This window comes from Sorex araneus, chromosome 5, assembly GCF_027595985.1.
Source record: "Sorex araneus isolate mSorAra2 chromosome 5, mSorAra2.pri, whole genome shotgun sequence".
Taxonomy (NCBI): domain Eukaryota; kingdom Metazoa; phylum Chordata; class Mammalia; order Eulipotyphla; family Soricidae; genus Sorex; species Sorex araneus.
This window is the reverse complement of record NC_073306.1, coordinates 78,787,419-78,859,507: the sequence shown is the minus strand read 5'-3', so window position 1 is coordinate 78,859,507 and position 72,089 is coordinate 78,787,419. Positions and strand designations below refer to the sequence as shown.

At 39.7% G+C, this 72,089-nt stretch overlaps 1 protein-coding gene across 2 annotated transcripts; it reads right to left on the bottom strand.

The window, feature by feature from the left end:
• Positions 1–31,369: 31,369 nt before the first annotated feature.
• On the bottom strand, positions 31,370–67,641 carry ZNF326 (zinc finger protein 326). 2 transcript variants are annotated; one of them, XM_055138938.1, is made up of 12 exons: positions 67,477–67,641; positions 65,155–65,199; positions 58,150–58,185; positions 57,942–58,053; positions 55,500–55,905; positions 53,076–53,274; positions 48,097–48,208; positions 43,374–43,521; positions 41,354–41,453; positions 39,785–39,915; positions 38,047–38,142; positions 31,370–33,941 (listed from the first exon to the last, which is right to left on the bottom strand). In XM_055138938.1, the coding sequence occupies exons 1-12, from the start codon at positions 67,490–67,492 to the stop codon at positions 33,609–33,611; spliced, it is 1,734 nt and encodes a 577-aa protein (XP_054994913.1). In that variant the 5' UTR covers positions 67,493–67,641; the 3' UTR covers positions 31,370–33,608. The 2 variants fall into 2 exon arrangements, with proteins under 2 accessions (XP_054994913.1, XP_054994914.1); XM_055138939.1 differs by lacking the exons at positions 55,500–55,905; positions 57,942–58,053 and having other exon boundaries at positions 31,373–33,941; positions 58,096–58,185; positions 67,477–67,561.
• Positions 67,642–72,089: the final 4,448 nt, after the last annotated feature.

Here is a 72,089-nt window from a genome sequence, read left to right as displayed (position 1 = left end):
CCGGGGTTTGATTTCTGGCATCCCATATAGTTTCCCAAGCACTGCCAGGAGTGATCCCTAACCAGAGAGCCAGAGGTCAGAAAAAAATAATCTGAACAATGCCAAAAAAATCAAGTACTAACCAGGTCAGATCCTGCTTAGCTTAAGAGATTAAATGAGATAGAAGTCATTTTTAAAATTAGCTTCGTTCTGGGGCTGGAGGGATAGCACAGTGGTTAGAGCGTTTGCCTTGCACTGATGGGGGTTCAATCCTTGGTATCCCATATGGTCCATCCATGCACTGCCAGGCATAATTAAATGAGTGCAGAGCCAGGAGTAACCCCTGAGCACCACTGGGTGTGACTAAAAAATTTAATAAATAAATCAATAAAGGAGAGGAAGAAGGATACTTAAAAAAAAAAAAGGACTAGCCTAGTTCTTAAACTGTGGTTTAGTTCCCTATCCACCACCCACCCCAACCCACTCTACCCACCATCACCACAGCCCTTTCACCCCAGCCCAGGGGGAAAGATCTTTCATTATCCTTCAGATTCTCTATCAGTCTTTGATTTCTCAAAATTGACAGGAGCGGGGTAGAGGGAGGGGTGTGTGGAGAGAGAGAGAGAGGGAGATAGAAAGAAAGAAAGAAAGAAAGAAAGAAAGAAAGAAAGAAAGAAAGAAAGAAAGAAAGAAAGAAAGAAAGAAAGAAAGAAAGAAAGAAAGAAAGAAAGAAAGAAAGAAAGAAAGAAAGAAAGAAGAAAGAAAGAAAGAAAGAAAGAAAGAGAAAGTGAGAAGGAAAGAAAGAAAGAAAGAAAGAGATAAAGTAAGAAGGAAAGAAAGAAAGAGTGAGAAGGAAAGAAAGAGAGAAAGAAAGAAAGAAAGAAAGAAAGAAAGAAAGAAAGAAAGAAAGAAAGAAAGAAAGAAAGAAAGAAAGAAAGAAAGAAAGAAAGAAAGAAAGAAAGAAAGAAAGAAGAAGAAAGAAAGAAGGAAAGAAAGAAAGAGTGAGAAGGAAAGAGAGAGAGAAAGAAAGAAAGAAAGAAAGAAAGAAAGAAAGAAAGAAAGAAAGAAAGAAAGAAAGAAAGAAAGAAAGAAAGAAAGAAAGAAAGAAAGAAAGAAAGAAAGAAAGAAAGAAAGAAAGAAAGAAGGAAAGAAAGAAAGAGTGAGAAGGAAAGAAAGAGAGAGAGAGAGAAAGAAAGAAAGAGAGAAAGAAAGAAAGAAAGAAAGAAAGAAAGAAAGAAAGAAAGAAAGAAAGAAAGAAAGAAAGAAAGAAAGAAAGAAAGAAAGAAAGAAAGAAAGAAGGAAAGAAAGAAAGAGTGAGAAGGAAAGAAAGAGAGAGAAAGAAAGAAAGAAAGAAAGAAAGAAAGAAAGAAAGAAAGAAAGAAAGAAAGAAAGAAAGAAAGAAAGAAAGAAAGAAAGAAAGAAAGAAAGAAAGAAAGAAAGAAAGAAAGAAAGAAAGAGTGAGAAGGAAAGAAAGAGAGAGAGAAAGAAAGAAAGAAAGAAAGAGTGAGAAGGAAAGAAAGAGAGAGAGAAAGAAAGAAAGAAAGAAAGAAAGAAAGAAAGAAAGAAAGAAAGAAAGAAAGAAAGAAAGAAAGAAAGAAAGAAAGAAAGAAAGAAAGAAAGAAAGAGAAAGGAAGAAGAGTAATCTGCCACAGCTTCTTAGTCAACTGTGTCATTGGCATAAAGGTCGATTCCATGTTTTGGCTATTGTGAATTACTCTACCATGAACACAGCAGCCCAGATAGCTTTTAAAATGGTATTTCCATTTGTTTTTACATTTAAAAAAAATGTGTGCTTTTAGGATTAATCAACCAGACTCAGTCTAGATGATCTCAATTTTTTTTTTTTGGGGGGGGGTCACACCTGGCTCTGCACAAGGATTACTCCTGGCTCTGCACTCAGGAATATCCCTGGTGGCGCTCAGGTGACCATATGGGATGCTGGGAATCGAACCCGGGTCGGCCGAGTGCTAGGCAAACGCCCTACCCGCTGTGCTATCACTCCAGCCCCAAGATGATCTCAATTTTGTGAGCACTGTTCCAGGCTCCAGTCAGGAGCTCAACAAGCACCTGCCTTCTTCTCCCCATCAGATCTGATCAGGGGTGTGGCCAATCAGGGGTGTGGCCTTGGCCACATCAATGTCAGGAGAGTCTTCACAGTCTGTTTATTTATTTTTTTAACTTAAGCAAGTTTTATTGGATCACCGTATGATACAGTTACAAACTTGCATGATTGTGTTTCATTCAAACAATGCTCAGGCACCCATCCCTCCACCAGTGCACATTTTCCACCACTATTGTGCCCAGTGTCCCACTCGCCACCCCCAACCTATCCCACTCCCTGCCTCTGTGGCAGGTACAGTCTTTCTTACTCTCTCTCTCTCTCTCTAATTTTGGGCATTGTGATTTGCGATACAGATACTATGAGGTCATCGTGTTTGTCCTTGGTCTACTTTCAGCGCACATCTCCCAACCTGGACAATCCCTCCAACAATCATTTACTTAGTGGTCCCCTCTCCATTCTAACTACCTTTTCCCCTGGCACGTGGGGCCGGCTCCCAAACCATGGTGTGATCTCTCTGGCCCTTATCTCTACTGCCCTTAGGTGTTAGTCTTATATTATGCTACTCTATATTCCACAAATGAGCTTCATGGCCTGTTTAATCTGGTATTTTGGGCCTTGACACGCACAATGAGCACAAGTGTATTGTTTTTCTGTCTTCCTCAAGGTTCAGTGCTCAGTGGGAAATTGAGGATGTCACAGTGGTCAAGCTGGTTTCTCCCGGGGGTGCACTTCCAAGACTGACTGCCTTCTCACAGGACACATCTAGAACTGTGGGAAGGTGGGGGAGGGGTTTTTGTAAGTTTGGTTCGGTTTGGTTTTTTGTTTTTGTTTTGTTTTGTTGTGGCTGTGGGCATGTTTCAGCACTGCTCTCTTGGTTTTCAAAGTTTCTGCTTTGTCTTTAACTTCAAGAGGAAGGAGCAGGAAATTTCCTCTTTATCACCTTCATGAAAAGGGTCCCCACACCCTTTCTTCTTTATTTTAAGAAATTTTCATCACACCTCCTAGAGCAGCTGCATTATTTTACATTTCCACCCAGGTTTCCTTGTCTTCTACACCCCCAACAACACTGGTTATTTCCAATTTTATAAGCCAGTCTCACAGAGCTTCACATTTCTAAAGAGCTCTACATAATCAAACAGCCTTCGGGTCACTTGAAGTCATGAAAATTGTTTTTATTCAGAAATAAGAAAGCCTTGTCCCATGAAGAAGTCCAACTTCAAACCTGTTTCAGTGTTAAGTTTCCGGGGGAAGCTGAGCCCCAGGCTGACCGCACTTAGCTTGAAAGGCCTTCTTGCCCTCTTCCTGCCAGCTTCTCAGCATTGCTGTTTCCCTCCAGCCTGAGTACCAGCTTTCTCACCCTACTAGAGGCAAAGAAAGTGGGGTGGAGGTAATGAACCGTGTTCTTTGGACTGATTTTCTTTGGCGCAGGCTTTTGCTCTCAGGGAGCTTTGTTGCTTTGGGTATTTAAAGGTGACCTTTTCCTCTAATAATTTCATGGATTCCTAAAAGCCTTCAAAAAACCATTTCTAGGACTAGTTGACCAGCTATCCTCTAACAAAGGTAAAGTATTTGACCCTGGATGCTCACCCCTACCTCCTTCCTCCAGACCTCTCCTATGCACCCCCTCCTCCAAGGTTGCAATCTTGGGAGGGATTTAAAATTACTCCCGACTGGGGCTGAAGCGATAGTACAGCGGGTAAGATGTTTGCTTTGCACGTGCCTGACCCGGGTTCGATTCCCAGCATCCCATATGGTCCCCCGAGCACTGCCAAGAGTAATTCCTGAGTGCAAAGCCAGGAGTAACTTCTGTGCATCGCCGGGTGTGACCCAAAAAGTAAAGAAACAAATTACTACAGACTGACTCTGTCTCCTCATGGATCACATTTGCTCCCAAAAAAGCAGTCTGCTTCCCTCACAAGATGGTAATGTTGTCACTGGGGGGTTGGTCTGCCAGTATTTGCCTCTACAGCTAGGAGGCAACACTCAAAAGACCATCTCCCTAAGTGCCCAAGACAGGATGAGTCCCTTCTTCTTACTCAGGTTGAAGGCAGAAGCTCCTCCATACTTCTCCTGGTGGGGTGCAGCTCTTTCAAAGGAGAGTTCATCTCCTCTCTCTGGATCCTTTACTATCAACAATGAATGAAAGGACTGCTTTTTTTTTTAGTTAAAAGGCTCATGGAAATTTGCATATTTGGATGCTTTAAAATGTCATGTTTATTGCACCTTGATACCGCAACCAGGATTTCTAATTTAATCTTCTATTTTATCATTTGTATAATTTTATTGAAGTATAAAGTCACTACCAGATAGTGGGATAAGTATTAGCATGTAAATATTAAAAGGTGCTAAGGTGATACAGAGAACACATAAACTAATTCTTTCCAGATTGGTCTATCTAGATTGGAAGAAGTGGGTCATAGCCTCACTGTGGTGATATTATTAGAGCAGAGTCTTTAAGGATCAACACGTTTAATGAAGAAGTATTTATTAAATACTGTTATCATCTAAGGACTAAAGTGATAGCAAAGTTGGTAAGGTGTTTGCTTTGCTCACGGCCAACCTGGGTTTGATTCCTCCGTCCCTCTCAGAGAGCCCGGCAAGCTACCAAGAGTATCCTGCCCGCACGGCAGAGCCTGGCAAGCTCCTGTGGCATATTTGATATGCCAAAAACAGTAACATCAAGTCTCACAATGGAGACATTACTGGTGCCTGCTCGAGCAAACCAATGAACCACGGGACAACAGTGCTACAGTGCAGTTATCATGTAAGAAATAATGTAGTGCTTGGAATCTACCAATGAACAAAACCAAGACCTCTGTTCTCATGAAAGTTATGTTCCAGTAGGAGGATGGAAGAACAGATAAAAAGCGAAATAGAGGTGCCAGAGCAATAATATAGCAGGTAGGGCTTTGCCTTGCACATGGCTGACCAGGGTTCGATCCTGGGCATCCCATAAGGTACCCCTAGCACTGCCAGGAGTAATTCCTGAGTGTAGAATCAGGAGTAACCCCTCAGCTTTGTTGGGTGTACCCAAAAGGCCAAAAAAATGCATAATAGAGAGCCCACTTAACTTGATAGAAAATGACTGATACTATGCAGACGAAGAAAAAACAAAGCAAGGAAGATGAAATTCATGAAACAGAAAAATGAAGGATTGTCTAAGTGGGGGATGTGTGATCGATGGTGTAGGGACAAAGAGGGGTGTATAAGAGAGCGTAGTATGCTGGAATTTAGAATCTATCAAAAAGGAGTGTACAGTCCCCATTGCAGCCATGTCAAAGAACAATCGCACCAGGACCCCAGGTGCCCCACACTGCTCCTTCCTTCATTCTGGAAACTATGAAACCACTTATATTCCAAGGACACATGTCTGACACCTAGAAAGAGCAGATGCCCCCAAACACCATTAGAGGTGGCCCTGGTAGCCCCCTACCACCCGTGACGCTTCAATAAAAAGGAAAATACGGGAAGGCTGGGAGATAGGACTGTGGGTAGGGCACCGGCAGTGTAAACAGTTGACCTGGGTTCTATCCCCAGCACCTCAGATGGTCCAAGTGCTGCCAAGAGCAATCCCTGAGTGGACTATCAATGAGTCAGGAGTAAGCCCTGAAAACTTCCAGGTGCGGCCACAAAACTAAAATGAATGGTTTAGATCAATGAAATAAATAAGAGAAAGAAAATAAAGAAAAATAAGGGCACTTGGGAAATAGCTCAGTCTATCATGGGCACATCAAACACAGGGACCCAAGTTTGAAGTTGGCACTGTATGACCCCCCCAGCATTGTGAATATTGCTGGAGACCCCGAAGCTCCAATGTCCCCCAGGCACCACCGAAGTTGCAAAGCAGTGCTGGGCCTGAGCACAGAACTGTCCTGCCAGAAATACCCCGGGGCCTCCTGAGCACTGCTAAAGAGCCCCGCCTTCTCCAGGAACAAAGAGAAGTACAAGAAAAAACAAGAATAACCAGAAAAAAGAGTTTTGAAATTTTATTTATAATTCCATAAGACATTGACCCACAAAAGGCTCTGGTGCCTATTCAGTGAGAATGAAGGCGGGGGGGAGGAGGGGAGAGGGGAAAATGAAGTGATAGCCTAGTCCACAGCAGGCCCAGCAACAGGGCTGTGTGGAAGCCACATGCCAGGCAGACATTCCGCCCATGTCTGTTCACAGCAAAGAACAAAGCTCTGCAGGGGGCCAGCATGAAGGGCTCACTGCAGGGCTAGAGTAGGACCCACCATCCAGCCCAGGGTGACCTCCCCTGGTGGAAGGCAGCCAGCCCAGCTCAGGAAGCAGAAATGAGAAGCCCCTCCACTGACTGCAGGCAGCTTGGAGAGCAGAGAGGGCAAAGAGATAGAATGACAAGAAACAGAAGGAACTGCAGTAGGGAAGAAGGACATAAACCTACAGAAAAGTTACTTCTGTGAGTGTGGCATCTCTGTCTCTGTCTCTATCTGTCTCCATCTCTGTCTCTGTCTCTATCTTGCTCTCTTGCTCACCTGATTTTGTTTTTCAGCCACACCCTGGTAGTACTTAGGGCTTACTCCTACTCCGTGCTCAGGGATCACTCCTGGCGATGCTCAGGGGACCATATGCAGCATTGGGGATGCTGGAGACCTCTAAGGGTTCTTTCTGCCTTTAACCCAAGTTAACATGACAAGGCTGGCTGAAGTGATAGCACAGTGGGTGGGGTGTTTGCCTTGCGCGCAGCTGACCTGGGTTCGATTCCTCCATCCCTCTCAGAGAGCCTGGCAAGCTACCAAGAGTATCCCGCCCACATGGCAGAGCCTGGCAAGCTACCAGTGGCGTATTCAATATGCCAAAAACAGTAACAACAAGTCTCACAATGGAGATGTTACTGGTGCCCGCTTGAGCAAATTGATGAGCAACAGGATGACAGTGACACAGTGATACAGTGAACCTGACAAGGAAATCCTAGTTAAGGGCAGCAGCAAGACCTGTAGTCTGCACTTGCCATGATTCTGACTACAACAGCTGGTGAACTGTATATCTGCCACTGTGCCTGTTTTTCTTTCCCCTTTTAAGCACAAACCATATTCTTTAGGGTAGTCTCAAGCTAAAATATTCCTTTTGCAAGTATAACCCCAGCTCTTCATTTAAAAAAAAGACAAATTTATTGTCAGTAGAAATGTTTTTAATTCCTTGATTTGTCAACTTGCTCTGAGAAAGTTCAAAGTAAGTTTGAGAGAAAGCAAGTTGATAAATCAGGAAACATAGGATACACAGTTCCCCAAAGTTTCAACTGTATGTGCTGTAATTGCCCTTGCCCCACCCACCCCTCAAAAAAGCACCTAGAGAAAGAAATTGTATTCTCCAGGTTTTAAAAAAATAGGGTTTCAGCAAGGAAGAAGATGCAAGGTGGAAGGGAGCCCTTTCTTCTGAAATTAGGGGCCCATTGCTTTTGAAAAGTGGGACTCTGCTGCCCCCTGCCTTCCACTGTAAAAACTGTCTCAGGAACAACTGAAAAATCAAGTGTCTCTCCCATAAACACATATGCTTACAGCACTCCCCTAACTTAGAGATTGTGACAACATCCTCTATCTCCACAACTCCACTAGTGATCATAGGCAGAGCCAAGCACAGGGGTTCCCGCATGTCAGTGAAGAACACTCTGGTTCTGGCTTTCAGAATTTACCACTGCCTGAGCTCTTTCTGAAATCATCACCTGACTCAGCCTTCTTTTACGAAAGAGAACCCCCATCTTATCACCCAAGCTTTGCTTTCACTTGCATATCTTACAAACCTTCAGACTCTAAGCCTTCAGACCACAAATTCAGTTTTTTCCCTTCAGAATGCCAATATGAGGATTTCCCTCAGTTAGAGTTTAGCACATAAAATTTCCAGTCATTCCAGTTTTTAAAAAAAACTGCACCAGAGTTGTGTGGCTGAGTCACAGAGCACTTTCCTTGCATGTATGAATCCTTGGGTTCTACCCCTAACACTGAAGTTATCCAAAACATAGCCTGGGAATAGCCAGGAATAACCTATGTGACCAAAAGGGGAAAAAAAGATTTTTGAAATTTTATATTATCTTGAACCCTTGCATCTAATTAATAAATTGCAGATACTGTCTTCCATTTGCATTTTTCAGACTCATTTATTCTTCTAACTGGGCTAGGCATCACCATATCTCTCTCCTTCCCTCCCTCTCTACATGCCTCCCTCTCTTCCTTCCTTCCTTCCTTCCTTCCTTCCTTCCTTCCTTCCTTCCTTCCTTCCTTCCTTCCTTCCTTCCTTTAGAGTCATTGTGAGATACAGTTACAAAAATGTTCATGGCTGGATTTCAGTCATGCAATGTTCCAACAACCATCCCTATACCAGTGTATATTTCCCACCACTCATGTCCCCAGTTTCTCTCCCACCAACCCCACCACTACCAGCCTGCCTCTATGGCAGGCATTTTTCTCTCTCTCTTTCTCTCTCTCTTTCTCTCTGTCTCTCTGTCTCTCTCCCTCCCACCCCCCTTCGGGCATTATGGTTCTATATACAGGTATTAAGAAGTATCATGTTTGTCCCTTACCTACTTTCAGCATGCAGAGTGATCATTTACAACTATCATTGTCATACTGGTTCCATCTCTCTCCCAACTGCCTTCGAGGCAGGCTTCCAACAGTGGATGAATCCTCCTGGCCCTTGTTTCTATTGTCCTTGGGTATTAGTCTCTTACTATGGTTTTTCATATTCCATGAATGAGTGCAAATCTCTTTATTTCTGTCCCTTTCCTTCTGATTCATTTCATTCAGCATAATACTGTCCCTGTCCAATCATTTATAAGTGAATTTCATGACTTTATTTTCTCCCTCACTATGCCTCTAGCTCATTCTCTCTGGAATGTTCCAAAACTACCTCCTAATTGGAGTCTCTCTCCCTTCTACCAGTTTTTCCTCACTCCTATCAGTGCCAGGAGATTTTTCTTCCTAAAGTGCCACTGTCTGCACTGTTCCCCCACTATCTCCCTCTTGTCACAGAATAAAACCCAACCCTTTTGCTCTGCCATTCGAAACCCTCCTCAGGCTTGAGTTATTAGAGAGCCCTACATTGAAGCCACAGGAAAGCACACGCTGTTCCCTGGACAATCCATGGTTTTCGTCTGAGCACTGCCTCTCCTGGGGCTTCCCTGGGCACTCTGTCTCCACTCCCTCCACTATCCCTGAGTCCATAAGTCCAAAGCAAATACATTTTTCAAGTGCTAAGTCAAATTCTACTTCTTTCACATAACCTTTCCAATTCTTCCAACTAGAGCAAATCTTTCTTTGTTTGAGGTCCAAGCATGTTCCATCTGTTCCTTTCCTCAGTTCAAATGAATAAATAAGCATCACTGCATTCCTACTGTCCATAGGAACGTGCTGTTGGTCTGAGCCCCCCAAGGCAAACATATCTGGCGTTGTTATCTATCACTGCCTAACTTACATTCTTTCTGTGCAAATTTTTTAAATTTTCCTTTCTAGACTGACCATCTCAAAAGTGGCAATTAATGTTTCAATCATCATCATCATCCCGTTGATCATCAAATTTCTCAAGCAATCTCAGTAATATCTCATCCTAGCCCTGAGATTTTAGGAGCGTCTCTTTACTCGTCCTTCCCAATGATGCCGCATGGAGGCTCTTTTAGGGTCAGAGGAATGAGACCCAGCATTGTTACTGGTTTTGGCATATGAATGCACCATGGGGAGTTTGCAAAGCTCTCCCATGTTGGCAGGAAACTCTCGGTAGCTTGCCAGGTTCTCCCAGAGGGAAAAGTAGGCTATAAGATGTCACGCAGCTTCGAATCGGCCATGCACTTCCGGGAGCTTGGTATTAAGTCTCTGGATGTTGGCCGTTGGTGGGATTACAGGGCACTGGGGGCAGTCTCTGGGTGTGACCCCTAGCTACTGGAAAATGGGAAATCTGGGCGGAAGAGGCCCATTCCCGATCCGAGCAGGCTTGGAGGTCTCAGCCTGGGTCTCAGTCCCACACACCTGGGTTCCTCTGCCGGTACCTTCATGCATGAAGCTTGTCACGCATGTTTCAATATTTCATTCATTTTACACCTCTATTAAACAGAGCATCTAACCTAGTGCACTGAGTACCTTTGTAACAGTAATTATGTGAATAAAGTATTGAGAGCGGCAAGATAACCAAACTCAAGTAAGTGACTAACTCTAACAAATTCTATGGATTCATTGAATTTTTTAATTGTTTTTTTTAGTTAAGCAAAACAGTTTTTATTGAACAAAGGTTACTTAGTTATAAGGAGAAAACATGGGCTTTATAAGAGTGGAAAGAGCAAGCAGGGACGTCATGCGAAGCAAATGAGATATGTGTTCAAGGGAGAACATGGGCTTGAAGAGCAAGCTGGACTCTAAGTTTTTTTAAATATGCTATTAGGCCTGATAGTACAGCAAAGGTGCTCTCCTTACACCGAGCCAAATAAGGTTTGATCCCTGGCACCATATGTGGTGCTCTGAGCATCATCAGGAATAATTCTTGAGCAGAGAGCCAGGAGTAAGCCCTGAGGACAACTAGCTATGGCCCAAAAGCAAACAAAAATCCTTCTTACGGGACTGGAGCAATAGCACAGCGGGTAGGGCATTTGCCTTGAACGCAGCTGACCTGGGTTCGATGCCCAGCATCCCATATGGTCCCCTGAGCACTGCCAGGAGTAATTCCTGAGTGCATGAGCTAGGAGTAACCCCTGTGCATCGCCGGGTGTGACCCAAAAAGAAAAAGAAAAAAATCCTTCTTATAAGGGATCACCAAATATAATGCGGTTTACTGGTGATGGAGATTGGGCACTGGTGAAGGGATGGGTTCTCAAACTTTGTATGGGGGAAACATGAGCACAAAAGTGTATAAATCTGTAACTGTACCCTCACGGTGATTCACTAATTAAAAATAAATGAATTTTTAAAAATCCTTCTTATATATCATAACAAGAGTACAAGCCTTGAAATCAGAATGAAGAGTGAACATCAACCCTGATATTTACCAGTTTTGTCAATAATGTAAGAAATGTCAGAGGCAATTAACCACCTTGAGTCTCAATTGCCTCTGCATTTGGGCAATAAATAAGTAAAATAATAAATGTAAGATGACAACATATGTCCTGGTACATTAATATTCAATAAACTGAGGTCACTATTATTATTGTCACTTTTGCTATTTATTATTATTTTCTTTTGATTGTGGCTCAGCAAGAACAGCACAGAAGCAGGAGAAAGCTCTGAACACAAGCATATGTAACCCCAAAACCAAAAATACAGATGGAGAAGCATATATATATATATACATATATATATACACACACAATGGAATACTCTGGAGCTATAAGAAAAGATGAAATCTAGAAGTTTGCAGTAATGCTGATGGAATTGGAGGGTTCCAAGTCAAAAAGAGAACAAATATCAGATGTTCTCACTCACCTTGGTGTTTAGAAAAATAAAACAAAGGAGAGTGTCAAAATATGGCAAATTCTTAGCTTTGGATCACAAAACTGAGACTTGTGCCCCCTTGACCAAATCAATGCGCAACGGGATGACAGTGATACAGTGATACTACTAGCTGGTGGGACAGAGTGGGGAGGAAGGAAGGGATGGACTTGACATAGCTTAAGGAAAATGATGGAAGGTCTTTGACATTTCAGTGGTGGTGAGGTGCAGTAAGTTTGAACATTAAAAAACATAAATGTCAATGCTATGCTACCCATTTATCTAAACCAGAATTTCAAAGTTTTTAATTGTTAAAGATAATTGTCAAGGAAGGCTTCAGTGTGATTATCACTCACATAGGTATCCTACTCTAGTATCTATTGTGTTATATCTACATAGAGAATTATGAGTAAAAAGTGAGAGATCTAATTGTTTGGATTCTTATGCAGAGAACACTCAGTCCTCTCTGCCTCCCACTAAAGGTGGTATATTTCCCTGCCTTGGCCAAGTCTCAGCCTTGCCTTGCTTCAGTCAATACTCTCACAATATAACAAAGCAGGAGCTTCCAAGATGCTAGCATGATTGGGCTTGCCTTTTTGCACATCTTCTTTTCACCATGAACAAGACTCAAGTAGCCACTGAACCAAGGAGAATGAGAGCTATTTGGAACAGAGCTGGATTAAATCTGCAACTTGATGCCAAGCCACTATCAGCCCAAGCCTGGCCAAACTGCAGGCATATGAGAAAGAAAAAGAACAAAATACATATATACAGTTGTATGCCAGAGTTTGGGCAGATTTTATGATCAGAATGACTGAAGCAGATCATGACATATAAATGTATAATTTCCCCTGCTTTGAGATCTCTTGAAAAATGTCTCCCAACTGGAGGTGCTTTGGCCTCCAAACATTTGTCAGTGTCTTACATCAGGGAGGGCTATCACTGACAGCTAACCGGCAGAGAACAGGGATGCTGCTAAACAGCCTATGATGTTGGGTCATGGGATGGCTCAGTGGGAGAGCACCTGCCTCGAAGGCATGAGGTCACAGTTTCTTACACAGCATCACCCCACCTCTCTAGTGCTCCAACAAGAACCACAACCAAGTTCGCTGTCATTACAAAAACAACAAGAAAAGGAGGGTAGAGAATAGCCTAATGGTCAAGATTTTGTACTAAAACTAAAGAGAAAAACAGTATTAAAACACCACACCTCCATACCCTACGATGCTGGGCAATCCCCACAACAGAGAATGATCTTGTCCAAAATACTGTAGTACTTTTGTGCTTCTCTCTCTCTCTCTCTCTCTCTCTCTCTCTCTCTCTCTCTCTCTCTCTCTCTCTCTCCTCCCTCTCTTGACAAAAACAAACAAAATGCAGCAGTACTAAAGCTGAGAATCCAATACTAATACAATATATATTAAATAGGTTATTTTCTCATTTTTCCAAACTGGAGTGATAGCACAGCAGGTAGGGCATTTGCCTTGCACGTGGCTGACCAGGGTTCAATTCCTCCATCCCTCTCAGAGAGACTGGCAAGCTACCAAGAGTATCCTGCCCACATGGCAGAGCTTGGCAAGCTACCCATGGCGTATTCAATATACCAAAAACAGTAACAACAAGTCTCACAATGGAGACATTACTGGTGCCCACTCAAGCAAATTGATGAGCAACAGGATGACAGTGTAGTGCTACAGTGCTCATTTTGCCATAGACCTCTGCTTAGCCACAAGTACCACTACACGTTTATGGCACACAATTAGTTATGTCAGTGAGTATTTATGGAGTACCTATAAATAGAACCCAATGACCCACTGTTGCATTAGAAAAAAAATGTTCTCATGGGGGTTATAGCTAAGTAATGAAGACAGGTTACAAGTGGTTAACATATTTTAAAGTGGACAAAGCGATAGCACAGGAGGTAATACAGCTTTCTTTGAACATGGCTGATCCAGGTTCAATCCCTGGCCCTCTGTATGGTCCTCCAAACCGTGTCAGGAGTGATCCCTGAGTGCAGAGCCAGGAGTAAGTCCTGAACACTTTCAGGTGTGGCCCCAAAACAAAAAGAAAAATATTTTAGAAAGTCAGGAGTGCTAGCATGGACTGGGTTAGAGAATGATTAGACAGAAGGTCCTTTCTATAAAAACTACAGGTTAGCCTCACTGAAAATAGGGAAAAATAAAACAGGCAATGAGACAAACGTTCTAGGTTTAAAAAAAAATTAAGAACGTGACCTTGAGTCAAAAGTAATAGCAGAAGTGCAGAAGAAGGCCAAGTGCCTGGTGCAGTAATAGAGGAAATACGGTCAGAGAGATAATTGCAGAATCACGTATGATATTGCCAGAATGATACCAAATGTTGATCAAGAGTTGGGGATGTCCAAAAAGCACAGTAGAAATGACATCTTCACCTGTATGTTCATTGCAGCACTTTTCACAATAGCCAAAATCTGGAAACAACCCAAATCCCTGAGAACAGACAACTGGTTAAAGAAACTTTGGTACATCTACACAATGAAATACTATGCAGCTGTTAGGAAAGATGGAATCATGAAATTTGCTTATAAGAGGATGGTAATGGAGAGTATCATGCTAAGTGAAATGAGTCAGAAAGAGTGGGACAGATATATAAGGACTGTTCTCATTCGTGGAATATAAAATAATATGAGACTGACACCCTAGGACAGTAGAGACAAGGGCCAGGAATATTGCTCCATAGTTAGAAGCCTGCCTCAAGTGCTGGGGGAGAAGGCATCTGGAATACAGAAGGAATCACCAAGTCAATGTTGGTTGGAGGGATCATTTGTGATGGGAGATGTGAGATAAAGGACCAAACATGATGGCCTCTCAATATCTATTTTGCAAACTGTAATGCCCAAAAGTAGAGAGAGAGTGTGGGAGAAATTGTCTGCCATAGAGGCAGGAGGAGGGTTGGGATGGGGGAGGGTGATACTGGGGACATTGGTGGTGGAAAATGTGCACCGGTGGTGGGATGGGTGTTTGAGCATTGTATGACTGGAACTCAAACATGAAAGCTTTTTTGTAACTGTATCTCATGGCGATTCAATTAAAAAAAAAGAAAAAAAGAGCTGGAATGTAGCTCAGTGGTAGAGCACATGTTTCAGATATATGGTTCAATCCGCCAACACCAAAAAGAAAAAAAACATAAATATTGATTTAAATGAAGTTTTCAGAGGTTATGCTGAGGGAGCCCTCATGTGTGGCAGTGAAGGCGTGCAGTATAAGCAAATATCTGTGAACTTACTGGACTCTTTGGTACAGGGTCAGTGGGGGTGTGAACCTCACAGGAGAATCAAAGGAGGAGGTTAGAGAGCAGGCAGGGCTGAAGCAGAGTCTGAATGCCTTTTGTTCCTGTACCCTATCAGTACCCACAGAGGGCTAATTGCTCCTGATGAAAGGTCAGGACATATTTATCACATATTTATATCTGGAAGAGAAAGAGTTATTCAACACTTCCCTACCTCTGGTATTCATCTTTCTAGAAATTCTGCATCTCTAGGTTTCAGGCAGGCATTTCCTTTTTTCAATTTTTTAATTTTTTAATTTTAATGAATCACCGTGAGATAGTTAGACTTACCAACTTTCGTGAATACATTTCAATCAAACCATGTTCGAGTATACCCATCTTTCCACCAGTGCCCATTCTCCACCACCAATGTTCCCAGTGTCCCTCCCGCCACCCCCACCTCTTCCTAAGGCAGGAATTTTCTTGAATAAGGACTCTTCATTACTTCCCAGAGGCTACCCCACCATTGTTGACTCCCAATTTCCTCCTCTAGGATTTTATTTGTGGGGTGAGGAGGAGTGCTGGTTTTGGTTTGCAGGTATGGGCCTCATCCAGTGGTGCTTGCAGGGCTAACTTCACTCAACTTGGGATTGATTCCCTGCTGTTCTCAGGGGACCATGTGGTACCAGGAATCAAACCCAAACTGTCTGTATGCCAGGCAAGAGCCTTAACCCCTGTGGCCTCTCTCCAGTCCCCCCCACTTCTGGTGCTTTGGAGCATGGAAAAGACTAGAAAGGCTTATTCAGAGTCTCTGAAGCAGAAAGGAAAATCCTGAATTCTACAAACCAGGTGCATCTATTTTTTTTCTTCTCTCATTTGACTTGCTCCTTCCCTTCCTTTTGCTGCTATTGTTTCTATGTTTCTATGATGATTTCACTTGGAAGAGGTGCTCAAATGCTGAACTACAGTGCTCACTGCATTGCTCACACACACTTGCTTGCTGTGTGCCAGAGACTGAACATGCAGTTGTGGCATAGGGGAGTTCCAAACAGTAGAGTTGGAGGGATAGCACTTGTGCCTGTGGGGTGGTGCAGGATCCAACTTGTGGTCCACCTCAGGCTTGCAAGGGAGGTGCTGTAACGATCACCAAGCGCTGCTGTGAACTTTAAGGTAATTTTTAGGCCCTAGATAAACTTGATTCATTTAGAACCAGTGTTAGCAGGCTGATCTAAGTAAGTAGGTCGCGCCTAAATTATAATTGTCTCTTGATCAATGGTTAGGCTCCTGAGAACACGAATTCTGTTTTGTTCATAACTGTCCTCAGCTCCTAGCATTACTGTGTGGCACATGATAAGCACTCATGGGACCTGGTACACTTCCTCAGTGCCCTAGTTCGAGGAAGCTCTATCCATGCTAGACCTTTCCCCTGGCTCCTTGCTAGTATGTGAGAGATATTTTGGAGTCCTGGACATCCCTGAACAACAAAGACTCCCAAGAAAAGTAAGAGTTAATGAAGAGTTAAATTACCGAAAACTGATTTGTACTTAAATACTTTGTACCTTAATATCTAAATATAACTGGTGCCGGGCTAGGGCATTTGCCTTGCACGTAGCCAACCTGGATTTGATTCCTCTGCCCCTCTCGGAAAGCCCAGCAAGCTACCGAGAGTATCTCACCCACACAGCAGAGCCTGGCAAACTACCTGTGGCGTATTCAATATGCCAAAAATAGTACCAACAAGTCTCACAATGGAGGCGTTACTGGTGCCCACTTGAGCAAATAGATGAGCAACAGGATGACAGTGATACAGTGAATTGGTGCCACTTTTCAAAGGTCAGATACTATGTTCCTTATTATGTATACAAAAGGAAATGCAGTAGATACACAGCAGATTTTTCCAGTGAAACTCTACAAGCAAGAAAATGGAATAAAATATACAAAGTATTAAATGAAAAGAACCTTGAACCAAAAATACTCTGTCTAGCAAGGTTATCACTCAGAGAGAAAGGAGAGATAAGCACATCTCAGGTAAACAGAAGTAGAGGACATTTGTGGAATGTAATCCTGTTCTGGTGAGGACATAGAAAGGCCACATATAAAGCGGAACGTTCAAAGAGGACAGGCAAACTCCTCATATATACATATCAACAAATTCTTTCATATCAATAACTTTTCTAAATGTCAATGGAATAAATTCTCCCATAAAATGACACAGAGTAGCAGGATAGTTCAAAAAATAAAACCCAGCCTTCTGTTGCTTATAGGAAGCATAGATAAACAAAGGCTCAGAGTGAAGGGCTGGAGAACTACCGTAGAAGTTAATGGCAAGCAAAAAAAAAAAACAACTTTTTTTTAAGCAGGAAAGCAATACTGTTATTAGACCAAATATCACTGAAGCTAAAGAAAATATTTAAAGATAGGGATCGACATTACATACTATTTAAGGAATCAAGGATCACCTCACTCTCATGAATAAATAGGAATCAAATCAAAGGACAGCAAATTTTATAAAGTAACTGCTAATAGATCTAAACAGATACAACAAAGGCAGCACAATCATAAATGAAGGCTTCGGTGCAGGGAGAGGGGTGGGGTCCATGCCCAGCAGTTTTCAGGACTTACTTCTGGCTCAGCATTCAAGGATCACTGCCAGAAGGGTTCGAGGAACCATATGGAATGCAGGGATTGAACCCAGGTTGGCCACTTGCCTTGCATGTGGGCTATCTGCTATACTATCATTCTGGCCCCAAGCAACGGAAGACTTTTATACCTCACTCTCATTACTGGAGATCAGACAAATTACTGATAAATAAGTAAATGCCCTAAATGAAGAATTAAAAGAATATGTCTAATAGATATATGCAGGACTCCCAAGAAAAAGATTACACATTCTTCTTGAGTGAATATTGAAATATTCATGAAATATTTGAAATATTCTTCAGATCACATGCTAAGACACAATTCAAGCATCCACAAAGTTACAGATGTTGAAATTAGACCAAGTATCTCTTCAGATCACAAAACCTCAACAGTGAAAATTGGGAAACGATCTAACATTTGGAAACTGAACAGCATCATATTAATAACAATTGGATTAAAAATGAGTCCAGAAAAATTAAAAGATTACTTAAAACAAACAAAAATGAAGACACAAACTAGTAGAACCTATGGGATATAGCAAAAGCAGTACTAAGAGGGAAGCTCACTGCTATCCTTCTCACAAAGAAAAAAAAATATATCAATATCAGCTATGAATCACAAAGTAAGAGAAAACAGGAGATAATAAAAAAAAATAGAGAGGAAATCAATGCAATAGAAAACATTAAAAATTTCAATGAAACCAGGATCTGGATCTTTGAAGAAATAAAATAAAATTGAAAACTCTTACATATACTCACACAGAATAAAAGAACCCTAAATAGAGTCTGAGATGAAAGTGGAGAAACTGTAATAAATACCTCAAAAATACAAAGAATCATAAGAAGCTACTACAAACACTTCTTTGCCTCCAAGCTTGAGACTCTAAAAGAAAGAATTTTTTTTGGCTTTTTGGGTCACAACCAGCTATGCTCAGAGGTTACTCCTGGCTCTGCACTCAGGAATTACTTCTGGCGGTGCGCGGGGGACCATATGGGATGCTGGGAATCGAACCCAGGTTGGCCGCGTGCAAGGCAAATGCCCTACCCACTGTACTATTGCTCTAGCCCCAAGAAAAGAATAAGTTCTTAGAATCATACAAATTCCCAAGATTTAACTACAGGGAAGTAGAACACCTAAACAGCAGATTATGAACAAGAAAATTAATACAAGATTTAGTGCCCATATTCCTTCCAAAGTTCTTCCAAAATATCAAAGAAACAGGAATTCTCCCTAACCATTTTTATGAAGCCAATATTACCCTAATATCAAAAGCAGAGATACTGCCAAAAAGAAAATTACAGACCAATATCCCTAGTTATCATTGATGAAAATATCCTCAACAAAATCTTAGCAAAAAAAAAAAAACATGATAGCAAAAGGATTAAATACCATGATGGAGTGCTTTTTATCCCAGTTATGCAAGGATGATTCAACACACAAATAAATTGATGCAGCACACTGTACTAACAAAGGAAAGAGATCTTAAAATCTTATTAATTTATGCGGAGAAGGCTTTTAACAAGATATAACATCCATTCACGATTTTTAAAAATTAAAAAGGGAGGGGATAGAAGAAATATAAACCTCAAGATACTAATAGCCACCTACAACAAACTCACAGTAAATATCACACTCAATGGTGAAAATTTTGAAGCTTTCTCCTGCAATCAGGCACAAGACAAGGATGTATACTTTCAGCATTCTTATTTAACACAGCCTTGGAAGTCCTTGCCACAGCTATCAGATTTTTTAAAAAAATTTAAAAAATCAAATGGATCTAAACTAAGTTAAGCTATCACTATTTTCAGATTACATGGCAATATAACAGAAAATTCTGTTTACCACGCAAAAAAACTTATAAACAATACACCAATAAAGCAACATAACAGACTACAAAATAAACAAGTAAAAATCTGTGACATTTCTGTATGCAAATAACAAAGTAGAAGAAAAAGAAGAAAGACAACCCCTTTCAAATATGTTCAAAAGATCACATACCTAGGAATCAACTTAATAAAGGAGGCAAAAGAGCTATATAGTGAAAATATAAATCACTGTTGAAAGAAATATCAAAAGATTCCAGGAAGTAAAAAAAAAAAGTCCCTGTAGCCACAAAATTCTCTGACTAGAAAAAGCAATACAAAGAGAAAAGAAATCGTGGAAGCTGCTGCATTATCCAATTTTTTAACTGCACTACAAAGCTATAATAATAATAACTGAGTGGTACTAGAATAAAAATACTTACAGACCAGTGGAATTGGGATTCCTGAGATAAATCCTCAGATTTATGGGCAGTTCATCTTGGACAAAGTAACCAATAAAATGAAGTGAGCATAGCAAATGGTATGCTCATTTACCATTTCTTCAACAAATGGTAAACTGGATAGACACACGCAAAAAAAAAAAAAGAAAGAAAAAAAACACATGTAAAAAAAGATAAAAAAGAAAAGAAAAAGACACATGTAAAAAAGATAAAAAGAAAAGAAAAAATATATATAGCAGGAGAAATATACATAAATATATGTTTATGTATAAATGTATATATTATATATATAGCAGGAAAAAAACTGGGGACATTGGTGGTGAGAAACGTGCACTGGTGGAGGGATGGGTGTTGGAACACTGCATGACTGAAACCCAATCATGAACAACTTTGTATCTCATGGTTATTCAATAAAAAAATAAATTAGGGGGCTGGAGCAATAGCACAGCAGGTAGAGCGTTTGCCTTGCACACGGCCGACCCGGGTTCAATTCCCAGCATCCCATATGGTCCCCTGAGCATCTCCAGGAGTGATTCCTGAGTGCAGAGCCAGGAATAACCCCTGTGCATTGCCAGGTGTGACCCAAAAAGAAAATAAATAAATAAATAAATAAATAAATAAATAATTTTTGTAGCATTGTAATTTCATTGTTCATTGATTTGCTCAAGCGGGTACCAGTAATGTCTCCATTGTGAGACTTGTTTTTACTGTTTTTGGCATATCAAATATGCCACGGGTATCTCTGCCATGCTGGCGGGATACTCTTGGTAGCTTGCCACGCTCTCCAAGAGGGGCAGAGGAATCGAATCTGGGTCGGCTGCATGCAAGGCAAATGCCCTACCCACTGTGCTATTGAATCAACATCTCCATCAATGTTTTAAATAAATAAATAAGTTTAAAAGGTTTTTCATGGCAAAATAAATGCGATAAATAATTTTTTAAAACACCCTACTGAATGGTGTCAGATTAAGGAGTAATAATCCAAGATTGATACAGCACTCACAAAGCCCAACAAGAAAAAATCCAGTAACTCCAACCAAAAATGGGGAAAGGATTTGAACAGACTTCCCAGAGAAGACAGATGGATGGATGGATGGCTCCTAGACATCTGAAAATATGCTCATTGTTAGTAAAATTCAAATCAAATAAACATTGAGCTATCAACTGACACCAGTGAGAAAGACATCTGTCCATCTGGAAATAACAAATGTTGGCAAGGATGTGGTGAGAAAGGAAATCTCATTCACTGTTAATGAGAATGTGATCTGGTTCAACCTCTATGGGAAGCAATAAGGAAATTTTAAAAAAGCAGAAATACAACTCCTGTCTGACCCATGCAACTGGCCAACCAAGTGGAAACAGAGATAAACAAATGGGAACTACATTAAACTAAAAAGCTTCTGCACTGCTAAAAGATACAGTGACCAGAATACTAAGACAATCTACAGAATGGGAAAGGATATTTATCCAATACCCATCAGATAAGGTATTGATATCAAGGGTATATAAGGCACTGGTTGAACTCTACAAGAAGAAAACATCCAACCCCATCAGAAAATAGGGCGAAGAAATGAACAGAAACTTTCCCAAGGAAGAGATACGAATGGCCAAAAGGCACACGAAAAAGTGCTCTCCGTCACTAATCATCAGGGAGATGCAGATCAAAACAACCATGAGATACCACCTCACACCACAGAGACTGGCACACATCCAAAAGAACAAAAGCAACCGCTGTTGGAGAGGATGTGGGGAGAAAGGGACCCTTCTACACTGCTGGTGGGAATGCCGACTAGTTCAGCCCTTTTGGAAAACAATATGGACGATTCTCAAAAAACTAGAGGTTGAACTCCCATTTGACCCAGCTATACCACTGCTGGGAATATATCCCAGAGAAGCAAAAAAGTATTGTTGAAATGACATCTGCACTTATATGTTCATAGCAGCACTGTTTACAATAGCCAGAATCTGGAAAAAACCCAAGTGCCCGAGAACAGATGACTGGTTAAAGAAACTTTGGTACAACTATACAATGGAATACTATGCAGCTGTTAGAAAAAATGAAGTCATGAACTTTGCATATAAGTGTATCAACATGGAAAGTATCATGCTAAGTGAAATGAGTCAGAAAGAGAGATAGACATAGAAAGATTGCACTCATCTGTGGAATATAAAATAACAGAGTAGGAGACTAACACCCAAGAATAGTAGAAGTAAGTACCAGACGGTTGACTCCATGGCTTGGAAGCTGGCCTCACATTCTGGGGAAAAGGCAGCTCAGAGAAGGGAACACCAAGTAAAATGTGGTTGGAGGCCACGCGGGGGAAGGGTGATGCATGCTGAAAGTAGACTAGAGACTTAACACGATGGCCACTCAACACCCATATTGCAAACCACAATACCCAATTAGAGAGAGAGAACAAAAGGGAATACCCTGCCACAGAGGCAGGGTGGAGTATGGGGAGATGGGGTTGGAGGTTGGGAGGGATGCTGGGTTTATCGGTGGTGAAGAATGGGCACTGGTGAAGGGATGGGTTCTCAAACATTGTATGAGGGAAACACGAGCACGAAAATTTTATTTTGAAAGGACATATACACACCTATGTTCATTGCTGTGTTTAGTACAATTGCCAAAATACAGAAAAAACCCAAATGTCCAACCACAAATGAATGGACCAAGTAGCTGGGTATATATAGACAGTGGAATACTCTGCAGGATGAAGTCATTCAATTTGCTGCAAGGTGAATGGAACTAGAGGGCATCATACTGAGCAAAGTTAGAGGAAGGAAAGGACAGATAAAGAATGTTCTTTCACATGTTAAATATAAATATACACAGTAAGGGATCAACAAAAGATCAAAAGCAACAGAAATAGAAAGTTGGTCCACAAAAGTGAGTCTACTAGAGAAGGAAGAATGGGGGTGTATGGGAAGGACCATGGGAACACTAGTGCAGGGAAGAAGGTATTCTGGTGGTGGGTGTGGTGTTGGAATTATGTATAAATTATATTATCATTATTTAAACCCACCTCCCCCACGTGTGCTTCCCTTTGGATCCGGCTGCGGAGCGAGCATGATGGAAGAGCCCAAGGGAGCGCCCTTGGACTCCAGGCAGCCCACTGAACTAATTCCGGCACGGGACCAGAGACCCCACGGTGCGCTGAAACAGTGGGACCCGGGCATCCCCCAATTCTTTTAACCTGTCTCTCTCTCTCAACTCCTCCCTCCTGAACACAGCGCAGGACTTCTCCATCTTATGAGCACCATAAAAGGGTAAAAGTTTGTAGTGATGTTATTTCTGGTTGTACTTTCCCTGGACTTTATACAGAAACCCAAAACCGCGCGGCCGCAGTCATCTTAGTATCAGCAATATGTAATGGTTCGCTTTTAATGGGTCGGACTTTTGTGGGAGATCCTAACAAGAATAGTAAGTCTGTTGCTGAAATATTGAAGGCAATCAAAACGGTAGCCATCTCTCTAGACTAAACTAAGCTATATCCCCACGCCAGCTGAGAAGAAATTTTCTTCTTTCTCGGGAAGAAACGCGGCGTGTCGTCAACTACAGTGTGATGTCCATTAAGCAAACAGACCTGGTGGCGTGGGAATGGGATATAAGGGGAAAAATTATGTACATGGAACAGTGGGACGCTGGTGGAATCTCGAGCCGGAGCCGATACCAGCGCAAGACCTTCGGTTCCAGAAACTGCTTCCAGACACTCTACTAGTCTATCAACTAAGCCAGAGCCCCACGTCTGCTGATGACGGGAAATAACCATCCTTTTCGTTTTTTTTTTCCCTTGTCAGGCAGCGTGGCGATTACTAAACAGGCGTGAACTCGGTGGCGCGGGGCAAGGGGGAAAAAGAAAAGTTATGTAACAAACAGCGGGACTTAATATCTCTATATTCTTAGCAGTGGAGAACTATCAAATGCCTCCTTGGCAATAGGACTGCTTTTCTTTTTTGGGGGAAACCCCAACAACGGTAGTGAGTTGTGTGTTGAAACATGGAATGTAATCGAGATAAGGCATAAACGAAGTGAAACTTATCAAGTACAAGGGTGGGGACTGGGGAGGTGGGAGGGGGCGGCAGGTATACTGGGGGGGTTGGTGATGGAGGATGGGCACTGGTGAAGGGAAGGGTGTTTGAGAATTGTATAATCGACATAATCCTGAGAACTATGTAACCCTCCACATGGTGATTCAATAAAATTTAAAAAAAAAATTATACTATCATTATCAGCATTCTAAATAACAGCAACTCCATTTTTGAAAAGCACTCATTAGCGCCAGATTAATAGTACAGTGGGTAGGCTGCTTGACTTGCATGTGACCAACCCAGGTTCCACCCATGGCATTCCATTATGGTCCCCTGAGCTTCACCAATAATGATCACAGAGAACGGAGCCACAGGAGTAACCCTGAGCATGCTGGATGTGGCCAAAAGTCTCCCCAAAACAAGAAAAGCACGCTTTATACATTAGGTGAAATATCTTACTATCTTATAGAAATTAAAAAGAGAGATCTTGCTGCACTCAGCAGTAAAGAATCCTGGCCAGTGGGCACCACAATGCCGGAGAATGCTCCGGACCCCAGACCAAGCTGATAATACTGGGGTGCCCCAGATGGAGCAGGTGCAGTCTCCCCCGCCTTCGCCAGATGGAATCCCGGCGACCATGAGCTTCTACAAACATGGCTCCAGAATGTGGGGACCAGAGCTATTTCTCCAAACTGCACAGCTGCTTACACAGCCCTGCGACCTTTCCTGATATACAAAAAACATTCAGGAACGACTCCTTCACCCCTGAACAGCCATGATCCCAGAGGCACAGACAAACCAATCTCGGAATGCAGTGGCTGCGGGCAGAAATCCTCCTGGACTGTGAACTAAGATACAGCCCCGTGCTGCCCTGGAAAGGGAAGGGTTTTTGTCCCTTGGCCTTTTCCTCTTTGTGGCAGCAAGGCGACTGCCACCTTTCAGAGCCAATTGGACAGAGGTAGGAGTTTGCAGTGATGGGGTGCATGGGAAATCTCACAATGGGAGGAACCAGCCCTGCTCCCTGCCCCGATAAGGAGACCCCAAGCAGCTGTCCACGAACGGCTCCTCTGCTCCTGAATGGCCATGATCCCAGAGGTACACAAACCAATATCAGAACACAGCAGCTGCTGGCAGAAATACCTCTGGACTTAATTACTAAAATACCAGAATTCCAAAACCGCGTGGCCACTATTGCAGCCATGCGACATCATATGCTCTTCATTATCAGCAATAGAAAACAAATGATCTAATGATGACTTTTCGGCAGGTCTGATTGTTGGGGGGAAGTTCCAAATAATAGTAGTGGGTTTTCTGTCGAAAACTGAATGTAATCAAAGTAAAGGGAGAGTAAAGTGAAAATCATCTGCCACACAGGCAGGGTGGGAGGTGGGAGGGGGGTATACTGGGGTTCTTGGTGGTGGAACATGTGCAGTGGTGAAGGGATGGGTTTTTGGTCATTGTATGACTGAGACTTAAACCTGAAAGCTTTGTAACTATTCTCACAGTGATTCAATTTAAAAAAAATTAAAAAGAGAACACAAAGCCCTCAGCACCACTGGGTGTGACCCCAAAACAAACAAGCAAACAAGAACAAAAAACTACACACATCTATTTTTAAAGGTCTACGTATATCAGTCTCTGTGTTTGTGTGCGAAAAAAATGAATATTCATTTTCCAATCAATTTATTTTTTTTCACTTTTAGAAGCTGGAAATTCGAAGACCAACATAAATAAATAAATAAATAAATAAATAAATAAATAAATAAAAGCTATAAACTTCCCAATAGTACATACTATAGTAAAAACATCGGTAGCATGGTTTACTATGAAGGAGAAGAAAAAAACTCAAGAAAGCCTAAAAATTTTTCCTAGAAAAAGCATACTTTACACTGGTTTTGTAAAAAAAAAGACCTTACTGTCTTCAAGCAGAACACGTCGGAGTCCAAATTCAACACTCAACTGTTTTTAATATATACAGTTCAGTAGTTTGGCTTGGTTTTGGGGTGACACCTGGTGATGTCGGGGGACCACATGGAACCTGGAATTGAACTGAACTTGATCACATGCAAGGTATACACCTTAACCCCTGTACCATCTCACCAGCTCCTAGTTCAGTAGTTCTTAACTGGGGTGCTTGTGCCTCCCAGCAGACATCTGGCAACATCTTGAATTACTTTTTATTGTCACAACTAGGTGTATGCTTCTGGAAATCTAGTAAGTCAGGGGAACTGATTAACATTATACAACGCACAGGATAACCTCCCACAAAGAAGAAAAGTATCCAGTATAAAACGCCGACAGTGCCAAGATAAGAGAAAAACAGTGCTGTAGAATGAGAGAAGAATTTTGAAACCTATCAAAATTAAAATTGCAAGTACATCATTGAGGGAAGTTTCTTCAAAAGCAATTAATGTGATAATTTAAAAAAATCACTAAATTAACTACCTCACTTTTAAGTCATTAAGTACAAATAATAAAACAATAAAAATTTTGTGATAACTATGACTGAAGTACTTTGGGTAGTACTCATGATATATGTAATTCAAATATTTATATTAATCAGTCATATTCTTAGCATTAGCTATCAAACCCAGATTCTTAGGAAAACATTGCTTGATTATAATTCCAAATTGAAAAGTGACATAAATAGAAATTATGGGTTCTTTTTATAGCTTTCAGCTTCAAGGATGGAAAAGACTTGAGCTGTTCCTTTTAAGTTTAAGATTGCATTACATAGCTAGTCATATGTTCAGCATCCTTCAGCTGGATACGTTTGCTCCCTGTAGGAAGTTTATAATTTATAAAAAGGAGTTTTATGCAGAATACAAATTGGGAGTATTACATGACTTCCTCCTGAGAACACTGAGTTGTGCAAACAACATCACTTTATCTGACGTAGTAGCATTGGATTGGTCTGTCTGTTCACCCTTGGGCTGTGTGGAATTACAGATAAGGGACATCACTGTCATGGCCAGCTGCTGCAGAAAGCTACTGGAAGAAAAGGAGATTTATGAGTATTTTGGTTAAACTGAACCTAAGATACAAGAGGTATACAACAGGGAGCCAAGTGGCTCTAAATTATAGACATTATGCAAAGAGAAAATGCAGAGTTGGGTATCAAGGGAGTCTTCCAGGAGCAATAGGACATCTTTGTAAAATCTCTAAAGAATAACTTTAACAGTTATTAAAGAACACCACCCTGTTATTGCAGGCACTGAACTTTATATCACAGGAAAGATACATGGGATTTTCAGGGAAACATCTGTCATTTAACAGTGATGGTGACCTCAGTACTGACAAGCAATTCAAAGCTCACTTGAAAAAGAGTTAGTTAACTCTTTGTGGGTTGCTGAGTTTGGAGCACTAACAGCAGATTGCCAGTAACCTTGTCAGCTAATGTCCGATGCTGAATGAAAAACCGATTGAGAAAATTTGTAGTTTTGTTCATTTGATGAGACGCTTGTGAATTATTTTCCTTCTGTTATGTCAAGTTATCAGGTCATGGCTTTCAGTTTTTAGCAAACTTTATGACAAGCGAGTGAATGTAATGCAATCTTCAAAATAAGTCATAAAGATCAAAATGAGGTTTAGATCAAAAAAGACCAAAATGAATTTGAAAAACCAAATTTCTAAATTAATTTTATTTAAGAATTTCCCAAGCTGATCTTTCATTTTCTCCTTTATCTCTAACTCAAAATAATTACATAAACTAGCTCTGATAAAGTAATAGTAGGAATACTAAGATTTAAATATTGAGCATTAAGCAGTGGAAATTCTCAGTCTTAGTTACAGTTGTTCAAGGGAAGCAACAGGATCTTTCTTTCACAGACAGAAAACAGACTTTTCTAAATTTATGTTTTCCCCAAGACAGAACTAGAAATAGAGCGGAGGTAGGGGTTGGGGAGCAACAGGGAAGGAAGTGCTATCAAATCCCATAGTTAGGAAGCTGCTACGCTATACTGCCACAAGAAATTACATTTTTATTTATCAGACACATTAGAATAAAAATTCATCACTTGAAAGAGAAAGCATTAATACTCTAAGTTAATCAGGAATTCCCGTAAGTCTCATGCCGATGTAGCCAACTGCTTGCTTGATATACCATTTCAGTGACCCACAGAGAAAAATCCCAACTTAGCCTGACCCCAAATTGACTTCATCTTCCTCTCTTGAACCTGCTCTTCCTCTATTCCTCTTCCAAGAACTAGGTCATCATCTGCCTAGCTGTATAAAGAAAAATGAATTAGAAGTAGGGGGAGCATAGGTAAAAGGGGGTGGAGCGATGCTTTGCATGCTCCAGATTGTATGTTCAGTCCCCAGCACTATGTGGCCCCGAACACTACCAGGTGCAGTCCTGGGGGCCTCCCAGCACCACAGGCTGAGCAGCTCAGGAAAATCACTTCTTAGGCTACTGAGCAAAACAGGGGAAACACCCAAAAGGAATTTCTTAACAGTTCATGAGTACTATTATCAGGCAAATGACATCTAGATGTTTATTTTACCACTTATCACTATCCCTTCCAGACTTTTCCCAGATTTTTAGAAAACATTCATATTATAAAAATTACACATGTGGGGCTGGAGCACAGCAGGTAGGGCGTTTGACTTGCACATGGCCGACCCGGGTTCGATTCCCAGCATCCCATATGGTCCCCTGAGCACTTTCCTGAGTGCAAAGCCAGGAGTAACCCCTGTGCATCCATCAACGGGTGTGACCCAAAAAGAAAAAAAAATTACACGTTTGGGGTTGGAGAGAAGGTACAGCAGTGGGGAACCTGCCTTACATGCAGCCAAACCAGGTTCAATCCCCAGCACCCCATACGGTCCCCAAGCACTGCCAGCAGTAATTCCTGAGCATTGCCAGGTGACACCCCAAAAATAAAACCAATTATACATGGTTATAATCTCATTGGTTAACAAACACCAGAAAGAGGGAAACAATGAAGCCCGCCCTTTCTCAATCACTCCTATCATGTAAACATTACGTCTGTATACACATTTATTTTCCTATTACTTTTGAATTTCTATGTATGTACATAAATACATAATTTCTCTACATGCGAAATTTCTATAAAATGTAAAAACTATTTAAATACTGTTCTTCAGCGTCTTGAGTTTTTTCCATGTCAAAACATACACACAGATCTCACTCTTTTCTAGGGAGACCCAGACACCCAGTCGTGCTCAGGGGTTACTTCTGGCTCAGTGCTCAAGTAGGTGGGAGCTATCAAGCCTCCAGGTGCAAAGAATTGAACTAGTGCTGGCCATATACGTACAAAGTGCCTTACCCTCTGTATTCCAGTCCTCTCATTCTTCATAATATACTTGTTATGGTGATACCGTATTTGGTTATTCCTTTTATCAATGTTTCCATTTCTCATCCTTATACATATGCTGCACAGAACTTCATCTGTATACTCCATATAAGCAGTTTTTATTCGTACTTTCCCCCCCCCACCCCATGTGCTTACCATCTCCGAGGTTGGGGTGCATTTTACGATTGATGCCATTCTTCTATAAGCCAAGTGGTATTGTAGAAAGTGTGTGTTGTGTTCTAGTAACAGTAAAATTAGCCCCATTGCATGTTAGAATAGGTAAAATGTTTTCTTTCAATTCATGTGCATTAGATATTTATTCCAAGTAAATGACAGGCTATTTATAGGTAGGGTGACTGATCAAATAATTTAACTACCATTTTATCATCCAGATATGGTAAAACAATTTACTCAGGCCACCAGCCATCTGGAAGAGGATGAATTTTCCTCATCAAAAATGGCTAAAATAAATCCTTGTATGTTTACCAATACAGGGGATTGCTACAGGGAAACTGTTACTGAGTTAATGTAGTATTTGGCCCATATGTATTCCATATTTTCCCCAATTTTTCTTTATAGTTAAGAGTGGCTTTCAACCTGAGTTTTTCTTGCATACCAGATCTGTCCATTATTTTCCCTGTGTTTGTGTTTATTTGTATGAATAGCACAGGAAGGCCCACACCGACAGCCCAGGAGTCACAGTGATCCTCCCACCCTCAGATGGACACAGAATCTTCTCACAGAGACCTGGTAGGACCCTGGTCACTTCTGAGGGCTTGAGCTGGTGCTAGACCTAGAGCAGCTGCCTGGGTCTTGGTTGGGGTATTGTTGTGAGCCTTGCTCTACCCTTAGTAGTGTAGGAACAAGCCTTTTCCTCCCAAGTCAACCAGATATGGTAAAACAATTTACTCAGGCCACCAGCTTAGCCATGTAGGAACGGTGACTGAGCTGCCATTTCAGGATGCTGAGCGCCATCTGTGTGGACTTTTAATATGGTTTTGGTAAGGACACTCATGGCCTTGTCATTGTTGGCCTGCAAGCTCTTCAAGCTCTTTGTGCTTCTTGGTTAAGTGGATGTTCCTTAGGAATTTTGGGTCTCTTAAAAGGTCTACTTCACTCAATAATCAGTGTTTTCTTAATGCTGTTTGTGACATTTTTTTAAGAGACGGATTGTGTGTGTGTGTGTGTGTGTGTGTGTGTGTGTGTGCAGTCATGGCACTTGGTCACGTCTTTCGTAACTGCAACTCCCCAAGTGCCAGAGCCAAGAGAACAAATCTGTCACTATTTTCCACTGACTTATTCTATTCTGCTTAGAAAACACTTTTCTGAAGCACACAATGCTTACAGAGATAGGCAGTGAATATAAAAATGTTAAAGCAAGGCAGGGGATATAGCTTAGTGGTAGAGCACATACCTCACAGACATGGGAGCTCAGAATTTGATCTCCTAACCACACACATATAATCTGATTGAAGGGTAGATGAGCAAAGAATGGTTACTGATGCCAAACTAAATGTTATACAGACTGGTATGGAATGCAAAGAGTTCAAGAAAAAAAATGATACCAAATGAGAATCTATCATCTTGAGAAAACCACTATTCCTTAATTATGACTTCATGACAGTCATCATATGAATGAAATGGTGAGGAATAGGAGAATTGTTTTCAGATTCACTGCAGTTCATTAATGTTTATGAGGTCATAATCATGGAGAATCTCCCTTTTATGCTTATTAAAGAAAAACTGTCTTGATATGAGAACTGTATAAGCTTGTTCAAGAGTGTGTCTGTATTCTCAAGATGCATCCACAGAAAACACTAGAATCACCTGGGATACTTTACTGGGAACAGAGATGGTACAGCAGGCAATGTGCTGACTTGAAGACATCTGACCAGGGTCCACAATTGCTGGCACTCCGTTTGGTCCCCCCAGCACCGCAAAGAGTGGCTCAAAAACCAAATTAAAAATATGCCATCCCCAAAGAATAAAATCTAGTAAAACTTAAGGTAGTAGCCTTAGATCCTTACTTGTGTAAAAATTTGAGGACTGCTCTCCTCATGGTTCCTCAGAAGAGCCTCTCTATAGTCTGGAGCAACAGTACAGTGTGGGTAGGCACTTACCTTATCCAAGGCCTACATGGGTTCAATTCCCAGCCTCAACATATAGTCCCCCGGGAACTAACAAAACTAATCTTTGAGCTCAAAGCCAGAATTAAGTATGGAGTGCCGGTGTGGCCCCAAAAACAAAAACACAAGGAGCTTCTCCAACATTCAAGAGGATGGCTAGAGGTTACAGATGTTAAAGGTCTAAAAGGAAAAGGTCCATTAAAAAAAAAAAATCAACAGGAGATCATCACTAGTATAGAAATGTTATGACAAAAACCAGAAAGGCTATTATCAGGCCTGAATGTCACGAAATTTGGATTCCAGATACAAAAGCAGGTGACAACGATCATCATTATCTAGAATTGCACTTTTAAAACATAAATGTTTTAACATGGAAAACTAAGTCTATTTGCTAACAGAGAAGCAAAATTAGTAAGCTACTTGCACAGAGATGGTGGTCACTTGATCTGGGTTAGTACAGTAGAGGCAGAAAAACAGGCAGGTAAGTTTTGAAGATAGAAAACACACGCACTTCCTGAAAAACTGTGAGGTTGGAGGTGGTAAAGGAAATGTACAATAGTCTCTAGGTACCTGGACTGAAATATGTAGATTGCAAATAAATTTCTTTGGTTATCAGCACTATACATTTTTTAATAAGGAAAACAAATAATACTTGGATAACAGAAATTCAAGTTATTGAAGGTCTTACATAAATCCTTATTACAAAAGTATTGAAAATATAAATGCTAGGATCACAAAAATTAATTTGCCTACAAACTAAACTAGCTACAAATGATCAAATAGAATATACATAAATTTAAATTTCTAAATTAAGCACAATAATAAAATACATTTCAATACCTTGCAGATAAGCTAGTCTGAATAAAGATTTCTCAACAAGTTTCCCACAAAAATTACTACTTATGGTCTTCTATCTCATTCTATAAAACATTTGCTTAGAAGTTGTTGCACAGTATCATACTAAATTCTTTTCAAAAGTTTCACATCTCAATTTACTAAGACAATTCTTAAGGAAAAAAAAGGTATTTCATGACAAAAGAGCCCAATAATTCTAACCCCAAAACATCTTTTCTTTACCATGGCCCTTTCACAAATAAAAAACAAGAGTTGATCAAGTCCTAAAATTTACACTCCTGAGCAAAGAGGCTTTTCAGAAGCCTGTTAAAGTAAATATAGATTCCTAGTTAGAATCCAAATATCCCCATCTTCAACTTCCTCTTACTTTGCTCCAAATTATGACAATTAGATAACTGCTTGTTTTTTCACAGCTGATAGATGAGAACATTTAGCCTAAAACAATAAGCCCTTAATGAGTGAAAATCTCTAGTTACATGCAAAAAAAGAGCAATTACCTGTGAACTTCTACAATGCTTGTACATCTACCCACACAATGTCTCAAAATTAATGTTACCATAGATGTAACCAGTGATGTCTCAAAATTTTGAGAAGCTATTTTCATTGAAAAAGTACCCCCTCTCAAAAAGAGGCTAAAGAATCAAGATCTGAAGAAATAAGAGCACTGCTTTTCAGTGACCTAGATGGGTTTTATCCATCATCTCATCTTTTCTTTTTGAATATGTAAGCGTATGAGCCACAAAAAAATTCAAAAAGGAGAGATCTACTTGAGATAATTATTTTTTAAATGATCATTTGGTTCTTCAACCAAAAACAAACATGACAAGAAAACTAACACACCTATGAAAAATTATGTGTTCCAATGTATTTTAAAGATTTTAAGATCTGACACTGGGAAAGAAAAGAAATGAATTAAAACAAGTAAAAACAGGTGAGTTCTAGACTGACCTCCATTTGAAATGTTTAAAAAAAAATTTTAGTCATACTTTTAAAAAATATGATTGAGATCATTTTTTTGTAATTCAAGTCTTCCCAATCATCTTGAAATACTTGTGAGCTGAATTCATGCGTTAAGGCAAATCCTGATTTTAAATCTCATTTAATTGATGAATTCTGATTTAAAATTGCTAATCCAGGGAGAAAAGTTTTTCTGTAAAAAACACTTTTATTGCTACAAAGGGGAAACATGGTCACAAAAAGCCTTTAAGCGTATTTTAACGCAAATTACTATTCAATGTCCAAGGCAGTAAAAAAATACACAGAGCACAATACTTGCCCAATTTATCTCTTCTAGGGTAAGTATTCAAAACATTAATGCACACTTGTATACCCCAAGAGCAGCATTTAAGTTCAAGTTCAAATGATTAGAGTAGCTATACTAACAATACATATCTGTTACCCTTAACACCAATAAAGTAATAAAAATTAAGCTTAAAAATTATACAAACAATTTGCAGAATCTAAGTTTGGTACCTATAAAACTAAAAACTAAAACTGTCTTACCTCATTTTATTAAACAAATGCCAAACATTTAGAAATTATATAAAACAAATTTTAATGTGGAATGCATGCAACATGGGTGTGAAGTCGTATTTTAAACTATTAAAATTCTTATTATTTTCAACATTAGGACAGAAATTTAAAGCTTCTTTAAATCTAATATCGTATTTAGTTTTCTTCAGGCTGATCAACAGGGACACTAGTAGGTTCTTCCTTTGCTGCTGCTTCCTCTCCTTCCTTGACCTCCTCCAATCCCTCATCCCCTTCTGCTGCAGCTTCTTCCCCTACCTTTTCTGTGTCCCCACCCACTCCTTGAATGTCTCCCACTTCCTCAACTCCACTCTCTCCCCCTTCTTCTGCTTCCTCCACTTCTTCTGGTTCTCCAACTTCCTCGTCATCATCTTCTTCTTCAATAGCTTCATCAATCTTTTCTTCCTCTTCCTCATCTCCTTCTATTTGCTGATCTTGAGAATGATCTTGAATTTCAAAGGGATTTTCACCCTGAAAATTAAAATAAAAAGAAAAGAAAAAAAAGCACATCCATTTTTCTATCACCAATAGTTTATTAGCTGTACTTTTAAAAATATACTTTTGGATTGGGAGATAGCTCAATGGGCAGGAGTACGTGATTTGCATGTAAGTGCATGGATTTGATTCCCAGCACCACAAAGGCCTGCACTGTGTTAGAGAAGCCCATGAGCAACACCATGGCCACACCAGGTGTGATCCTAAACCAAAATATATCAGCAACATTATGATGTTGAATTTCTAATAATACAGTATCCATTTCTTACCAATATATAAATTGTCATTACACTTTAATCAAACTACAATGCCCAAAGATCTTTTTTTCTTAATTGATTTTCTAAAATCACATATACATACAATAAAATACCTGGGTTAAAACAGAATAATCTTCACAGTCTTTCCTCTATGGATAATTTTTGGTAGAATTTTCAGGGGTTTTTCACAACAAACAATACAAAATATATTATTTCGGTTCCACTTTAGGACAGGGATTGGGATTTGGGATGGAAACATCCTAAATACGATGATGGGATTGTTGTTTGAATATTAAATGTAATCAAATATTGTGAACTACCTTATAAATTTTAAAAAATTAAAATATAAAGTATGTGGGTTTTAGTCAAAACAAAGCAGATTAAGCTAAGATTCACATTCTACTAAGATATACCAGTATTCAATGGACTACCGAGATCTTTTTGAAAAAAAGAAAATAAAACCTCAAGGTGCCTATTATATACCTTGCCTTACTTTTACTTTAAAAATGTACCTTGAAAACCCTACCCGGAAATTCTACTTTGTATTCTCTTATCATATAGTTTCACATACCATCCAAGGGAGAAAAAATGGGTTTTTCCCAATGCCCTGTTTCCCATAAAACTAATTACAGTTAAGTTCGCATTCCTTTAGAAAAAAAATTTGTCAAGAATGTAGTAGGGGACTAGAAGTGATAGTACAGCGGGCAGATGGGGCATGCAGCTGACCCCTGACATCCCATATGGTCCCCCTGAGGACCACCAGGGCAGAGCCAAGAGTTACCCCTGAGCATCGCCAGGTATGACCCTAAAACAGAGAGAGAAAAGAGAGAGAAAAGAGATAGAGAGACAGGCAGTAGGGATGGAGAGATAATACAGGAGATAAGGAACTTGCCTTATGTGACCAATCCAGATTCACTCCCCAGGACTGCATATAGATCCCTGAACACCACACCAGGGATGATCTCTGAACACAGAGCTAAGATAAGATTAAGCCGTAAAGCAACACTGGGTGTGGCCCAAAATAAAATAAAATGTACTAAAGGCGCCCCATCACTGCCAAGAGTGGCCCAAGTAATCGCTGAAACCACAGAAGTGCCTGAGCTGCACTGTATCTATCCTTACACTGATCCCCTGGACCAGCTGACCATAGTTGGTAAGGTTCCTGGGCCTCTGAGCACCACCCTGGAGACCCAAAACAACAAAATTACATAAAATGACAAATATAATTAGGCTAGGGATCGGGGAGGTAGCTGAGGCATGCACAAGAACCCAAGGTAAAGGGCTGGAGAGATAGCACAGTGGGTAGGGCGTTTGCCTTGCACGCGGCCGACCTAGGTTCGATTCCCAGCATCCCATATGGTCCCCTGAGCAGTGCCAGGAGTGGTTCCTGAGTGCAGAGCCAGGAGTAACACCTGTGCATCGCCAGGTGTGACCCAAAAAGCAAAAAAAAAAAAAGAACCCAAGGTATAATCCCTATACACGTGGCCTACAGGCTCCTTCAAACACACGCAGCACTGAATTAAATCATGTGGCTCACCCTGGCTCCCTTAGTGCTGCTCTAGAGATACCACCCTGGCCCACCACTCCACAAAAGAAGGTAGGCTTAAAGGAATAATTCAATAAGAAAGGTGGCTCAAGTTCTTTGTACATTCAGGTTCAAAAGTACAAGTTCAATCTCCAGCACTGCTGAGTGTGTCCAAAGCACCCAGATAAGAGTGGCCGGCCACCCCACCTAGAACCACCAGGTATGGCCCCAATCAAAAAAAAAAAAAAAAGGAACAAGCAAATAAAACAAAACAAAACTCAGTTTGGGTATCACTAAATTGAGAATTCAAATCAAACATACATCAGATTTCAGAGTACTTGTTAATCACGAGGCCCAAAATAAACACTAATATTTAACTGTTATATGATTAATATTTATTAGACTCTGTAAATCCTCAACTGAAGAAGTAGACCTCTTCAGTGTAAGGTGAGCCAGTTTATAAATAAACTGATCTATAAAACTCACTTTTTATTTTCTGAATAATTTTTCTCTAATGGTTCTACTTTAGGAAATATTCAAGGATTTACGGAGGGGGAGAAAAAAGCTGAGAGAGCACAGGCCTTTCCAGAGGGAAAGGAGCCAAAAGTACACCTTATATTGAGATATGGGCAACCCCCAGACAGAAGGAGCCCTAAAATAAAGGAACTATTCATCACAGGTTGAGATGCAGGTGACCCCCGCAGGGTTATTTGTACAGTGTTCACAACATATAAATTGGTACTTTATGTAAGGACTGGAGCGATAGCTCAGCGGGCAGGGTGTTTGCCTTGAATGCAGCCAACCTGGGTTCGATTCCTCCATCCCTCTCAGAGAGCCCAGCAAGCTCCCGAGTATCCCGTGCAAAGGGCAAAGCCTGGCAAGCTCCCCGTGGCATATTCGATATGCCAAAAACAGTAACAAGTCTCACAATGGAGACGTTACTGGTGCACGCTCAAGCAAATCGACCAACAACGGATGACAGTGCTACAGTGTAGTGCTATTTTATGTAAAGGAGTGCTACCACAATTCATAACAAAAATTCCAAGAAGCAGTAGGTGAGGTAAACCTACTAGTTCATCTTAAATTTCCTGTTATTAGGGGCAAACCTCTTTCTCCAAATTCCAAGTGTGTGTCTCCTAAAATAATCCAATGTCGGGGGAAGGGGGGAGGTATATCGTGATTCTTGGTGGTGGAATATGTGCACTGGTGAAGGGATGGGTGTTTGAGCATTGTATAACTGAGACTTTAACTTGAACGCTTTGTAACTTTCCACATGGTGAATTAATAAAAGAATTTAAAAAAAAATAATCCAATGTCCTCCTTCTTGTTCTGATTTTTATTCATGAAAGAGGAATAATTACTAGTTTTAGTGTGTTAGAAAAAATGAAGTGCACAACTTCATCCCTTCTTGACCCTACTTCAGATGTTCCCAGCAACAGAGAGAGTGCATTTTAGGGAGCTGGAGAAATAGCACAGCGGGTAGGGCGTTTGCCTTGCACGCAGCTGACCTGGGTTCGATTCCCAGCATCCCATATGGTCCCCTGAGCACTGCCAGGAGTAATTCCTGAGTGCAGAGCCAGGAGTAACTCCTGTGCATCGCCGGGTGTGCGAGTGTGACCCAAAAAGCAAAAAGCAAAAAAAAAAAAAGTGCATTTTAGTCTGTACTATGCCTACTGGTAAAGAGTGAAAACCTAGTTGGTGTCCAATTGAACTAGTAACAAAGGTTAAAGAGAGATTAGGAACAAAATATTAAGCAGTTCAAAATAATAACACATCTAAGATGTCATTCCAAGTCATCTTTTATTTTAAATCAAGAATAAAACTGACAATATCATAATCTGATTTCCTGTTTTAATCTAAAATGATCTAGAAATAAAAAGCAAATGAGAGGAATGGTTTCCTGCTTCCTCCCCATACAAATCCCAATAATCACAAAAAAAAAGGGCCCATAAAGTAACTCAAAGGCCTGAGGTCCATGTTTTGTATATAAGAGTTCCAGGTTTGACCCCCTGCACTTTGTGCTTACTGAGTACCACTGGGAATAGCAATGCCCTCCCCCTGCCCCAGAATTCCCCATCCTCACCACTGAGACCGCCCCTCCTCCCCCAGCATTAGTCTGGAATAGCCCATAAACACTAATAGGTACTGCCCAAAACAGAAGGAAAAAGTTTTATAAAATATACAAAATCTGATAAATTTCTCCATAATGCACATTGTATTTAAATATTACAAAAGTTGCTGTTTCTATTACTATTACAATAATACAAAATAACTTAAAATGTTTACCCAAAAATCTTACCTTAATAAAACGTTCGTATCGTGCCTTCACTATTGGATTATTTAAAATGCTTGTAGCAGTCAAGACACTCTCTCTTTTTATTTGTTCCTTATAAGTCTATGCAAAAACACAAAGATATTGAAACCATACCACATAAATATTTCCGTAATTTAAAAAAAAGTATGATCAAAGCCCAGATTTAAATTGTTTTCTAGCAAATTAAAACATATAATTATCAACAGAACTGTAAGCACAATCTAAATGATCTATGGTTTTTTTAAACAAGGAAAATTCAGGGGCCAGGAAAACAGCTCAACGTGCTACAGCACATGTCTTACATACATACAGAAGACCTGGGTTCAATTCCTGGCACTGCATAGCCGCCGAGAATGGCTGAGAGTGGCACAAAAGTCAAATAAATAATTCAATGAACTGATCGATTTCAACAGAAAAGTCACCAGATACTAAGTCTGCATCTCCGTAACAATTGCTTTATTTTCTTTCCACTCTATGTCTACCTCCACCAATTTCAATTATTTCAACTATTAACTTTCATGCCATCAACAAAGGAAGAATATTTCATAGTTTGACTGATTTATCTTTCTGCACAATATAGTTACCATTAAGACTGTATTACATATGAGAAAATGTTAAATAGCATCAATTTTTCCAAAATTGTGTCAAGGATTATAAAAAGAGACAAAGAGGGGCTGGAGCAATAGCACAGTGGGTACGGTGTTTGCCTTGCACACGGCCGACCCGGGTTTGATTCTCAGAATCCCATATGGTCCCCTGAATACCGCCAGGGGTGACTGCTGAATGCAGAGTAACCCCTGTGCATCGCCAGGTGTGACCCAAAAAGAAGAGAAAAGAGACAAAGATTTTTAAGTCTCACAATGGAGACATTACTGGTGCCTGCATGAGCAAATCGATGAACGGGACGATAGTGCTACAGTGCTATTATAAATTAAATATATCACAAAATATTTACATATAAATATATTAAATTATATAAAATATTTTATAATATGAAAATAATTTATAATCCTACTTAATTTTCCAGCTACCTGATGCATGCTTTTTCTTCATCATGTATCTATATTCTTTTTGTTCTAAAACACAGGAAAATACATACCTACTCATAAAACCATTTTGTACCAACTTTTAAATGGGTTATCAGATGGGGTTGGAACACTGTATACATGGAAACCTATCATTAACAGTACTGTGTATCACAGTGCCTGAAATTTAAAACAATTATTTTAAGGTGTTAAATCATAAATGAAACAGTTCAACAAATTTACGTTCCTGAATGCTTACTATGTATCAGGAAATTTAAAACAATTATTTTAAGGTGTTAAATCATAAATAAAACAGTTCATCAAATTTACGTTCCTGAATGCTTACTATATATTAGGCATTTTAAAATGTTTTTTATGTCTTAATTATTTTAATTCCTTATGAAGTCCTATCACAATAGACAAACTCCCATTTTTCAACTGACTTACTAGTTAACATGTTAAATACGAAGCTAGGAATCAAACCCATAATCTTACTTTAGAGTTCATAATCTTAACCATTATGCTAAAATGCTTTGCAGCCTTCTTTTAATCTCATATTAAATTAAAAGATTAGACAGTAAAGGACTGTATACAAGTGTATACAAGTAGGGAGAGTACTGTATACAAGTAGGGAGATGTGAAACGATAGCCACAAGACTGGTAAATAACTCAGTAACTTAAGACAGATCAAAGCTTACTTGCTTCCCTTTAATGTGATCAGGAGATTTTAAATGTTGCTGAACTGAACTATGCAAAGCAGGGATATACACACTGCAAGCACTGCAGTGAACAGTCTCTACTTTCATCATATGATCATCTGCAGTAACACCTACAAAAGAAATCCAATTATTAGTAAAGACAATGACTGCTCTATTCTTTGATTGTAACATTTCCTTTCCATATATATAATTCCAAATGAGTGTGTAGGTTTTGATTTTTCTATCACATTCAACAAATCTCTATACATTAAATAGTAAAATTATAAGGTATATTGATATACTTATTAATCGTATTACTAATTCATGTCTGAGGCCTCTAGGTTCATCTTTTTTTTTAATTTATAAATTTTGTAAGACTGCTAAAATGCTGAGATTATAATTTTCAAGAAAGAGATCTAGGGGCTGGAGGGATAACACAGCGGGTAAGGCATTTGCCTTGCACGCAGCCGACCCAGGTTCGATTCCCAGCATCCCATATGGTTCCCTGAGCACCGCCAGGAGTAATTCCTGAGCGCAGAGCCAGGAGTAGCCCCTGTGCATCGCCGAGTGTGATGCAAAAAGCAAAAAAGAAAAAAGAGAGAGAGAGAGAGAGAGATCTATACTAGAATACAGAGATACAAACACAGGTATCAATAAAAAGATGTTAACTTAAGCTTTGTAAATGAATTCATTTGAAGGAAAGACGACAGCAGAACTAAAGACATAATTTGGGAAATATATACATAACCTGATAGAAAAATACAAATAAAACTGGCAAGGAAATATAGAAAACATTAGTGTAGTGAACTCACAGAAACCAAAGGAGGAAACATATACTGTAAAAAATGATTCAATTATTTGGAAGTGTCTACGTGTATTTTAAAATAACAGCAAACACAACACCAGGGGAAGGCACCTGTTCCCTGCCTTGCATACAACAGGCCCCAGCATATAGTTTCACGAGCACTGCCACGGGTCACTAGAGCAGGGTCCAAAATAGGTCCTAAGTACCTCCAAATATGGGCCAAACACCCACAAAAAGTCCCTGTCCCCAACAACAAAAAAAGTAAAAACAGAGGTGTCAAAGACACAGTTAGAAGAGATAGATTTTAAAATAAGAAAAAAGTTCCTAGGGAGAGAAGAAGAGATAAGAAGTCTTTTCCCATCCTGAGCATAAGTGGGTAACATCTGACCCATGGGTTGTGAAATCATAAGGTCTGGCTCTGTACATGACAAGAAAGACGAGTGTATGTTCACTGGCTGCCTGTGACTCTTGCTGCTATATACACACACATACATAAATATACATATGTACATATATAGAGAGAATAGGCCCTACAACTAATGTTATTAATATCCAAATGGTCCCTAGATCCCCAACATTAGAGGAGAAACTGATTCCCTCCCAGCCACAACTGAAGCTCTAAATATATGTAGTGATAAATTGATAATCATGAAAACAAAAAATCAGGAAGTCATGACTGATTTTTTCATGAATACTACACATGACTACACACATATCATTCTAGTGGGTATCATATGTAAATTTCTAAAGTATTTTTTACTTACCTTCCATAATATCCTTTTCAACTACTTTTACTACTTCAGTTTGATTATTAGTCTGTTGCTTACGAATAGATGTTTTCTTGAATTTATTCACCATACACTCCTAGAAAACAAATTCGTAAAAATCAAAGTTTTCAATGAGCCCTTATATTAAGTTTAGAATCATGCTCAGCATATGGTAAGATAAGAGCACTTGTTACACAAGGACTAACAACTATTTTCAAGAAATATAACTTACTTAAAAATTTATCATAAGACTTGAGGTAAAGTGTGCTTTGCTTTGCAAGTAGCCAACTGGGTTCCCTCAGTCCTGTCAGGAGTGAGCCCTGAGCACAGAGCCAGGAGTAAACCCTGACATAAAATACTAAGACTGCAACAAGTACTCAATTTTCAAATTTATTTGAGAGTTCTAGAGATCTTTTCAGGGCAAGTGAGTACTTAAATATCAAGTGAGAAATAGCAATTTAGAAACAAAATTATGGGGCTCCAGAGATACCACTGGGAGTGACCCTGAGCACAGAGCCAGAACTGAGTGTGACTCAAAATCCCCCCCAAAGAAACAAAATTATGAAATTTTAATTAAGGTACCCAATTTTTTTTTTCTGCTTTTTGGGTCACATCCGGCGATGCACAGGGGTTACTCCTGGCTCTGTACTCAGGAATTACTGGCAGTACTCGGGAGACCATATGGGATGCTGGGAATCGAACCCAGATCGGCAGCGTGCAAGGCGAATCACCCTACCCGCTATGCTATCACTCCAGCCCCCAAGGTACACAATTTTTAAGGAAAGAATAATCACTATTTCTGACAATTCTACAGTTCTAATAATTCCGTATCTTGTGTCCCAACTATGTTCCCTTTCTACAAACCCTTATTGCTTACAAGTGCTCTTGGAATTCCACATAATTGTCTTCCTTGTAGATATGAGTACATTCCATTTCTTTTTTTGTTTTTGTTTTTTTTGCATCACACCCAGCAATGCTCAGGGGTTACTCCTGGCTTTGCACTCAGGAATTACTCCTGGCGGTGCTTGGGGGACCATATGGGATGCCGGGGATCAAACCCGGGTCGGCCGCGTGCAAGGCAAATGCCCTACCCGCTGTGCTATCGCTCCGCCCCGAGTGCATTCCATTTCTAACTACAGTAAATCCTCATAAAACACTATTGATAGGTTCTTGGGATATGTCATCTTAAGTGAGACAAATGTGCATTACAATTTTGCTACAGACTTAATTGGTAAGGAGACTGACTGGATGTGGAAGGAAACCAGAGTCCAGAAACAACCATGCAGAAACCAATAGAAGATACAAACTCCACAGTGGCCACAGCTGGAAATATGTTCTTTCAGGGTAGTGTCTGTGTCTATAATACCTGACATAATACCTTTAAATATTCAATAAGACATGACTACACTGATAACACAAATAACTCTGAATCAGTATCAAGCACACTGATGACTGCCACAAATTTACAAGTCACCAAAACTACTGAAAAATAATTTTTCATAATTAAAAAAAAGGTTGCTACAAGTTCAAATAAAATTGGAGAAATATTCAGCATAACATTAAGCACTCTATAGTCTCTATAGTCTCTCACTGGGTAACTGATTTTTTCCCTGATACCTCTGTCATAAACTACCTCTGTTGTTTTCTCAAATAAACTCAAAAATTCTACTATAGACAGGCCAGGGAAATAGTACAGGCAATGAGGCCACGCAAAATGACTTGAATTTAATCCCCACATTACAGGGAGTCAAGTAAATGGAACTACATCATCAGGCCCTATCACTGAACTGCTTACTGGCCCCAATGGTGAAAATTGCCAGGAATGGTCATCCAGGATCCCCTGAACACTGTTTCGGAGACTAAAAGAGGAATTCACTTTGAATTCAGGGCTAAATTTTAAGTATCAATTTCCCTAAGTAGCAAATTAAACTTTTAGAAACATGAAATGGGCAAAGACTGAAAACAAAAAGACATCCAAACAACAGATAAAAAGCTTATTTCAAAAATGGCTACTTACATGCAAAAACTCCATAACTACTTTGTCAAATTTGGTTTGTTTCTGAATATGATCTAATGTTTCCTGGTGTAAAGGACTCTCCAGATGCAGTTCAATATCCTTTTCTTCAAATGTCCGAAATTTACAAAACGAGCATGTGAATGCCATTCTGTAAGGAAATGAAAGGTTTCCTAAATATCAACTTATTTAGAAAGAATTCATTAGCATATATCAATGAAACTGAGTTTATCAGCATAAAAGACTTTCTTCTCGGTTTTTTTTTTTTTTTTTTTTTTGGTTTTTGGGTCACACTCGGCGATACACAGGGGTTACACCTGGCTCATGCACTCAGGAATTACTCCTGGCAGTGCTCAGGGGACCATATGGGATGCTGGGATTCGAACCCGGGTCACCCGCATGCAAGGCAAACGCCCTACCAGCTGCGCTATTGCTCCAGCCCAGACTTTCTTCTAAGACTTAAATTAAGCTGACAAATTTTGCTAACATTAAAAAGCACAAAATCCTGAGGTATCTATTTAGAAAACACTATCATTTGCCACTCTGCATTTCTGGCCCACCCAAGAGATGCTAGTTACAAACATAAAGCCAATGAAGTACTGCTTAGTGCAGTACCAAATCAGAGGTAGCCAAATCTAACCTATTATATACTTTCAGGAAAAAAAAAATTATTCGGTGCCCCTGGAACTCTCTATCTTCCTTTTCCTTTGGGGGGAGGGGGGAGTAAAATAATTTAGGAAACATGAGAAAGGGACAAAAAGAAACGTATTAAAGAAAACAGGTTGCTCAAGAGGTGAGAGCCCCGTAAAATAAAAGGAAATAATTACATCCCAAGTAGAAATGTGGTGACCCTAGAATGGGGATGCACCCCGCCTTTAAGGAAACTAATAGAAAGCTTCCCCAATTGCACTCAAGGCTACTACTCTTCTCCCTGGACCATTCCATCACCCTACCCAGGGGTAGTGGCAGTATTACCTATTTTGGCAAACACTATACTAAGCTATCTACTTCAAGCTTAGCCCAATTAGAAAGCTAAAGCAAACACCAAGCGATACCAAATCCTGAGGCTCCACAAATTATTTTACATAATGTTCCATTCTCAAGCTTTCAAACCACTAATTTAGTTATCAAACTATACAGTGAAGAACAGAACCAACCATAATGCACTCCTTAGAGTTTTGGGATGATCAAAAGTATTCCCCTTGAAAGACTGTTACAAGATGAACAGACTGGACAAATGCATACATATATTTAGTAGCTCAAAAGCCACTTCACAATAATTTCCAGTTTTTCTTCTATTTAATAACTGCTCATATATTCTTGATATTTCCTTTTCTTTAAATGATAAGTTTGCTAACTGATCTACAGTTTCTATTTCCTGTTTAAACATTGTTATTAAATTTATTTTACTAGTTATAAGTATGGGATCTGTGGGTCACTACTAAATTTAATTCTTTGCATGACTTGAGAAATTTATTTAACTCTCCAGGCCTTTGTTCTCTTAAGACGAGAACTCTCACAGAAGTCTCTTCAAGCATTAGAAAGATTAGCACTTTTTATTCAGTACTTATAATAGCTTCTGGTAATTATTCAATTACCTACTAGAACATCCTAAAGGAGGCAACAGTGTATTATTCCCCCAAAATGTTTTACTGGTTCCTGGGAGCAGGTGACAGTACAACGGTTAAGGTACATGCCTTGCACTTCACCTGACCTGGGTTCAATCCACAGCACCACATGGATTGACCTGGATTCAATGCACAGCACCTCCACCATCATCAGATGCAGCTCTGGAGGCCCGAAACGCTGGCGGGACTAGTTCAGGAGGTCCCAAGCACTAATGAGGTGGCCTGAATATTTCTAGCATTGCAGGGCTAAGCAGCAGGTAGGGTACTCACCTTGCACAATGCCAACCCAGTTTCGATCCCCAGCATCCCATATGGTCCCCTAAGTCCTGCCAGGAGTGATATACCTCAGTGCAGGTAGAGTCAAAAGTAACCCGAGTGTTGCCAGGTGCAACAGAAAAACAAACAAAAAAAAAACCCAAAACCCTATATATTTTTATTTTTGTTGTTGTTCTTCACACTAAGCAGTTGCATGTAGTGCCAGGGATCTGAACTTTGGTCAGCTACTGCAAAGCAAGCATCTTTCCAGAACCAATCTCTCCAGAACCAAAATTTTATTCTCATTTTGTAAGCATAAGCAGTACTTGACAACTTCATAGAAAAAGATAAAACAAGTAACAATTGACCTTTTAAAATGCTTTTTTAGGAGCTGGAGTGATAGCACAGCGGGTAGGGCATTTGCCTTGCACGCGTCTGACCCGGGTCCGCTTCTCAACATCCCATATGGTCCCCTGAGCAGCGCCAGGAATAATTCCTGAGTGCAGAGCCAAGAGTGACCACTGTGCACTTTTGTGTGACCCAAAAAGAAAAAAAAGCTCTTTATACATAATTTTAAATTTTTGTAAATTTTTTTCTATTTCTTATGCCTTCTTCCATGTTATTATAGGTTTTATAACTGTTGTTTTAAACAAACACCTGTCCTTGTCCAGTATGTTTTAAACAAACTACTGGATCACTCTTTGTTGCTGGAACTTGGTTCATATTAAAAGTTATGTAAGTAATTTTGTAGGATATACCTTATATGTTTAATTCCTAGCACTGTAAATAAATCGCACCATTTTCAACATTTAGAGTTTTATTATTTTCTGGAAAGATTATAAAAAATATTATGACATTTTAAAATCCCACTTTTCAGCAGTTATAACTACATTATAAGGTTGAACAAATTAGAATCCTCTGTATCCTGTTACAAATCAGTATTTTCTTCTTTCCTAACAAAATGTATTAAATTTTCAGTTTCAGTAAGCTTTAACAATTATTTCCTTTAGCTATTGTTTCTTCACCAAACACATTAGTTATCTTTTAAAAAATTTAAAAAGATAAATTTTGATCAATAAATGTTAGCGATGCACAGGGGTTACTCAAGGCTCTGCACTCAGGAATTACTCCTGGTAGTACTCAGGAAACCATATGGGATGCTGAGAATTGACCCGGTCGGCCGCATGCAAGCCCTACCCGCTGTGCTATTGCTCCAGCCCCGACTGCATACTATTTAAATAGTAATCATTTCCCATGTTTGTATTTTCAGGTGTGGGGGTTCTGATTCAAAAAAGTGGAGTGTTAGCCTGGTATGTTCCTAAGTTTGATATCACAAGGTCCACTTACCCACATTATCACTATGGTACGGCCCTGGCAGCCCCTGAGCACTGAACCATCAAACTGGCTGAAGAACTCCTGGTATGGCCCTTATACATAATTTTACTTTTACTTAACCAAATCTAGTTATCATTTCCCTGGTTAATTTGTAAGCCTAGAAAAAAGAGCTTGCAGAAAGTAATTTGTTTTTCTCTAATTCCCACTATCCAGATTTTATAAATCCATTGTGTTCATGAACCTTACTGATATTGTTGACCTAAACTTTTCATTATGCTATATTCTGATTTACAATGAATTTGTTCTTAGTTCTGCTATACTTAATGCTGCTGTCTAGTTCCACGTATTTTTTAACTTTCACAGTTTTTTTAACATTTTACTATCTTGAAAAGATAGTAGTAAGTCATTCTTCAGAATTTTCTTTAGAATGAGGACCAAGAAAACCCAAAGTCTGCAGTATTTAGCTCCCTATCCCAAAATATCACTACGTATCCATGTAGTGGTTTACTTAATGTTATGACCATATTTATTTTTAAGAACACTTGTGGGGGCTGGAGCAATAGTACAGTGGGTAAGGCGTTTGCCTTGCACACGGCCGACCTAGGTTCAATTCCCAGCATCCCATATGGTCCTCTGAGCACCGCCCGGGGGCGATTCCTGAGTGCAGAGCCAGGAGTAAACCCTGTGCATTGCCAAAAAAGAAAAAAAAGAACACTTGTGTTTCTATGATTGTGGTTGGAAGCAGAAAACAACACACTATGTTTCTGGGTCAGGAAGTAACAGGTACAGTTATTAGTTTCATACCAGATGCTCCTACCAGCACTGGACAAAACTTATGGATCAGACAGCCTCCCAGTCACTACAGGACCTGATAAGGATTGTCCCTCAGCACCAGAATTAAAAAAATAAAAGCAGGGGCTGGAGCGATAGCACAGCGGGTAGGGTGTTTGCCTTGCACACGGCCGACTCGGGTTCAATTCCCAGCATGCCATATGGTCCCCTGAGCACCACCAGGGGTAATTCCTGAGTGCAGAGCCAGGAGTAACCCCTGTGCATTGCCGGGTGTGACCCAAAAAGCAAAAAAAAATTTTTTTAAAATATATAAAAAATAAAAGCAACTTACTGTATTTCTGGAGTATCAAGAGTATCTCACCCGCACAAAAGAGCCTGGCAAACTCCCTGTGGCGTATTCGATATGCCAAATACAGTAACAATAACAGGTCTCATTCCCTTGACCCTGAAAGAGCCTCCAATTATTGGGAAAGATGATTAAGGGGAGGCTGCTAACATCTCAGGGCTGGGACGAATAGATGTTACTGGTGCCCACTCAAGCAAATTGATGAACAATGGGTAACAGTGATACAGTGATTTTAATTTGGACTATTACAGAAGTGACCTTTCCCCCTTCATAAACATATCAGAATCAAATATTTTTCATATTCCTTTAAAGCTGCTTCATCAAGGAAATCTTTCAATAAACATAATTTGTTAACTCTACTAGCACAGACCTGTATCCATCTCCGTATTTCTCACTGTTCTTCTCTCTTCTGCGCCTTTGCTTCTCTCGCCGGGCTTCAATCCTTCGCTTTTCTTCCTCTTCTTTTTTAGGATCCGTTTTTGCTAAAATAACAGAAAAAAGATCAAAATAACCACTTTTCCACTCTCCCTTTACAGCCAGCCACCAATGAATGAAACGTATAGTTTACTTGAGAATCAGAATCTAAACTGAACTCAGGGGAAAAAATCTGTTCAGGATTAGTCAAATTTTCGAAACTTCTCATTTACTTTATACACATTATGAATTTTGCAATATATACTTTTTTTTTGCAATGTATACTGTATGTATTTTTCTTTAGATCTACCTTTTTTTTCTTTTAGGTATTTTAGGAAATAGTACCTAAAATCATCTTGAATATCAAAGAGTTTAGGAAACATTAATATAACCTAATCTTAATGAAAATGGAAATTATCAATAAACACTTAGACCCTTGGATACATATTCAGATAGATTACAGCAGCTCTCCCAAAGTTTCTTAAAAATCTATAAACTCCAACAAGCCTGAGATATAGCACAGGGCTTGTTAAGGTCACCTACATTACACATGGCCAACACAAGTTGATCCCTGACACCACGAGATTCCCCCAAGCACCACCAGCAGTATTCCTGAGCACAAAGCCAGAAACATGTACTGAGCACTGCTAAATGTAGCCACAATCTTTCCCCTACTCCCCTGAAAATCTATAAACTCTAAATTAAAAGTTGATTTTCCCCCAGATGTTTAATATAAATATAATGAAGGAAAATACTGGAACCAGAGAGACAGTACAGCATGTAATGTGCTTGTTTGCACATAGTTAACCTATCTACCATGTGTGTAATACCCTACACACCTCTATGTTCCCCAGAGCCTGCCAGGAGTGATACCTGGAGAGTACAGAAACAGGAGTAAGTCCTGAGAACAGCCAGGTATGGCCCAAAAACTAAAACAGAAAATACCCTTATGAAACTTGTCATTTTAGCATTTAAAGTAAAATTCCATGTCAAATTGAATACTGAGGACAGGAAGCATGCACTGTATTCGACTAATCCGGGTTCAATCCCTGTCACCTGATATGAGCACAGCCAAGAGTTACCCCTAAGCTCAAAGTCAGGAAACAACCCTAAGCACAGCTGGGTATGGCTCTGTAAAACTCTGAGGTAGGGAGTTTATAACAATACTGTGGAACCATCTCCGTTGTTAAATTCTAATTCATCAGCTCAAAATGAAAACCATATAACTAACTACCCCACTATCTTTGCCCCAAGCCCCAAATAACTACTACTACTGTCTGCCTCTCTAGATCTCCCTATTTTGGATATTTCACATATACAGAATCATGAGATAATTATATAGTCTTTTTGGTCTAGTTTATTCAACACATTTTCAAGATCAATCCATATTAGGTACCCATTTATCAATAACTCCTTCCTTGTTGTGGCTGAGTAATATTCCATTATATGAATAGATCATATTGTATTCATTCATGTGTTGAACACTTGGACTGTCTCTCAACTTTTGTATAATAAATAATGCTGCCATGAATATCTGTGCACAGGTGTTTTGAGCACTTTAGGAACAGAACTGCTTAGTCATATGATAAATCTATTTTTAATCATTTGCAAATTAACCAATTGCCAAAGCAGTTGCACATTTCTGCGTTCCCACCAAAAGTATGTGACAATTTAATTTTTATTTTGGTAATCCACTTCCCACAATGTCAAACAGTATAAATTCAAATATATTCTAGTCACAAAAATATTTGCTCATGCAATTTATTTCTTTATGGTTTTAGGGTCATACCTAGGAATGCTCAGAGGTTACTCCTGGCTCTATACTTGTAAATCACTCCTGCAGTGCTTGACAAACCATATGAGATGCCAAGGATTAGACCCTGGTTGGCAGCGAGACTATCCTACTATCTCTCTGACCCCTACACTTTTAATTATACTGGATTACTTAAAGAAAAATAACCGGTACAAAGTCATGTATACCTAAACTTGAAAGTAAATGAGTTGCTATATATATATAAATGGAATTTCAAAATTATATAAAATTGATAATGCCTTAAACAGACCATCAAAATTATTTTTGCCATTTAAGAGCTTGAACACTTTCTATTTACATAGCCTGTGTGAGTTAAGACTTCCTATTCCTGAATATTCAGAAATTATCTTTCAAAACACTACTATACCTGATAGTAAAAGTGTGATTCAACCAAATAAGGTAATTTGGGGATGTAAGGGAGAAGATATTGGGAATATGTGGTGCACGGAATTGAACCAAGGGTACACGACACACAAAGCAAGTGCCTTTACCACAATAGTACTACTTCTTTATCAAACCAAAAAATTAATTGGATCTCATCTGTCTCAAAACCAATTTTATGTATCAGACCTTGTAATATTTAACTACACTTGCAAAATAAGTCTTTTTTTTTTTTTTTTTTTGCTTTTTGAGTCACACTCAGTGATGCACAGGGATCAAACTCAGGAATTACTCCTGGCGGCGCTCAGGGGACCATATGGGATGCTGGGAATGGAACCCGGGTCAGCCGCAAGTGCCCTATCCGCTGTGCTAATACTCCAGCCCTGCAAAGTAAGTCTTTGAAATGTGTTCCAAATGGATCAACTGAATTGCCTCTCTGTAATATGGAGTACAAAAATTGATTAAGTTATAATCAATTAGCACAGTATAAAGGTATCAAAACACTAATTTAGTACCAGGTTTCTATAATTCTGGATATTGCTATGCTAAGTGAATTACGTAAGGACCAAATACAAAGGACAGCATAAAAGTATTATTTAAGAACACTACTGGCAGAGTGCTTGCTTTGCATGCAGAAAACAGTGAATTCAATCCTTGTTACATGCCTAATGTGATCCAGGAGCACCAACTATTGTGACTCCTATCACTGCAACAAAAAGACTGTGCTCTCCTATAGTGTGAACAATGGCAATTAAATTGTGTGACCCTGGCTATCACAGTAACAAAAGGAAAGGAGAAAAGAGATTAGAAATAAGTTTTAAAGAATACTCCTTGGTATAGGGATGCAAGTGGTTAGATATAAGAGCAGACTAACATGTATGAGGCCCTAGGTTTAAAAGCAGACCCTACTCACAGAAAAATAAAGTTACTTAACCTTTTAAGTTTTGTGTTAAACTTAAAATAACTGTGTGTTAAAATACACACAATCTGAAAAGACTATGCATTATAATGTGGTATGTAGTATTGTAAAATCTTTTATTTAAATGCTAGCTTGCTATTTTTGTTATTTTGTCTTGGTATTCAGGCTACAACCAGCATGGTATCCATGGACTGTTCCTGGCTGTGCTCAGGAGTAACACCTGGCAGTGCTCAGGGAACCACTGTGGTGCTGAGGATTGAACAGAGGTTCAGTAGTATGCCAAGCAAGTTCTTTATTTCCTGTTCATCTCTCTGGCTCCAGTTTACAATTATGAACAATTACTATTAGCCAATTTTAAACTGGATGCAAGCAACTATCCTTTAGCTCTGCAAATGAAACAACACAAAAATACTATCAGAATCTAAAACATACAAAAGCTACTGTTTGAACTTGTACTAATCTTTCCTTGTTTCTTTTCCTAATCCCTCAATTTTAAGATATTGAAGGACATGGTCAGCACTTCCAGAATCAAAGGAATGCAATAATCTATTATTATGCTCAGTAGATCTTATTTTTAAAAACTGTATTAAAAAATTGAAACTCTGGGCGAACAACAGTATATAGCAGGTAGGGCTTGCAAGCAGCCAACCCAGGTTGAATCCCTGGTAACCCATTAGATCTACCACTGCACTCGAGCAAATTTTAAAATTATCACCTATGAGCTGCTGTATTTTGCTCTTCTGGGGACTATTTTGGTCACTCTAAGTCCCTTGCAATTCACATGAATTTAAGAATCGTTTTGTCAACTTTTGCAAAGAAATTTTGAAATTTTACCGTGGAATCCACTAGTGTTAATCTGTGTGAGGATTATTGTCACTTTGACAATGTTAACTTCTCTATCTATAGACATTTAGTTTTTCTACTGATTTGTATCTTTTAACCATTTCTTTCAGTCTTCAGAGTAGAAGTTCTACATTTCTGTTACATCCATTTCTATTTTAGTCTTCCAAATGTGGATCATAATTAAACATTTTTAATTTGGTTTTCAGACTAACATTGAGCTACATAGTAATACTCTTTAATAGAAATATGGTTATCATTGCAGTTTTAGCAAGTTCTTATTTTTTTGAAAGTCAGAAATAAATTTGCTACATTTAAACTATGAAAAAATATATATATATGGTTATCTTGCCAGTAAGATAAAACAGTTGGGAAGGTGCTTGCCCTGCACGAGACTAATCTCGATTTAATTCCTGGCACTCCAATGGTGCCCAAGGTAAGCTGGGATAGGAGTGATTCCCCAAGTGCAGAGCCCAGAGTAAGCCCTGAGCACAGCCAAGTGTGGCCCAATTCCACCTCCAGGAAAAAAAGAAATATAATTATCTCTAAAATTAGCATATCTAGAGAGTAAAATTATTTTCTAAAAGAAACTTCTTTCCCTGGTACCAAAGGTTACCAAGAAAAATTTCCCTTTGTTCTCATAAGAAAATCTACGTATGTGAAATACTACTTCCTCAATAATACCTCCAATCTACCCATGAAGCAGATTTAACCAAAATCATATGCAAAGAAAGCCCTTTTCAAAACACAGATGTGCTGGTTATATCACATCCTGAAGGATTTAAAATAGAAATATAGACGAGCCAGGGCATGTGTATTTTGAAAGTATCTGGTTAACTTTGATGCTGATGGCTGATTAATAATGTTCAAGGAGATTCACATCTACTATGGACAACTATAATTATTATGCTGCTTTTTTAAATATACATTCTAAAAATATCAGTGTGTCCAGAAACATAGCAGTTTTTTCATTCTTACTTACTGGGTGATTTGCTGGGAGTTGTCTTCTCCGCGGGCTTGGCTAGCTTGGGTTTCTTGATAAAGGTTCCTCCCGGTTTATTAAACGGCTGTATGATTTTTCTCTTTATTCCTCTTGCAGCAGCAACTGTCACATTGGTGGGTTTGTTTTGATAGTCAACAACAATTCCGGGTCTATGAATGCTTCCAAAATCACTCATATGCTGCAAATTTGTGAAATCAATAAATATTAGCATAAAACCCAATGATAAGGTACAAATTCATATAAAATTTGTTATCTATCTAATTTTCACCTGAAAACTCCTCAAAATTTAACTGAATTTTACATGTCCATTCTAAATAAACATACTGAAAAACTTTGTCAGTTATTACATGAACTCAAATCCAGAGGATATTTATTTCCAGTAGAATGAGGGTTATTTCCTATCTTATTTTTACAATTAAAATTACTTGAGATCACAAATAACGTATGTGCCTGTCAGAATATTACCACTTGTACAACTCTCTGACAACTCCTCTTCAGAGTTCCTAATTGATGTTTTCCCATGAAAAGACCTTAAGAGAAATCTTTATTTCACTAAATCCTGGCTTTAAACCAAACTACACAATCAGATCATATTTGAAGAATGAAGTGAAAAAAAAAAAACCAAAAAACAAAAAGAACAAACAGAAATCATTTAGGATTGCTCCCTGTCGAAAAAGGGAATGAGAAAGCGAGATGGAACATTAGTATGAAATAGGAGAGTTAAAGCATAACCATGCATCAACTTCCAAGACACACTTCAGATAAAGAATTGCATCTGACGTTCCATTCCCATTCTTACCTAGAAATACGTATTTTGACCCAGAAGCCCAAGAAGCAAAAGCTTAAGGTGAAGAGTCATACAACCAAAGGACTCTTTATGTCCCTTCCTCTTTTGTCATATGCAAAATCCACTACACCAAAAGGTCACATCTCCATAGAAATTTACTGTGCTAACCTTAATTTTAGAAGATAAGACTGAGGAGCAATCTGAAGAGAAGAATCCAATGGGAATTGTACAAGTGAAGATTTAAAAAAGAAAGCCCTCTTATTAATCGATCTATTTATTCAAGAGGAAAGAAAGCAAGGTCTATTCAGACTACAATGGTCCTACCAAATGCAGAAATACCTGTTTCACTACTATGAAAATAAATTTGGTAACTGAAGTCTCATTAAGAAAAAAATCATTTACCTAATATACACCATAGAAAAGTTCTCCAAATTTCCAAACTTGAATATTTCAATCTCAAAACCCAAAGCCTACTATTTCACCAGTTATCATTTAACCTATAATCATCAAGCAAGGTGGAATAGCAACATATCAGTTGCTTATGTATGTATGTATGTATGTGTATAAACGCGTAGGAATATCTATCTACTCTTGTTTCTAGGTAATTTATTTATAGTCATACCAGAAAAATCTTCATTAATTATCCATTAAAGGTGCAATGCATTTTACAAAGAAAAACAGTTATAAAGTGTAAAATTTCTATACAAGTAGAATCAACTATACTGAGAGTCAAAATTCTGACATACTTTTTTTGGTCAAAGGTACTGTGCTCTGCAAAAAAGAGTATTAAGAACTCACTTTTAAAAACATTCCTTAAATTATAGCAAAAATACAGTGTTTTTCATATGTTCAAATGTATAAAAATGACCACTTCCAAGGCAGTCAAGTTATTTAAGAACTCATTCTGAAATGAAAATATTTGAAGACTAGCCTATTTACCCATTTAGGCAAAAACTATTCGTAGGAAGAAGCTATAAACGTGTGTACAAATGAGATTTCTCAATAGAGAAACTAGAGACACGGAAATAGAAACACCCAGTAGTAAGACATATCTAACAGTGATTTAGCAAAAGTGTACAAATATTTCTACAACTTACACATAACAACTTCCTCACCATGTAAAAATAGCTAAACTATTCTAATCACCAGGTCCACAGTCTCTTGTGTTTGCTGTGAAATATGGGGCTCTGAGGAAACTCTATGGGTTAAGAGTTTAGCAGCAAACAAAACATTTTACCATACATTGCACCTTTAACCTACTCAAAAACTCCAAAGGGTCGTTACCTTTACAATAATCCAAGACTGTCCCACCAGCAAAACTGCTAGTGGGAAAAAATGCAACTCCTTTTAACCCCTTTTAGACCAAACCTAATATCCTCACCTTTTAATAAAGGGAGATTGGACAAAACTATGAACAATCATCTGACACTGCTACTTATTTTCTGAAGTGCTGGAAAAAACTCTTACAGTCAACCTAAAAATTATACTTATAACTCAGCTTCTGCTTCAAAATACACTGGGATGAACAGTGTTTATTCTAGTTAAAAACCATGGTCTTGAAAGGGTTTAAAAGAGTGACTAGTGAAAAGAATCTGAAAAGATTCTGTTGTACTTACTCCTCGGCCTCGGCCTCTGCCTGTTGATGGTCCTCCAAAAGCATCATAGTTTCTGCTTCCAAACGTACTTTCAGGATAAGCAGGCGTTCCTCTCCCCCGAGAGCCTACAGGTGCAGGCTTCATATGGGGTGAAGAAAAACTGCTGTAGGAAGAGTAATTCTCTCTTCCTCTGTCCTCCATAAACCCAGGCCTCAATTTTGAACGGGAGTAAGGTGCTTCCCAGCTAGACCCGCCCTGGTTTCTACCTCCGAAAGAGTCAAGGCTATTCCGGTAGGAGCTCTCAAATCGACCACCATAACTACCTCCGAAGCGGCTTTGTTCGGGTTCATTAAAACCATAGCCAGATCTGTACAGATCTCGCCCACCCAGAGAAGACCTGGAGTCGTAAGACTCATAAGGTCCAAACCTGGAAAAGTTGCACAGTGAGGGAAAAAACAAAAGTAAGCTTACTAATGTTAGACAATTCAAAAGACAAATTATCAGATGACATTTATCAACTAAAATCATTTATACCATACTGGTTTGCACAGTTCTACTTTTGTTCTCACTTGATTAGGGCTGGGCAGTTCAACACAAGACTAGATAGAAAGCTATCTGAGTCAATTTTTAAATATGAATTAAGAAAACCTTAGCTTTAAAATGTGCTTTTTTAGCAGCTTTTCTATTAAAAGTATTTTGTCTGTTATTATTTAAGCCCAGCCCTAGTCTTGGAAAAAGGCATTTTCTAAAGTTCACAAACTATTCAACTTTCTTTGCATTCATCCCTAATATTGAAAAATACAGAACATTTACATTATTTTTGCTTTCAATAAAGACAACAAATTGAAGACTACACAGAGGAAGGCTATTTGTGACACAGAAGAGATCCTTATGCACCCCAATAATCTATATCACAAAACTGCTTGTGTCTGTAGTAGTCAAAATTTGTAGAAACATCTATCATAAAATTTGACAATCTGCCAAACTTCAACTAAGGTCTCAAGCAAGCCTCAGTGGCTTTTTATTTGTCAGCTAATAAAACTAATAATTCTAGAAAGATAAGCACATAAACTAGAACATAAGAGTAACAACACCACCAACATATAATCTTTGCATATGAATACTCAAGGCATTTGAGAATACATTTTATAATGTTATCACTTAATTATCTCCTGGCAGAAAATAATCACATAAACTATTCTAAAACGGGAGCACACAGGCTCCTCAACGTTCTAATAGTCAACAGGAAAAACAAATCATACTATTTCTCACAAAGTATGAATTATAAAAACGCTATTTGAAACCTTACAACATAGTTTTTATGAAGACCCAAAATTACACAAGTTAAACAATAACATCTACATAGTGTAAGATACATTTACAATGTGATAGGGCAGTAACTAATATAGTAAAACATTTGCGAGTTAAATTACTTTACAGAATACTAAATAGAAGGTATTATTTTGAATCCTAGTAACCATATTAAAAAAAAATCACTCCTCTTTCTAGCTAAATTAATCAAAACATTTATCACATAAATAAAAGTATTCTAATGGTACATTTTCTTAATTTCTTTTCTACTATAAAACAGTGGCACTCTTGAAGCAGAAAGAAAGCATCAATCCTTAAGAAAACTGATTCCTTCCATTTATGAAAAATAATAGTTTCAAATATTTACTAACTTTATCTTTCAAATATTTACTAACTTAAGTGTCTGAAATAGTAGACTAACCGCCTATTATGTGGTCAACCCTCAAACTGGAGTCACTGAGCTAAGTTCAAGCTTTACTGAGTATCAACAATAAAATAAAAACACAATCTAAACTATTGAAATATTTAGCGAAAGTATAGTATTTGTAGTTCTAATATAATTCTGGTAGTCTAGACACCACCCCCAGTGTTTTTAGTCTTAGTACCAACTGCCAATAACTACCCTATATATGATTGAAAGATTACTTTTTATCATTAAATGTATTTTAAATAAACTACTTAAAAATTAAAAGACTATCTAGAATGTTTCTCACATTAAATGTTGCTACGCTGGTTCAGTTAAATCCCCTCCAATCAAAGATTACTTTGCTGCTTTACAAAGATTTTTTTTTAAATCATTAAGAAAAAGCTTCACAAATAACATTTCTAAAAACAGTTTTAAACAATTTTTTTTCAGGTCACTGTAATTGATATGTGAAAGTAAAAACAAAAAGTAAAAATAAATTTAAAGGTTCACTATTAATGATAGAAAAAAATGTGAGTAAAGATAATAGTAACTGAAGCTTTCAAAAAATATTATCTGCCAGAGACCCTGAGATCATTTTTAAAAGCACAGACACTTTTAGACATACAGTGATTATTCAGTAACAGTGACATTCAAGAATCCTAACATGCCTTAAGAAAATACTTCAATTAAAATATCCAGAATCTTACATTTGACTAATTATTTGGCCAAGTTATTGAGCAATTTACCTGCTACCCCCACCACCACCACTGTGATTGTCCATGCCATATGACTGGTTTAGGTAGGAGTCCATGGATCTTTGACCCCCATAGGATCCATGGCCATAGTCACGATCCATCCCTATAAAAAGTTTAAAAAAGAAAACAATTAAAAGATGCTCACCTTTACTGGCACTCAAAAGAAGAATTTTTAGAAAAATATCCTTGAATGTCAGACCTCCATAAGATCCAGGGCCATAGTCACGATCCATTCCTAAAAGATAACCAACATAAAAGATCAGTAAAATATACCACTGTCTTCAGTAACATGCATCAAAGACAAGCTATTCACATCAATGGAAACAATAATTTAACATTAATATTTAAGCTAAACACACATAAAACATCGAAGAAAATTAATATCTATTAAAAAAAACCAATTTGTAAAGGATCCCTCATATCTCAAAGAAAAATATTAAAAAGTTCTGTAGCAAAGGAAACAGAAAATAGCTCAAAGGGCTGACGTGCATGCATACTTTGCAGGCAAAGAGCCTTAGGTTTGATTCCTGAACCGAGTAAAAAGCTAGAAAGAAAGCCCCAGCACTGTCAGGTATAACCCACTGTTACTGTCATCCTGTTGCTCATCGATTTGCTCGAGCAGGCACCAGTAATGTCTCCACTGTGAGACTTGCTGTTACTGTTTTTGGCATATCAAATACGCCACGGGTAGCTTGCCAGGCTCTGCTGTGCAGACAAGATACTCTCGGTAGCTTCCCAGGCTCTCCAAGAGGGGCCGAGGAATCGAACCCGGATAGGCTGCGTGCAAGGCAAATGCCCTATACGCTGCGCTACCACTCCAGCCCCAAGATGCAAAAAAGGGTTGTATATACGCCTGCAAGACCCCAGTTTGATCATTAACCCCAAATAGACCACTATGCATAGCCCTGATGGTCCCTGGTTACTGCTACAAAAGCCACAGTGACCTCCAGCACTGCCACAGCAGTACTGAACTACAGAACACAGCACCATAGAGCACCACTCTAATAGTTTCAGTATCATAGGCGATAACCTCCAAAACCAAATTACTGGTGGGAAGGCCCAATTAATAAAATATACTCAAGGGATGGGATCTGTATCAGGGGCTGGAGCAATAGCACAGTGGGTAGGGCGTTTGCCTTGCACACGGCTGACCCAGGTTCCATTCCCAGCATCCCATATGGTCCCCTGAGCACTGCCAGGGGTAATTCTGAGTGAGAGCCAGGAGTAACCTCTGTCTGTGCATTGCCGAGTGTGATCCAAAACAGAAAAAAAAAAATCTGTATCAAAGCTATTTTGGGGGGGATGGAGTGATAGCACAGCAGGTAGGGCATTTGCCTTGCACGCAGCCAACATGGGTTTGATTCCCAGCATCCCGTATGGTCCCCTGAGCATCGCCAGGAGTAATTCCTGAGTGCACAGCCAGGTGTGACCCAAAAAGCATAAAAAAAAAAAAACTATTTTTCATTCAACCAATGTTTCACTAATATACTACTAATAAATACCCTTTATTAGGTCATCAGGTCATCATAAATACATAATTTCTATCCTTATGAAAACCAGCATTAATGTCAAAAAGAAATTTTCTGAGGGGAAAAAGATAGCACAGCAGGTAGGGCATTTGCCTTGCACATAGCTAACCTGGGTTTGATCCCCAGCACACCATATGGTCCTCTGAGCCTAACAGGAAAGATTTTTAGCCCAGTTTGAGTATGGCTGGTGTGGCCCAAAAACAAAAATGGGGGTGAGGAGAGGATTCTGCTTCAAGTAGTTTTGCATGATATTAAAATATAAAAACTCAAAAACAGTCCTATTTTAATCAGCTTACCTTCAATTGTTTTACATAATAAAGTTTATTTTTAAAACATAAAAGTCAGAATGGGATCAATCTGTTACTGGGACTGATGAAAATAACTTCTCATCAAATATTAAATCTTCAAATACTTTTATTTTTATTATTTTTATTATTAATTCTTTTGGTTTTTTGGGTCACACCTGGTGATGACAGGGGCTACTCCTGGCTCATACACTCATGAATTAACTGACGGTGCTCGGGGAACTGTATGGATGCTGAAAATCGAACCCGAGTCAGCCGCACAAGGCACACGCCCTACAGCCCCAAATCTCCAAATACTTTTAATAAAGAGAAGATAATATGAAATCTAACAGCAAATTCTGAATTAATTTTTCCAAGCATATTTTATCATGATGCAATTCTGCCTACACCCCAACCTCTGAAATGAAAAACTAAGAGATAATGAAATTAATTTACTATTTATAAAAAAGGGAGAAAATTTAATGGGTTGGACTTAAACAGCATTAAGTTTAAACAACTAAACTTCATGCTCTGCATGAATCTTTGAGTGCTGGCACCGGTTTCCTGAGCGCTGCTAGGAGTGCCCTGGCCAAAAACTTTCAGCTACTTGAATAAATTTCTTATCAACTTCTTCATTACCACACTCTGAATTTTATGTACTATGCAACAGTATGTAAAGCGCAAATTCCTTAATTTACATTTTGTAAAACATTAAATTTTAGTTATAATCATTGATACGTTCCTGGTCCTAACACTAGTAATTATGAGGATGACAGCAACAATTTTATAAAAATGCTACTCAGTGGGCTGTCGCGGTAGTCTTGCATGCAGCAGACCCAGATTCCATTCCCAGCACCCATATCATATCCTGAGCCCTCCAGGTGTGATCCCTGAGCAGAGTCAGGAGTAAGCCCTGAGCAATGCTAGGTGTGGCCTCCCCAAAACAAAAGAAATACTACTTAGAATCTTGCAACTTTATAACTAGAAGCAACCTAAATGATCAAACTCCATCTTCTCATCATGTAATTCAAGGTGAAATACATGATTTTTTCAAGTCACAAATAGTTCTCTAGCCTCATACTGTTTGTTGCCTTCTCCTCTCTCATCCCAAATACCTGCTCATAGAATCTTTTGAATGTTTTAAGTCCACTTAAATTCTCTTTCCAAGAATCTTTTTTGAGTGTTGGAGAAAGTACAGAGATATTAAGCTGTTTACCCTGCCTATGGCCAAACCTGATTCAATTCCTGACACCACTATGGTCCCTAGAGCCCAATGATAATCAGTAGTAGGCCCTGTGCACAAAAACCCCTTACCAAAAAAGAAAACATTTTTTTTAAGGGGAGGGGGTTATGGGACCACAGCAATATTTAGAGGATCATGTGATCAAACAGGATTTGTAACAGTCTCTGTACATCATCCTGGCTCCAAAAGAAAATTTTCATCATTAACTGTCTCAGCTCATTATTCTTTCTTCTGAATCTCCAGTCTATAGCATCTAGTGTGGTATTTATAGTCTCTTTATATTCTGCTCTTTGTGAACTCATCATATATATACTAATCTTGAGGTTGGGTTTTGGCTTTTCCTTATTTTTTTGTAGACCCTCAGGTAGCAGCTTTTAAGAGTTGATCACTGCAAGTTGCAAAATCCTTTCAGGGGTATGCAATATCAAACTATTTTCACAAATAATATCAAGACATAAGCCTTTCAGTGTTGTTTGCAGTGAAGATAGAGGAGGGGGAAAAAATGCAGAGAGACATTGTTAACACAGATTAAGGGAATGGTACCACACTGTACTTATAGTCATTGTAGTTTACAACACAGAACACTTGTAGTAAAAAATAAAATGTAATATAAAAACATTGTCTTCAGATTAAAAAAGCCTTGAAAATGTAAGAAGTCATTTTATTAAATCATGAATTGGTAACTGTAATAGACCAAGATTTTGATTAGTATTTTGTGTAATGTACACAAAAATTCATTTACTGCATTCCCAAGTATAATAATTCTCTCCAGGAAAATCTTGTATAAATGTATTTAGTTAAGTGAACTAAATTAGCCCCTTTTTTACAAGGAATAATTTTTTTTATTCCTTTTTATTTCTTTTTACAAGAGAAAAGTAATATTCAAACACCATCCTTGGGCCAGAGTGATAGAGTACTGCAGGTAGGGCGCTTGCCTTACAACTGGGGCTCAACCCAAGGCACCCATAAGGTCCGCTTGAGCCAGACAGAAGAAATCCCGAACAGTGACAGGAGTAAGCCCTGAGCACCACCAGCTGTGCTCCCCCCCCAAAGAAACGAAAAATAAGAAATTTGTTTACAAATAAAACATGGCTTTCCAAAGTGGGCCTCTGGTAGACAATTTAAATGTCAAAAATAAAGTAGAATCATGTCAAGGAATAAAGCAAGTGATACACTTTGTGACCAATAGTGAAACTCAAACTCTTGTGAAATTCAGAATTTTATAAAACTTCCATCGACCACCTAAGCTTAAAAGTTTCCGAAAATACCTTTCCTGACAAAACTGACAGTGGGATTTTTCCAATATTATACAATAAAACATATCGATACTTGGAAAATCTAAATAACCCAGTAACCCTTTTAAATAAAGAACTATACATGATACAAAGACTAATTGAAACTATAATACATAATCAGTAAACTTCCATTTCAAATCACTTATCAGTACATAAAAATATTAATGCAAAATATTTTATTTTTTAGTTTTGGGTCACACCTGGCAGGACTCAGGGCTTACTCCTTTGCTCTGTGCTCAGAGATCACTCCTGAAGGGCTCACAGAACCATACAGGGTGCAGAAGATAAAACTTGGGTCAGCTATGTGTAATGTAAGCCCCTACTGACTGTACTATTATCTCCCCCTATTCTCCCTTTTTCATGTTTCTTCTTTAAGGAGGGTATGAAACAAAAAGTAAACACAGAGACACTGGATATACAACATACTTCCCAAAACCAGTGTTGAGGAAATCAATACCTTTGAGTATGTTTTATAATACTACTTCTACTTCATTTCTGTCCCTAGAAAATACAATGCTAACAATGAATTACCCTATGCTACCTCCAGGGAGTCCCAAGGAATGTGTTCTCATCTATCTTGCACCATTGTGCCAACTTCCCTTTTCTAGTGAATCCCTTCCTAGCTATTTTCTTAAAAATATACATACAAATCAACCTTTCCTGAGTTATTTCTCTCCCTAACAATTATAGCAGCTAACATACAATATATGCTACTTCTTTATCTAGTTTACTATCTGAATCACACCACTAGACTAAAACTACAAAACAGCAATATTTGTCCATTTTGCTCATTACTGTATTGCCAGCTCCTGAACATGTCATATATAGCACTCATTTAGTATATACCCATTGAATAATTAAGAAAACCCCAAAAGTTCTTTATTTATAACATAGACAACACAGACTTCAAAGTGTTGTTGCTCAGTACTAAACAGAGGTACATTTCAAAATTATTCGAGTACTTCTCACAGTTTATACTTCCGGGACCGCTTGTCCTAAAATTCACACTGGAAAAGGACTAAACAATGACTTTTTTTCTGATGTACTCTGAAAAAAGTTCCTTAGGGGAGTCTAACAACTACTCTTAGATAAGGACTTCTGCTGAAACTAGAGAGATACAAATTCTGAGATCTTTACATAGTGAACATTAGTAAGAAAATTAACTTCTGGCCCTATGAGATTCTGCCATTGAAAGTGCTATACTTAGACATTAAAAAAACTCTAGTAAATCCTGAAGATCATGGCCTTCTATCATTTCAAATGTCCCTCACTGGTATCATTTGATAAACAGTCATACTAAAATCCTGAGTTCACTATAATTCAACCCTCTCGATTTTCTATTCTACACATCACCAATTTTGACTTTAAAAGAAATCATAATGTTTAAAAATACTATTTGGGCGGGGTGGGGGGATAGGACTGGGGGTGGGAGGGATACTGGGTTCATCAGTGGTGAAGAATGGGCACTGGTGGAGGGATGGGTTCTCAAACACTGTATGACGAAAACACAAGCACGAAAATGTGTAAATCTATAACTGTACCCTCAGGGTGATTCACTAATAAAAAAATAATAAACTAAAAATAAATAAACAAATAAAAATATTATTTGTATTAAAATCCTCACATACAAATTTATGAAGTGGTTTTCTAGCTATTTTTCCAATTATCAAATTTAACCTTCACAAATTAAATTTCCTTTTGACATTTTATTATGTCACTTTCCTGCTCAAAAATATTCTTCAGCAGGGGCTGGAGTGATTGTACAGCAGGTATGGCGTTTGCCTTGCACATGGCCAACCTGGGTTCAATTCCCAGCATCCCATATGGTCCCTAGAGCACCGCCAGGAGTAATTCCTGAGTGCATGATCCAGGAGTAACCCCTGTGCATCGCCAGGTGTGACACAAAACGAAAGAAAAAAAAATATTCTTCTGCATCCTATGGACTGTTTACTATTTGCTACATAGACTCTCTGTCCACAATAAACACAAAATTTTCCAATATTAAGAAATGACAAGTAGATAGTAGACATTAACAGGACTGTAATAATTTCCATAAAACAGCAAAGTCTTTACTAGTACATCTGCTTTAGTTTTGTTTTCAAAACATATTACATTCTATACAATAAGTGAATGTTGCTTTCTCTGGTGATGAGTATATTTAAATTCTACTTCCTAGTATCCTCTAAATCATGCTTCTGTTTTATTTGATGGGGCACTGGGGAGATAGGGTAAGGAAGCAAGGGAAGCAACCCAGAGCTCAAGTATGCAAAGCATGTGCATTATCACAGACATAAGGCCCTGAACCCTATGAATGCTTCTTTGAACTGTTCCATGTTCTTTTTTTTTTGTGCTATTCTATTTAGCAGGTCTTACCTCAACTATCAAAAAGACAGACAATTATATTCTAAGTACCTTTCAGGATTTTATCTGTGCAGTCAAAACTCTAAGACATGATTTTTATGTTAGCATACTACCAGGCTTCTTCCTGCAATCCTTTAGATAGATCTTTATATATTTGGAAACACAAAGCAAAAACAAAGTTAAAATACATTACAATACAGAAGCAATACACATTACTCAAGACCATCTTCCTAATTAGGTAAAAAATAACTGCTCTTTTAACTCATCACCAAAAATGTAGTAAAGGCCTTTCGAAAAACTAAGGAATAATTCAAATAAAACAAAGAATTAATCTAAACTCTTAATTCAAAGACTATGTACCATATGTCAATATCAACCACGAAGAAATAATACATTAGACTGGCTTTTCACATCAATACTTTTCACAAAGAGAAAAATTGAAAAGCATTCCCTTGAAAGGTTTAAGAATGAATGAAAGAAAATGATACTCACCATTAAAACCCTGAAAAGTATTCCTGCAAGCAGAGTGTGTATAATCTATGAAAACATTCAACAAAAAGGAATTAGTTCATCAGCAAAAACCTGTAATTACATACTTACTCAAAGCGAATGCAACTGCAAATGTCATTAGTTCAATTATTTGCAAAACAGGGTATAAGTAATAATTAATACTTCATTGGGGAAAATATCTTTTTCCTATCTCCCTATATATGTCGGTTATTGTTTAAATTAATGTGAAAATTAGTTTCTAACACGTATATAAAAAGGGAAACCATATTCATTTATATGGTGCAATAAAAGGGAAAGCAAATAATTATGTATCCAATAATACAAAAGTATGAGTTGATATTGTCACTTTTTTCAAATTATTTTATTTGCTGTTTAAATTCATGATCTTTTCTGAGGAAACATACATGAAATGCAAACATGTATTTGTATTTCTGTTTTTATCAATCCAGAACATGGCAACACCAAAACCACATTGGCAATTTCCTTAGAAACTAAGTTTATGGGGGAAAGATGCTTTAACCTTAAAAATAAATACTGAAAAGATTTTAATACAATCATCACTTGTTGACAACAGGAACCCAGATACACTACACAGAATCTGAATCAGATGTTAGTTAAATTCCACGCCCTAAATATAGCAATGGGGATGCAGCCAAGTAAGCGAGTATACTTTATCCCTGGCATTGCTTAGAATTTTAATATTGAAGTTTAGAATTGTTGGCAGAGTGATTACCCAAAAGCAAACAAACCTGGTTGTTTGGGTTATGTTACCTGAGTTTTTTAATTTTTCTATACAAAATGAGTCCCATCAGGGGGAGGCAAGCTTTGCCAATGCTCCCAGCACCTCCACCTTATTTTGCTAGCGCTCAGATGCTTGGCAACCACTGTTGTTCAATTTGGGGATCAAATACACAGTACTGTAGTTTTTAATTTAACTTCCAACTCTGGCCTCTTCAAATACTCTGAGATTAATTCTCCATCAGAATTGAGGATTTTTTCTTTTTTTTTTTTTTTACTATATAAAGCACAACCAAAACCAACAAAAGCACCAGTGTGCCGTTAGTAGCTGAACCTCTTTTCCACAAAGGCCTATTCCGGGTCCCTCGCACGAACTTGGGAGCGGCATTGTAAGTCTGGGCTGATGAAATCCAAGGCCAGAGACCCTTTTTTTGGCAAGACTCGTGGGTCGAGCGCAAAGCACGACGGCCAAATTTTCCTGTATTGACTCCTCTCCCCCCCCCCTCGCCCCCACCACCCCGCCCGGGACTCTTGAGGACCAAACCCGGGCGGATCATTCAAATACCTCTCCCCAAACCCTTGCCCATCCGAGGCTGCCACTCCTCCAAGGCCCACCAAGCAGGGCCCCTGAAAGACCCGGTCGGGCCTAGCTCCATGGGCTCTGCGTGAGTGGAAACACGCTTCGGGAACCGGGGAGACCCGATAGGCAGGCGGCCCAGTAAACCCGGGCCGGGCATCGGTGCCCGGGTCTCAGTTTTGGACTGGAGGAGTAGGGATAGGGGTAGGTAGGTAGGGGTGGGGGCGGGGGTGCCGGATCATAGTGGAACCCAAGGTCCCTCAAAGCAGGGAGCTGGGGGAGGGGGGAGGGGAGGGCGTTTGAGTATATAGGGTGTAGGCAGCGCTTCCGTTTCAGGAGTACTTGGCAATCAGGGATCAAAGACGCGGGCGTTTTCCGGGGGGAACGGAGGGGGTGGCTGGCCCGGCCGGGTGAACGCGCTCCACACTGCCGGTTCTGCACGACGGAGACCCACGGAGCACCACTCAGCGACGCCCTGATGTTTTCCGCATCGGAAAACTACGGACGACCCCCCCACCCCACCCCCACCCCCACGCTCCCCGCCACCCTCCGCCCCACCTTCCCGACCCAACGCCGGGCGCGCGGCTCGCGAGGGACAGGCCAGCCCCGGGGTGGCGGACCAGGCGGGCGACCGTCGGCGCCAGGGCGCGAGGGCCGGAAGCGGGTGGCGTCGGGGCGGCTCTCCGGGCGCCGGGGCCCCGGACGAGTCTCACAGGCCCAAGTCCAGAGGCCGCCGCCGCGCCGCGCTCCCTCCTCTATCTCCGAGCCCGGCACCTCCCCTCACCACCCCCCCCCCACACACACACCCCTCCAGGGCCCCGGCCGGTCGCGGCCACGGCCGGGCGGGCGGGCGGGCGGCGTCGGGGCGCGCGGGGCCTGCGGCGGCCTCCAGGCCCACAGAACAAAGCGCACACGGCCATCTTGAGACGGTAAACAGACCCCCGGCGCAGGCTGCCCCGCCGCGGCCTCCCGCCACACGCGGCACTCACCGTCCTCGAAGTCCATGGCGGAGTCTCGGGGCCCACGACCTCGACGGCGCAGAGCTTGAGTGACGGCCGGCGGAAAGGGCCCAAGAGCCGCGAGGCCAACACACGCGAGGGAGCAACTGAGAGCGACGCTACCGGCCCCGGAGCCGCAGGCCAAGGAGAGACCGGGGGCGGGGCCCGCCCGCGTTGCCAGACGCCACAGCGCGGCCTGCGATTGGCTGGCGTGGCCCGGTGGGCGGGCTTTCGAGGGGGGCGGGAAGCAGTGGGGCCACTGTCAGGTTCCCCGGTGGGTTTGACTACCCCCTTCCCCCCTGTAGAGTATCCTACAGTGGAAGTGAAGTGGTTTTTGTTGGTTTTGTTTTGTTTTGATTTAAAAAAAAAAAAACGCCAAAGAGGGGCTAGATTGCGGGAAAACGAGTCTCCGGGTGGGCTGACTGTGGCCCGCCATGTTTGATCCTGGCAAGAGCCAGCGGCTAGTCTCGGAACAGCTTCTTCCTGCCCCAACTCCACGTGCGGACCTTCCGCTTTCAGGAGCTGAGGATGACTGATCAGAAAGCACAGACAGTGCTTCTTGGAGTTGCTGCCGTGGAGACGCATAAGTTTTTCTAGACCTCTCTGTAATGGAGGAAAAGGGATTGCTGTATAGTAATCAGTTGCGGGAAATGATCCAAGAACTTAGCTGTTCTCAAGTTTTGAAACTTAAACTGCAAAATTAAAATGTTAAAAAGATTCAAAAATGGAAGAGTTGTGGATTTTTTTTTTCATGAACTTAAAGGAACACACACATACATATTGTACGGTCACTTTGAATAGGATTGGGTAAGTGTAGGATAACATGGGGTTTGTCCTTTTAGCCTTGCCTCAGGGAACTTAGTTTACCTTAAAGCAATGTCCTTTCTGTATGGACACAGGAAGACAGTTAATATTATGCTTTGTAACTCGGGAGCTGATTGACTCCATTAACATTTATTCCTGGGCCATCTGCTTTCTCAACTCAGTTGCCCTTAGTTCCTAGCACCCCAAAAGCAGGGTCCTGCTGAGGGACAGAATGGACCCAGGGCAAGCTGTAAGCTATCCTGGCATTGAAATGGGCCAGGCCAAAGCACCACAATACTCAACTATAAGTTGAGAGCATGGTCATAGACAAATGCTGTCATGATCCAAAAGTGACAACGAGACTAGGACCCTGCTGGGGTTGGGAAGACTAACCTGACCTGAGGACTGTGGTCTGGAATATATGGTGAGATGTCCTCAGAAAGAACCAAACTTTAACTTTGATATATCTCTTACTGTGCTCATACAGAATGACATTGCCAGAAATATTAGAAATAAATTTACTGTAACTATTTAAGTGGATTACTAGCTGAGAAAGGAAGAAAATGGCACACCCTTATTTGGATCCCACCCTTGAGCAGATCTAGTAATCTGGAGTAATCTCCTTAGATGAGATTTTGTTAATCTCCTAGAGAAGTGGTCTTACCCCTCTTTGTTGATTTGTTAATGTTCAACCCACCTTTGTGTTACCGCCCCATGTGATTGCTATATAAACTAAGACTGTAACAGAAGTAGGTAGAAGACACAGAAGCAAGGGAGAAGGGGCAGAGGCAAGACAGAAGGGCAGAGGTAAGACAGAAGGAAGGAGAAGAGACAAGCGGAGAGAAGACACGGAGGCAAGACAGAAAACACAGGAAAAGACACAGAACAAGAGGGAAGACACAGAAGCAGAGACAGAGAGGTCGGAAGAGACCAGAGGAGAGACTACAGAGACAGAGATATAGAGACAGTGGCACAGCGGCACACACAGAAGCAGAGCACAAGGAGGAGCCATCCTGATCCGGTCCATACACAGCGGCTCGAGAGCACTGAACGTGAGCAGCGAGAGAGAGCACAGCCCCGAGAGCCCGCAAACAACACGACACACATCATCACATTGCCCCCTCCCACGCACGTGCACTTTTATATGTTTTACAAGTAAGGTGAGCAAAGTTATTCACCCACAGAAGAATACAGGGAGAAAGAGAGCTGTTAGGCATTTTTCTCAGGAACTCTTTGAACTCCAGGACTATCGGTTACAGAAAAATGGTGACTCCAATGTTGCAGGTGGGAGATGTGACTCCTACCAGAGAAGTAGGATTCCCCCTGGGGCTTATTTGAAGTGGGGAGGAAAAACACCGGGACCTTCCAGAGAAAACCTACCACTTTCATCTCTATCCACCTAATCAGCCTGAGAAGTGCCTGAGGAACTCTAGGGCTGAAGAGAGTCTGTCTGCTCTGAGCACCAGCCCGGTACAGACCTGACATCTCACCAGACCCAAGAGGCCGTCATCAAGCCACACCTGGGTTCCACTTACTCTATCTGGTGTGTGAACTGATCCCTGACACTCCGTTTGGGGGTGGGGAGGTGCAGGGAACTCAGACTGGAGCAAGAAATTACTCTTTGCAGGAAAGGAAAGTCATTCCTAAATCTTATCCAGGCCTTTAGATGTCTGTTGCCTTCCCCCACAGAAAATAATTTCAGGGAATGAATAGTGAAGTAAGAAAAAATTTATTTGGTGTGGTTGGAGAGATAGTACAGCAGGCAGGGCACTTGTCTTGCACATGTTCAACTTGGGTTCTATCCCCATCCCCATATGATCCCCCGGACCTCCACCCAGAGGGATCCCTAAATGCAGAACCAGGAAATAAACCCTGAGCTCCTCAGTTGTGCCCCCCCCCCACTTAATAAAAAGTTTACTTGGAAAATAAGGAGAGAAAAAGAGAAAGAGTGAAAGAGAATATACATACACAAGAAAGAACACAGGTTTCTGCAGAGTGGAAAAAACATACTTTTATCAAACGAAGATGTCGGCAAAAGCACCCATAGGATAAGAGTGTGTATTTCAGGGGAACAAATGTGCCTATGGTAAATGAAAGTGAATACACATTTCAGGCAGAGATGCAAGCAAATGCATGTCTTTTCCTCTGCAAGTCAATTATATACAGTTTTTCCAAACTGTCCCAAAGTTCATTACTAAGGACCTTGGTGAATCAGTGAGAGTGGAGAAGGAAAGTGACAAGGATAAATGCCTTGCCCATACTTGGCAGCTTGTCAAGAGGGTAAGCTTAAAGCTATTGATGATCTTCTTTTGTTTTTTTATTTTATTTTAATGTTTATAAATTAATTAAAGTATAATTTATAATACTGTTGGTGGCTGTTGATGATGGTTTCACATGTATATAATTCTAACACTACACCCAACACCAGTGTAACCATCTCCCTCTCTGAAGGTCCCCATACCCATTCATTTTCACACACACACACCACACACACACACACACCCCTCTTCCCTCACACACACACACATACACACAAACACAAACCCAGTTTCATGGGGGTAGGTCTTTCGTTTGTTTTCTTTGGCCCTATGTTGATACTTTGCTATGTATCTTTTAAGTTCCACATATGAGAGAGATCATTCTTTATCTCTTTTCTTCTATTTCACTCAGTAATGAAATATTCTAGTTCCATCCACATCATAGCAAATTGCATTATTTTGTTCTTTTTCAGGGCAGTATAGTATTCCATTGTGTGTGTGTGTGTGTGTATGTATGTATGTGTATATATATATATATCACAACTTTTTGATCCATTATCCCTATATGAGCATTTGGTTGTTTCCATATCTTGTGTATTGTACAAAGCACTGCAATGAACATAGGTGTGCATAAATCCTTTCAAATAAATGTTTGTGTTTAGGGGATATAACATCTATGATATCTTCTTTTAGTATCCTTGGTATGACCTTGGCTCCAGCAATGAAGCCACTCTTCCAGCCATGGTCCAGCCATGTTCTGAGCCTGTAATTCTGTATCTTAAAAGTTTTCTATCTTCTCAAACAGTCCCTGTATCTCAAAGGCCCTGGTGTCTCTGAATCAGTTTAGGTTCAGTGTTTTTCTGCCAATATAAACACTGCAAGGAACGTCTCTTTCTAGGTCTGCAACACAGCCATTTGCTTCTCTTTGAGATTCAAACCACTTGCTGTAGGAATCTTTTTCCAGGAAGGTAGCCTCTGGAAATATGCCTGGAAGAAACACTGCCTGCATCGTATTAGTAGTAGTAGTAGTAGCGTCTAATTCTGGGCAGGGTATTTTCCTTCTTGTCACTTTCCTTGTCTACACTTACTAATTCACCAAGTTCTAAACACTTTTCTTGTCTTTTCAACTCCATTCTATCCGTGTCTTCTATTCACCTAAGCCAAACATGTTGAAACTGAACTTATAATTTCCCTCCTCAAACCTGCTCTTCCTCCTTTAGTCTTTCATTTCTATTAATGCATGTGAACAGCCACCCATGACGCTCAACCAGAAGCCTATAACCACTCCAGACAAAACTAAGCGCCCCTGTACCCTGCCAACTTGATCCATCATGGAGTTTTTCATCTGCTAAAATGTCTTCAACTTACCCTTTCCTCCCTCTGCTTCTTTTTAACACTTAAGACTCTCAAGATCTTATGCTCTCAAACTACTACCATAGCTTTCAGTTAGTTTCCCAGGCCTCCTGGATCTTCAGGAATCTGAAAGTTTGAATTTGTGGGGCTGGAGCGATAGCATAGCGGGTAGGGCATTTGCCTTGCACG

What these genes read in the sequence shown, in the direction of transcription:
- ZNF326 (XM_055138938.1), bottom strand. An exon ending in TACTTTTCAGGGTTTTAATG is followed by an intron (nt 58,186 to 65,154) that starts GTGAGTATCATT and finishes GTTATCTTTTAG; the next exon opens with GAATGGATCGTGACTATGGC. An exon ending in AACTCCCAGCAAATCACCCA is followed by an intron (nt 48,209 to 53,075) that starts GTAAGTAAGAAT and finishes CTGTTATTTTAG; the next exon opens with CAAAAACGGATCCTAAAAAA.